This window comes from Aulonocara sp. 'chitande type north' Nkhata Bay, linkage group LG4 (genome assembly GCF_057382095.1).
Source record: "Aulonocara sp. 'chitande type north' Nkhata Bay isolate Kocher_YH1m ecotype deep benthic linkage group LG4, A_spYH_male_GT1.1, whole genome shotgun sequence".
NCBI classification, from domain to species: Eukaryota; Metazoa; Chordata; class Actinopteri; order Cichliformes; family Cichlidae; genus Aulonocara; species Aulonocara sp. 'chitande type north' Nkhata Bay.
In genome coordinates this window covers 25,811,764-25,882,360 of record NC_141347.1, presented here as the reverse complement: position 1 = coordinate 25,882,360, position 70,597 = coordinate 25,811,764, and the positions used below count along the sequence as shown (strand labels likewise).

Sequence of the window (70,597 nt, the reverse complement as noted above, 5' to 3'; positions counted from 1 at the left end):
TCGCCAAAGTTGGCTCAGGGAAGACTGGAACAACAGCGCCTGGTCTGATGAGTGTCGATTTCTGCTGCAACATTCAGAATTTGGCACAAACTACAAGAAAGGATAAATCAATCCTGCATTTATCAACGGTTAAGGGCCTGAGCATTGTTTAAACACCACAGACTACATGAGTATTGCTGCTGCTGATGTCCATCCCTATATGACCACAGTGTATACATCATCAGATGGCAGCTTCCAGCAGGATAACAAGCCATGTCACCAAGCTCGAATCATTTCAAACTTGTTTCTTTAGGATGACAATGACTCAAATGTCCTCCACAGTCAACATATGCCAATCTATAAGAGAGCACCTTTGGGATGTGGTAGAATCAAATCTGGGGCAACTGTGTGACGCTGTTATATCAAAATGGACCATCTGAGGAAAGTTTCCAGCAATTTGTTAAATCTGTGCTATCAAACCGGTACTAATGAATTGTGCCTAATAATGTGCAGCAATGTCATAATGTCTCACTTAAATAAAAAAGACAGATATGAGAGACAGGAGTCCAGTGATTAAAATCCCCATTTTTGGATCTCTGTCCTCCACAAACCTTACAACTACAGGACCACTGGGGGTCTGTTGCGAGCTAAACCTTAGCACTGATCTCTGCTGCACAAACAGTGGAAACCACATCACACATTCTCAAGAACCAGAGTTTAAACACAACACAAACGTAATGACTGTAATAACCACAACACTGCTCAACGGATAGATGTTACACTCACCACAGCAGAGCTCTTCCTTTCTCATTAAATGAAACATGTAGCACGTGATAACTCAGTGTGAGGGCATATACTTAAAAGACTAGTACAAATTAGGTTTAACGCACTAATTAAATTTAAGCAAGGTCATTATTTGTAATTACACTGTGTGTCTGTGATGTATCAGTGCAGGTGCTATTATGATTGAGCCTCAGATGTCTTGCCTGGGCACGTCTTGTGTTTCTGTTACCTCATTGAGAAGTGCAGTGGCAAAGATAACACAAAAAGCAGATCATACACACGCGCGCGCGCACACACACACACCAGCCAGGCTTCTCATCCTTACTACACAAGCAAAACAAAAAAAGTTGCACAATGCCTGGAACAAGGCTGTGGATTTGTGTTTTCCTTATTGTTACAGCAACTTTACACTCTCGTCCTATTAACCGCTCATCAGCACATCCTTCTGAGGTTTGCAGGGGATTCTGAGTTGCCCAAGCTAGGACATGCACCCTGCATGTCAGGTCAGAAACGCAGAGGTGTCAATCATCACCGCAACCACAACCAATTTAAAATCCCAAGAAAGCAGACAGGAAAAAAATAGCAGTTACAAACTGCGCTGGTTTTCCTTGTCAGACAGGTTTCTTTCCCATGCCAAATGGCTTCCAGATACAAAACAACTTTTTCATAAGAAGTCGTTGCGTAGGATCCATTACTAGAGCAATGAAAAGTTTATGTTTACTGATGCTGTAACCAACCCCGAAGATCGTAAAGTTCCTCTTGTTGTACTCGCAAACAGAGCTATGTGTAAACTATGATGTTACAAGTCACAAATCAACAGACAAAATAGATCTGAAGTCCCTGAGAGCTGTCTGGGGCCAGAGACTTTATATTAATGATGGCTGTAGCTACTGTCAGTACAAAGCACAAACTTCACACATTAGTGGGATTAAACACGCAGCAAGTCACATGATTTGTCAGATAATTTAAATAAAGATGTTTCAAAAGACAGCCCTGCAGCAGCAACTTCAGCTAATCCCCCTTAATTGAATAAATGGAAAAAGATTGATGAATGGATGTTTAAAAAGGCACCAAGAACACAAACATGGTGGTGAGGTCTTTGCCATGGTCTCCCCACTCTCCCCTTCCAGAATCCCTCTCATCTGAAAGAGGGGGAAAAGAAAACTATTACAGGATAAATTTAAATCGCAAAGCCCCTGTGACATTATTAACAGACATAATGGATAATACCATCATTACTTCCCATAAAGAAACATGCAAATTTGTTTTTACTTGACCAGTACTTGACTTTGATTAATTAACTCCTTCATGTGGCCAGTACTTGCAGATGTCTGCAGAGCTCCAGTCAAACCATGAGACCACAGCTGATAGTCAGCCCTTTTTTAGCCCTCAGATCTCAGTATAATGTACAATTGATGGTTGCTATAAAAGTATATGGCAAAGCTAAAGGCAAGAATGCAACTGGCTAAACTTAATTTGACTTACAAAGAGGGACTATGGGGATTTTTTTTAAACCATTATAATACTAGAGTTTCACCAGCATGCCAGTATTGCCAACATACCACTTTTAGGTAATTGAGTCTACGCACCTTTCCTTTGAAAGGACACTGCCAGGAATACCTGCCACTTTACTTCCTTACCTCTTTACCCTCATTGCACTAAGATCTCATTATTTGACAGGGATCTTTGCGGCTCCAGCATCGGGAAACAATAGTATTTCTGTTCATAGAGACAGACACCCACAGAACTATAAAACACTTTATATGAGGGATATAAAAGACCTCTTATAGACTGATTTCTTACAAAAATAAATAAAGTTTATTCTGTTGAAATATTCAACGAATGTCAAAGTGTTGCAACTGCGGAGCTGCTGTGGTTTCTACACAAGTTTTATGCAACTTTCAAGTGCTGTCGGAACTTTTACATGAGTCGAGCAACTAACCAGAAAACAGTCACAGAAAATAACAGGGATATTGGGGATTGTTTGACATGATTATATTAACCAGTTTTAAGCAAGTTACCTTAACTCCAATCAGCAATCATATCAAGAATTCGATATTAGCCATATACTTATTCTTTAAAACATTCTGGTGTTTTCAGTCACAGAATAGGATTGTCTCCCCTCGGAGAAAATGATCTGTGTTTAGACAACTGACTACAACCCAACCTGTTAAAAAAAATCTCCTGGTGATGTAATTAACTTCTATTAATCTAAATGTGGCATAGCTATTTTTTTTCAGCTGCTTCCTTGAGGGGTCACCACAACAAATCGTCTGCCCCCATCTCGCCCTTTCTTAGCATTCTCCTCTCTCATAACAATCCTCTGCATATCCTCCTTCACTACATCCACGAACCTCCTATGACCATGTCCAAACTATCCCAGATCCACATCCAACTTGGCCTCCTGACTTCTTGTAAGTGCCACCGTCTCCAAACCACACATGACAGCAGGTCTCCTCTCCACTCTTGCTGCTATGCTTCTGTCACAAATAACCCCTCTTCAGCTATGCCAGCTGAAGATCAATCATTTGATATACCATATATCATTAATTATGGCGCATTTACAACAGATAACGTTCTAAAATTCAACCAACTTTAATATTTGGAAGGACACAAACCCGCAAAATTTCGAACTTCTAAAATCGGAGTCTGAGATGAGGCCCCTGAACGCAGCATACACAGAGCGCTCGGGTGTGACGTATCAGGGCTGCTGAGGCAGACTCGGAGCTGAACTCACTCCACATTTAACGGAGGGCTGTCAGCGCTGCGCGGAGCTACTGAGTGAGTGTGTGTGTTTGATGGGGAAAGCGCTTTTAATCCCCTGAACTTTTCGAGAATAAAAGAAGAAACCCCGGGGAGCGCACGGAGCGGACCGTGGCACATGGAAACGCTATGCAGCTGGAGAGACGGCGGTGGACTTTATCGTAGTTTCACTCAAGAGGAGGCTAAGTGAGGCGAGATAAACATGCTCACCCCGATGCTGGCCTCCTTGCTGCCGCTTTTCCTTCTCTTTAGGATTTCTTTCTGCCAATACTCAAGCGACCAGTGCAGCTGGAAGGGCAGGTGAGGTCTACAGACTCCCCCCCCCCCCCCTTTTAACTGAATGTATTTTGAACGTCAAACTAAACTGCTAAATAAGAAAAAGCGAGGATGTGAGCAAACATGAAAGCTGCTGGTGGCGACCTGAAATGACTGTGACTGAAACTCAAGTCGCCGCGGTGATGTGGGAAGCAGGCGGCAGGGTTAGACGATAAATTAAAACAAAGCTAGCCCCTATGGTGGCTGTAGGAAACAAAAGATTTGTGTAGTTTGTGATATAAGTTAAGAAACTACCGTAATTTTTTGTGTGTGAAAAATGTAGTAATGTCAGAGACACGTGTGTTTGGGGTTGTTTTGGACGTATGAATGACACGATGGTTCAACCAAAGATTTTAATAACATGATGGGAGGACGTTGGAATACGAAAATAACATGTTTATGACATCCCACACACAAATCGCCTTTTTATTTTATTTATCTTTTTTACTTATGTTTTATTCCCCCCCTCCCTTCCCCTAAAGAAAGTGTGTGTGTGTGTGTGTGTGTGGGACATATGCACACACTCATAGGCTCAAAGTATTAAAGGTAGCCACACAGAGATGTATGATTGATAAACGTCAGGAAATGAAGCATTCACTGGAAAGTTTCACCTCCCATCAAACATCTGCTGAAATCTGTTTTGCAGTTCAGAACTGCGCCTTAAATAAGTGTGGGTTTTTTTTGTTTTTTTTTGTTTTTTTTTTTCATCATCCTGCAGTCAGGAGGGGCTGCCCATACTTTTGAGCTTTCCACCAATAATCTGTTGTTCATTAGGCAGACTCTTGACTAATCTCCTTTAATTGCCTGCAGAAGTGATGAAGTTAGAAAGGACTTAATTAGAGGCATGCTGAGGAGAGCCTGGTTATGGGGCTGCAGAGGCATATGCTCAGCATGTGCTGCGGGTTCCTTTTGAGATCTATGGCAAATTTTGAATTTCAGCATCTCATTTTCAGGAAACTGGGCGTTTCTCCTCCGGAGTCAAACCGCTAGCTTGGCATGTGTATGCTGGTAGACTGCTGATGGCTTCCTGCCTCAGGCTTTGCCACAGAATGACTGACAGAGCCGGAGTTTTCAAATCCCGACCAGGCATTAAGTTCTGGAGGGAGTCATTTGGTCATGCTGGCGCCAGAGGCCGAAGTGCTGCCCGGACAAGTCTCTTCCAGTCTCTTTGGTTGCTTGAAAGCAAGGGGAGGTTCGGTGCGTGACCTGCATTTGCACTTGCATGCTGCAGTCCCAGCTACTGTTGCTGCTGTTGTCTGCCCAGAAGCCCCTGTGTCCCTCCATTCATCCATTTCTGCCTCCAAACCCTTCCCAAAGGCAGCTTGCCAGTGATGCGTTTTGCCAAAGCGCTGGGCGGAACAATGCGGTACGGGGAGTGTGTGTTGGGAGCTGAGGTCATTTTGGCTGCTCCGGCTCGTGACTGGTCATGCAGCCAGTCTTGCGCACGGCCTTAATAATGCTTCAGGAGGAATGTGGTTTAATGTCCTTTGGGTCTGCCAGAGGTCTTCAACTTGGTCAGTTAATTCAGGCTATAAATGCCCCCAAAATCATTTTTAGATTAGTGAATAAGTCTCTTTATTCTTTATTTGGGTAAAGGGGGGTTGAAAAAAATTAAAGCTTTCCAGAGAAATGCCACTTTTATTGCAGCTTGTTTCATATGTTGTGCCTTTTTCTTTTCTTTATCCAGCGGTCTGACCCATGAAGGCCACACCAGGGATGTGGAGCAGGTGTACCTACGTTGCTCCCAAGGCTCTCTGGAATGGCTTTATCCCACAGGGGCCATCATCGTCAACCTCCGACCCAACATGGTCTCTCCCGCCGCCGCTCGGCTCTCTGTCTGCATTAAACCCTCCGCCGAGTCCAGCGGCACCAACATCTACCTGGACCGCAACGGCAAGCTGAGGTTACTGCTGCCTGAGCAGGACCAGGCTCAGGGCAAGGTGCACTGCTTCGGCATTCAGGAAGGGGCCCTCTTTATTGAGGCTGTCCCCCACATGGACATCAGTCGGCGGATTACGGCGTTCCAGTACGAGCTGGTCAGTGACAGGCACAAGGCGGGGCCGCACTTGCTCGTTGGTAAGATGCATCTTTGACATCTTTAGTGATACCCCTGAAAACTGCTGCTTCTTTGATCTGTGTAGCTCCTATAAAGGCCTTACTTTAGATTCCCTCTAGAACTGAGTGCCTTTGTGCTCTGCCCCTGTGGTGCACACCGAGCACTAAATGCAGCCATCTACTGGTGGAAACTTTTATTAGGTTGGACTCTAATAGTAGGAAACTTAACATTTGCTCCAGCACACTGCAAATACTACATCCAAAGACTTTTTTTTTTCTAGTAGCATTGTGTTTACATTAAGGATTTTTTTGGGGGGTGGGGGTTCTTGTCAAACTCATATTTTCACCGTGAGGATTAAAAGGTCAAAATCGGCTTTTAAACTTTAGTTTTTCGGGATAAAACGTTCACCTCTCAGCTCATTTTACAAACATTCTGACTGGATTTGACTTGAACGTTGCACTGTAAGCTTCTATTGTTTTCTTTTTTCTTCTTTTTTGCCTGGCTTGTGTGTGGAGGGTCACAGTCAAACAGAGGGCCTCCAATGGAAAAACAGCCGTGTATTTTCACGCTGCGTACCTGCCAAACCTGCACATTTTCAAGCTGTGCAGCTATGTTTTTTTTCCCTTCTCTTCCACCTAAAGCAAAATATGAGCAGTATCAGGCCCACATTTGTTTTTACGGCTCTCTTGGTTCACATATTCACATCCTGCGTCATTATCTGGCACAGCAGACAGAAACAGACAGAGAGAGGGTTAAACGTAGAGTAGGAGTTGTTTTGACCGCATTAGCTCGCTCGGCTCAGCTCTGTAGTATAATCTGCTGCTGTAATGTGGCCTGAGATAGCACTGGGATGATTCACAAAGACATTGGTCTCGTGTCATCTGAAGCCTGGAGTCACAGATTGATTGCTGCTGCTCCTCCTTCTTTTTCATGTTTCTTCCTTTCCTCTTCTCTCTGACCTACTGTGCTGGGATTGAGTTGCTCACCATCAAATTGGAATGTATCTCCAACCAGATGTTGGGAGGAACTTCTAGGACCATATAGGCTTGTATTTCCCTTGCTGTCACTCCCTTAACCTCCCTTTCAGCTCGCTTGACTTATTCTCCCTTTTCCTGTCCTCAGTCTCACTATTTCCTACTTCTTAATTTTCTTTCTTGCCTATTTATCATTCTCGTATTTTTCCTTTTCGTCCCCCCCCCCCCCCCCCCCCCCCCCTTTCCTAGTTGTTTGAAGTGGGTTTCGTCTCTGCTGAGCGGTATTAGCAAGTTGTGCTCCATTACAGTGGAATGCATCTGGTCCCAGATGTTTCAGGGACACTCTAATGTGCCCCTCCACTCCCTCCTTTGCCACTCCTCCCATCCCTCATCCCTCTGTGCTCCTGTGAAGTGGTTCTGATCAGAGTGGCGCTGCATGTGCAGAGGGCCAGAAAGAGATGCTGACTCGGTTCTCAGCCCATTCCTGCGGTTCTATTTCATGTTTGACTTCCTTGGAGAAAAACATTAAAAAAAAACCAACCTCTGCTCTGGGTGAGGTTGGCCTCTCTGAAGTCTTGGCTCTCCAGCTGCTACTAAGCCATCCAAGCTTGTGGCTGTTTGACCCTTGAGCCCTCTTTAGTGATGTCGCAGTGCCTTGTGTTGCTACACTAGCTGACCTCAAAGATCCCTCACCTCTGTACACCCATCATCAGACAATCCAGCTAAAAGCTAAAAATAAGGTTAAGCTGCGCTCCTAAATATGACCAAGGGTGAACATCACCGCTTTGGCAAGAAGTCTTATTAGATGTATTGCACACACCAAATTAATATTTATGCTCAGTTTTATGACTGGTTGTGCAAATTAGGGTGCTTTCCAGTGCACCGGGCCCACCTGAGTTAACATTTTTTAAACATTCTTCCACTTATTTTGTGGTCAGACGACTGCTCCTTCCTCACCCTCAACCCACTGCTGACTAGACAGTCCTCTTTTTGCTCCCACTCCTCCTCCTACCCCCACCTGCTTCAGAGTACTACTAAGGAAAACCAAAGCAGGTCTAGGGGTTAATAAAGGCATTCTGGTTAGGACAGCCACAGGACCACCTGAGTCAACTAATCACGGAGTTGACTGCTCTCATTAAGGGCCCTTTCTACTGCTATAAAACAGTCTGGACGAGGGGGCAGGCTGAGTTGCTGCTATGCAGACCCCAATCAAAGGTGAAATGGTGCCTGGAGCAGACGTTTAAATAATTGATGTGGGCTATTGTATTTAATTCACATTTTCTTTTTGGAAACTAAATTACCTGCACTTTAATTGCCCTGTGCCTGTGTAATGCAAGATGTGCACGAAACCGGCAAAATCTATCCTCTGTTTGCTTCTTCTGAATGTGGGCCCCCCTTGATGTTATAGTTGCAGTCTAAGTAGGCCTGCTGGAGTGCTGTGAGAGCTCAGGTCAGATGTAACCTCTACTAGTTTTGCTGTTCTTATACCCGTCATCTGGTCCTTGTTTGTCATGGGGTGTCAAGGGGTTCCTGTTTTGGCAAGGGAAGCTGACTGAACAGCTCCCAGGAGCATTAGACATGCATACACACACACACACACACACACACACACACACACACTCTTAGCTTTTTGAGTTGTGCTTACTATCAGCAGCGTGCCTCTGTCTGGTGTATAACTCTGAGCTCAGCTGAATCCTGGTCTCTCATTTCTAAATAAATATTCATTTGTCAGGATGGAAATGACTGTGACCCTAATTGTCTGTATGTGAGGAACACTTACTCAAACACAGCCACAGATGTGTGTTTACTGGAAGTCTGTGGGCCTGTTAACACGATTTTTATCACGCCACATGCATTTTTTAATTTTATTTGCACACCATTTTTCTCTGAACTCATCCACCCTCTTTCTTTATTTCCACATAGCGTCCTGTCAGCCCTGCAGTGACACTGAAGTGCTTCTAGCTGTCTGCACAAGTGACTTTGGTAAGTGCTGTTTTGAAGAATTATAGGCTTCCTGCTTCCTGCTGCTGCATGGTTGGCGTCGATGTCCAATACAAACACACAGTTTGAAATATTGCTGTTACCAGTCTCTAAATCCCATCTTCCTGCTTGGTTTTTCCAGTGGCACGAGGCAGCATTAGGAAGGTGGATCAGGAGGAGGAGCACTCATCTGTCACTGTGGAGATCAGTCGCCTTTACAGACAGAAAACCCAGGTCTTTGTATCTGGGGGTGTCAGGGTACGGAGCTGGACTGGCCGTATCAAAATGCCCCTTCAGTGTGGGGTGAGGTCCGGTGAGGGGGAGTTTTTGTTCACTGGGGCCGTGAGGTTTGGGGAAGCCTGGATGGGCTGCGCACCACGCTACAAAGACTTCCTGCGGTTGTATCATGAGGCACAGCAGCAGGGCACCAACCCCTGTCACGTGGACACTAACTGAGCAGGTCATCTGCCCACATTTGGAGATGGAACAAGCCCTCAGTAACTGAGGAGACTGGCCCAGTGGCCCAGAGCCCCTCTCCTCTCCTGCTGCGCCGTGACTCTTTGGAGACAATGGCTGGAGCTGCTGGATGTTGCCAAGCAGCGTGCTAGCCGAATGCCGGTGATGCAACGTGGAATGTGTTCAGACCGCCTTTCTCACGCACGAGGAATCGCAAACTTTTAAATGTAGCAGACCCCATTTGGTTTTTATGTGTATAAAATGTGAATGAATATTGTACATTTTGAAGCTCTGTGTGCTTTGTTCAAAATCAAAACAAAAACAAAAAAAACGTGATGTACAGTTCTGAATTTATTTCCTATGACAGATGTATAAAATGAAAGACTCTTATTTTGTTTAAAAACGTATTGCAGTTTAAAACCTGAGTTATTTTTTTTCAGGTTGTACAATTGTTTAAAAAAAAAAAGAAACCAAAAAGTTTTTTTTGTTTTGTTTTTTTTGTTTTTTTGTCACTGAGAAGAATAAAAACTTTTATTCCCATGTGCATGCTTACATGTGTGATGTTTGCATACTCTTCATGTATATATATGTGTGTGTGTGTGTGTGTGTGTGTGTGTGTGGTGGCAGATTTTAGACAAAAGTATTAGTAATCGGAAGATAATTATTTAACTGCTTTGACTTTGACTAACTTGAGCTTTTATTTCTAATTTTATATTTTAGATAAAACTATGGTGGCCTGTAGGTACAAATACAAAACACAAAGGAATGAAAAGCAAAGCAACATTTGAGAAAACAAAAAAGTAAAGACCTCTTTTATTTAAGAAGTGTATCAATATCTAATCTTTAAAAAAATGTTATAAACCAAATTATTAGAAAATAATACTCATTGATAATATTCAATCATTTTGGCCATAATGAACCTAATTTAGGGACACAATAGTGCTCTAAGCCTAAATGCTGCAATTTTAAAGAAACCTGGTGGGTCAAAGTAGCTCAAACAATATTCACAAAGCTGTTAAAGAGTTTCATTTTCACCTGATTCTCCATTGGAATGAAAACGCAGTCATACGATGTGCATTAGCTTCTTCACCTCAGCTTTGAGCTGAGACTCTCTGCCAAGGGTACAGAGAGATTGATATCAGAGAGTTGGGGTGGATTCCTCTGCACTGGTTCCTGTGGTGATGGGGTGGCTGTGTTTCAAGGTCGATGTGAAAGGCCCCTTTGTTCCAGCGCAGCAGTCTAGTATGGGAGAGACGACTGAAGACAAACCTGAATACAACCCTGTGACGGGGCACGCAGCATAAAGTCGCGCTCTCCAACCACGCTAATTTTGAATGACGTGCACAACTCTGCTCAGGCACCACATTTAAATGAAAGCCTTTCATTTTCATCACCTCTAAATAAAACACAAAGAATCGGAATATTGGAACTTGTAGCTGTGCAGCACCAGCTGATGCAGCCTGTGAGCCAAGCCTGTTGAGATGACATCCAGTTCATGGCCAAGGCTCCTTTTGTCTGACTTTTCACTTTAAACGGAAATGCACCTAGAATGTCTTTCAGTAAGGTGCCCCACACGGACAATAGCTTTTCCAGACAGCACTGCCCATTGAAATGAATGTCTGGATTCCAGCTAAAAAGCCAGAGGTCCTGGAATTGCTCACTGGGAAATGCAAACAGAGTTTCTATGGTAATGATTCCTTACTGTGAACATTTTTTTTGCTCTGGCTTTAAGACCAGGAGCCATGGAGTTAGAGGAGCAGGAGGAAGAGGAGGGTAAGTGGGTATTATTTGACTGCTGGGTCCTTCACTGGTTCTCAAAAGAACCCTCTCTCCTTTTTCCCGGGCCAAACGGCATTTTCATAACAAACACAGAGTGTTCAGGTGTTTCCTACGCACACTTACATCTCTACATGACTGCTGTGCTGTGTACCCTTTCATATAAATTTCATATAAGTATCTATATCAGGCAAGCTGTACACATCCTGTGTGTTATGAGGATATTTTCAGAGTTTGTATAATTTGGAATATATTCTTTCTTTCTTTCTTTCTTTCTTTCTTTCTTTCTTTCTTTCTTTCTTTCTTTCTTTCTTTCTTTCTTTCTTTCTTTCTTTCTTTCTAGTACACATTGTTTCTTATCCTTTAAAAGTTAAACAATTAATTAAAGGGGAAAAAAATCACAGATTAACCAATATCAGGCCAGGGTGCAAAGTTCCACGGGATGGCTTAAATCAAAAAGTGTTTGATTATACATTAGTGAAGCAGCTTTGCAGAAAAAAGAAAAAAGAAAAAGAAAAGAAGCTATCAACAATATAAATACAATTATGATGACCATCGTGTATATTTTCCAGTCAGTGTAGCCAGCTGGTGAGTAGTTCTTCAGAGGCTCTCGTGTCATGAGGGCGTGCATTCAATTAATGCATTGCACACATGCAATCGGTTAAACCTTCTTGGGCGAGGTCAGATTTTGTTGTATTACCAGTTGAGAAGGATCAGTCTCAACCAGACATAAATATGTGGAGCCATTGTGCTGTCTGCGTGATTCAGCCAGAAGTCACTGCATGGTCATCTTGTGGGTGGAATTTTTTTAAAAAGAAGGGAAAAAACTGCTGTTGAAACTACAGCCAGGGTGCAAAGTCAGAAGGAAGGGCAGTCAAGTTAAAGAGCAGGAGAACCCCTGCAGTAGGATGAGGCCGAGTTTCTGAGTTTCGTGTAGTGGTTAATATTTCGGTGCCTCTTTGGGAAGTGCTGGAATGTGGGGAATGTGTTGACTTCACACACACATGCATGCGCGGCAACCCCCAACACACCGCCGCCTTGATTAGCCGGAATCAATAGAGTCTCTGTGGTTTTTCTGTTTGCATGCATGTGTGCGTGTGTGTATGCTAGTGCGTTAGTGTGTATGCCTCCACTGTGCACGTGGCTCTAACCCCAGCACACATAAACACACCGCCCCAGTGGCCAGATAGCTGCCACCCACACTGAGCCACAACTTACTCTGCAGCTGCAGTCCCAACGCCTCCAAGCTGACACAAATCTGCCGTGACACTTCTGTAATGCAGTCACATGTACACGGTGAACATAGTTTATCCGATTTTAAATCCATTTAAAATTTGCCCTTTTTCCTGTCTATTTGTCATGTGGAATATTATTATGCCTTTTATATTGTTTAGTGTTCATTTTATTTGATGAAACTGACTTCAGTTTATGGATTGTAGATGTATGTTTATTATACAAAATTACAGTTCAGCTGTGTACAATTTTCTAAAATTGTACATTTGTTTCGACCGCCTTGTTTTTTGACAGCTGGCCTTTGCTGGATGGGTTTTCCTTCTCTACTAACTACTTTAAAATGCTGCTCCATAGTAAATATACTGCATTTCTATAGTGGTTTTCTATTTCATTCTTCTTACAAGGTTCATTCACCCTTTCACACACACATTTTTACAAAAACTTTTTTTTCTGTGCCTAACCATTTTGCCTAACATTCACACACACACTCACACTTAGATGGAAATGTCAGGGGCAGCTCGGTGTTTAGTATGTTGCCCAAGGATGCTTCAGCATGCAAACTAGAGACGCCAGGGATAAAACCACCTTCTGGTTATTATATGACCAGCCCTACCTCCTGCCCCAGCTGCCCCAATTGTCAGTCACTTTTTATCTTCTTTGAAAATTTCTTCTTCTGTGATTATTTAAGTGGGATATTTATCATGTTGGAAAATTTACCTTGTGCTGTTCATCAATCTCCTTTTCATCGTATCTTACAATATTTAATCTGTGCCCAGAGCTCTGGTTTCCTTGTGGACGCTGCACAAGCTGACCTCTGTTGTGCCTGAGAATTCATCTCTTCAGTGCAAGGTTACATAAATCAAGAAATGCGTGTGTGGCTGTTTTCAAGGATAGCTGATAGTTTGTGTTTTACATAGTTGTGTCTTACTGCTTCATTTGTGATGTCTCGCATCTTTCTGAAATCTCACAGTTCAGTTTCTGACTTGTTTAGACCGTTCCTTTATATGTGCCGTAGAGGTAAAGCAGATCATCAACTAACCAGAGGTTGGTGGTTTGATCCCTGGCACTCCAGTCTGCATACCAAAGTATCCTTGGGCAATATACTAAAGTCTGAGTTGCCCCTTTTTCACTGACTCATTCACATAAGTGTGAATGTTAGATAGAAAGCACATAAATGTAGAAAAAAGTGATAGTATGAGTGGGTGAATGTTGTGTAAAGCACATTTATGTAAGTGCTTTCATGTATTTAGTCTAAACTGCATTTGTACTCACTGTTCTTGCAGTGGTCACAGTGGCACAAAGGTTCTACTTTAGGGGTCCTTTTTGATAAACATACGGCCTGCAGTCCAGAACCTGCCCACCAAATGAACTAATCTGGCCCACTAATTTGAAAAATGTAGAATGTTTATTTGTTACACAGTAAAAAAAAATCTGTGAATTTACTGATAATTTATTTTGCTTTTTTAGTAAATAAAGCCCATTTTTCCCACAGTGTAAGCCCAGAGAGCCACACTGCAGTCTGCTACTGCAGCATTTCTTCATAATGTGGAAAAACTGAGACATATTGCTAAACACCTGCTTCATCTTTTTAAAGATATCCCAGGGACTGTATGTGTAGTTAAACACATTTTACATGTTAGCGCTTAAACTAAGGGAAGCAGGTTTTTTAATAGCTTGTTGGGCAATAGCCTTACTGTTCCCGCGCACTTCAGATGAAACCGGGCTGTATGTGGCAAATTATAAACGAGTTCTCACTCCTGGTCTAACCTGTTTGCTTATATTGATGAATAGAATAAATTGCTCAGTTTTGCTGCACTCTGCATTGTTGTGCATGATTGCAATCCCACTTCAAGACATACAGAGATGAAACCTTAGAAAAAGTGGTTCAACAAGCTGTTAAGGCCCCTCCCTGCATGATTATTAATCCCCAGTGGGTCATGAGTTTCCCAGTCATAAAATTCCTTGCAGTCACCTCCCCCAACAAGGCTGCATGGCAGGATTAAAGACTAGGGTGTTGGGTGTCTATAGCAAAATGCAACTGCAGGGTCAGAGCATGGCCCTGCATGTCTCAGTATCAGGTATCAAAGAAGATTGGGAAATAACGTGTTCCAACGTACTAAATGTGTAGTATGCATTAAGCAAACCAGACGCTGTCTTCATCAGATGGTTTGGAGATCACCGTAGGTTCGTTTTGGCTGATGGTAGCCTGTCAAGACAAGGTTTCGCTCCATCTTCTAGTTGGCAGACAAGTTTTGGGATCACATCCAGACAAAAATACAGAGTAGCATTGGCCAAAGTCTGCTGATGAAAATAGAGTTCATGCACGTGATAGAAAAACGCCAGACTGCTATGTTTTATCATGTAGATGACTCCCTCTTGGCTGATGTCTGTATTATGACTAATTATTTCTGTTTGTGTGAATGGTGATTTAGTGCTGCAGTCTGCTCCTACAAGACAGCCTTTTGTCCTAAACCGTCCTCTTTCTCAATGAGTGACTGTGCGGCTGCTGTCAGCTCACATGGATCCCAGAGGCAGCGTCGAGGTGCCCCGTTCCCTCGGCAAACATGCCAGTGTCCTCCAGAGTGGGGGATCCCGCTGCAAGGAGGAACTCTGAGTTCCCCCCACAATGCTCGGCGGCCCAATAAGGGAACAGAATTTGGCTCGGAGGACGTCAAGCAAACATGCAGCAAATGGCACTTTTATTTGCTTGCCGTCACATCCCCTCCCCCAGCGACCTTCATTTACTGGGATCCACAGTGCCATTTCCAGCAGCCCCATGGCAACAGCAGGACTTGTCAACAGGGGTACAACTTTCTCATGATGTCACCGTGCCGTGAATGATTTGCAGCCCCTAGAAAGTTGATGAAACTCCTTGAACTGATATTTTCTTGCAAACACAAAACAACACAAGCTTTGGATTTATAGATATGAAGCTTCACTTTGAACTGGATAGAAGGAGCATATTTTGCATCAAGTTAATAAGAACACGGTCCTGCTTTCTTTCATTCAATGATGCGATACATTGTAACTGGAACATTATAGAAATATTCACAGACCTGAATGACAAAAGCCCATCCTGTCGCTACACCTACCCTGACTCAATCTTGCCTTTGAATGAGCATGTTGTTGTGTGCTCTATACAACCTGTCATTCATCAGCACTTGCTTCTTTTCTAATTGTGATAATGTGACCTGCTCAGGCCCCATTGCTCTCAGGCCTGTCAGATGCATCGGTCAGAGAGGAAGATCTCCTGTTTGCACAGCCCAGTGAGCACCAGTTGCTTTGCCCTGTTGGTTGACTCCTCCTTGGTAACTGGGCCAACCCACTTTGACCTCTGACCGGAGCTGTGGCCTTTGGATAGGTGGAGAAAAAAATGGCTCCTGCCTAAATTCAGCCATTAAATTCTGGAGTAGACGGGGCCATGCCCTCTAGCCTCCAAAGGAAACACACATTTTAGGGCATTGTGGCATGACAAAGATCATCAGCCCATGGCGGTGCAAGTGCAGAGCGTGATAGATTGCGTAATTTAACATGTGACATTTGATGGATGTCCAAATGAGGGCTATAATAGGTTGTGTGAAGGATAGGTAGGAAGTGAACACTTAGATTTCCACACAGGAGCGGATGTGAGCTGTTTGCTCTGAGGACAGAATGATGGATCGATTCTGAATGGGGGACAACGGCACTAAAGAGGATCTAGGTGCATCCTCCCTGTGTTTAATATACAAACATTACTGTTTGTCCGGACAGCGAGACAGTTTCTAAGGCTAACACAATTCAAAGTAATATGTCAACAACACTGAACAAACCAAGAAATGAATGTGGCAAAAGTCACATTTAGCGAGGTAACAAATAAACATGTTTCCACCCTCATTGACTAATGCTCCACTGCTCCATTCGTGTCAAACAATCCCAATAACCATGCCAGAGTCCTTGGATCCAAGATTTCTCACAAAATTGCGTAGCCACCCCTTCTTTTCTTTTTTGTTTTCAAGGAGCCACACTTTATTGTAATATTTTAAAGTGTGCTTGAGTTATAACAGTTCTTCAGGCTTGTAGTTTTTCATTGGTGATTAAATCCTTTTTCACTCATTTTCAAGCCAGTCCTTGTACCTGACTATTTGAAGCCACTTAACGTTGCTCCATGAAGTGTTTAAGAATAAAAAGGCACCACACTCAAAAGTCCAACCAGTGTTGTGTCTACATACAAAAGGCAACTTAGGAAAATTGCATTTTAAATGACTTTGTTGCTAACAGCCTGTTGCAAAACAATAAATTCTTCCCTAATTTTCAAACTTAATCTACAACTAATGATCATTTTTGGTTTTTTTATTTTTATTTTTGCCCCCCCAAAAAGTGACTCCACCCAAAAATTGAAGAAACTGTAAAAGTGTCAGGCCTAAGAACTATCTGCAGTCGATGAACTATATCTGAAAATGATTTTCTTAAGAAATAGGAAAAAAAACTGAAGCATCAGATTCACAATGACTTCATTTTTCAAACTGAGAAATTACAAGAAAGCAAATAACAATACATGGCTGCTCGTATTTTCACATTTACAACATAAAGAATGGAGGGGTGACTTAAGACTTGTGAATAGCACTTTGGATGTTTAAGATATTTTCTTTCACACCAAGATTATGCCCTCCAAGTCATCTTGGCTCAGTTTTTTAATACACATTGGTGTTGAAACATCTTATACTCTGTATTCCAGGTTACATGCCACAGGAGAGCAGAGGGATTTCATTAAAATCATTACTGGCTGTAAAACAGTGCGCCGAGTCCTGAGCCGTGGCAACAGTTAATAAGCAGACAAGTGTTGGCAACAGCTGAATGGTCAGCTGGGAAAAGAATGGCTGAGGCAAGGGAAAGTATAACTACAGGGGGTCATGCACTCACACTTGCATATGTGTGTAGCTGTTTCGCATAGTAGCTTAGCACAGGTGACTCCCACTGACCATTAATCACAGTCGGGGAACCTGTTGTGTTGCACAGCAGAACAGAAAAATAAGAACACAGTTACAGACCGAGAGGGGATGAAACACATATGTTTGTGGTCTCATTTATCAAGAGAAAGAAAGAAAAAAAGCATGTTTTTATTTTCCCCCTGCTTTGTTTTTGCCAACAATTTATCCCCACTGACTTTTTTTCAGACTCTTTCCTTCTCTTTTTCAGTCTCACTCTTTGGTATCTATTCCAGAAAACTGTGTTGAGGCTGTATGCAAAGGTGGCAACACCGTCACGTCGAGTTTGCCCAGTCGCAGACTAAAGAGACAAGCGCTCTGTAGTGTGACATGCTGTGTAGATTTTGTGAGGATTATCACCGCTCCACTGTGGAATGTCTTACTGGGAGAAATCAGAGTGGATGGATGAGGCCACGGGAGCCCACTCTGCTAAAAATGTGAAGCGGGCTGAAGATTTCCATTTCTAGTTTTTGTCTGTAACTACAGCAAGGCCGAAATGTTAATCTTACTCTTCATTTTATCTTTAAATTGAATCGTTTTAACATATTTATTCAATATTCAGGAGAAGACAGACCGAGGTTTCCATATATTAGAAGTTTGGTTTGATTCCCAGCTCCTCAAGTCAACATGTCAAAGTGGGTGATTGTGGCTCTGAGAGCTTTGAGTGGTCGAGCTAGACTAGAAGCATAAATGCAGTCTGCTTACCATTTTGTGTTGCTTTGTGTTTAAAATTAAAATCCTCATGAATCTCCTTTTATTGTGCAATCTATCTGCATGCAATTTTGTGAGTCTTATATTACTGCATTACTCTTTAAGTTAATTACAAGAACTGCTGATGCTCACTGTACTGTAAAGGATCACACTCTTTAGGGACCCATACTACTTACCTCTTATACAAGTAGTTGCAAATTTTAAAATCACTTGTATGCAGATAGCATCCAGCTGTTCTGCTCTTTCCCACCTAACCAGATTTCTAAACTTGCAGATCTAAAGACATATTAGACTGCCATCAAGTGTTGGTTAAAAGCTCATTTTCAACAATTACATTTCTGACTAAACAGTAGCTCAGATATTTAATCCCAAAGATCAAACAATACCTCAGATCTGCGAGATCTTCTGTAGATTAAAATTTTGTGTAACACTGGGGGTTATCTTGGACAGTTACCTGCCTTTAAGGCTTTTATGTCAGGAAGCTGACTTGATCTTTTCATCTCAGGGACACTGCTGAGGTAAGATGAAATGTTTCCAAGGTGGAATTGGAGAAATTGTTCATGCTCTTATCTTTTCCCGCTGAAATATTTGCAACTGTCTACTTAAATGTCTTGAAAAATCATCTTTAAATCAGGTTCAGTCTGTCTAAAATACAGCTAGGGATTTCATATCTCTCATATTTTGGAGTATCTTCACTCTGCCTCCTCTTAGCTTTGGAGTTCTTGTTTTAACTCTCAAAGCTTTGAATGGTTAAGACACCACAGACCCTCTCCGAACTTTTACTGACCTACTCTTCCAAGATGTTTGTTACGTCTTTGAAGCGTAGGTTACTGCTGGTGCCTTGTACTCATTTTACACTTAAGGCATTCTTTTTTGGCATTTGGGAAGTTTCATGTGTGTTCTTTAATATATGTTTTCCTTTTGTGTATTCTTTTAGGTGTCAAGCACCTTGTTACTTTGTCTGTAAAAGGTGCTTTATAAATGTACTAGAATTGCTTGTAGAGGTTTGCCAAAAGTTGGTCATGATTGAGAAAATGTTCTCATTTCATAGTAAATTAGGCTTAAACAGGCAAAAACGCTGGTAGAGCAATGTTTTTACTCTATGTTTCATTGCTGAACACAGAAGGCTCGACTCGCTTCATTATGCTTTTTCAGCCCAATGTCGCCCCCTGCAGGTTCCTCTTAATGCAGCAGCTTTCGTCGGTGTCGTCGAGGTTGGGGTACATTCCCGTACTTATCACCATTAAGCCTGCAGTGATGGGCCGAGTTACATACAGCATTAAGCCACAAACCAAAGCCATAATAATAGTGCAGTGAGAGCACAGAAAGCGGGCTTTATGTTTAAAGTCTCTCTCCAGTCCCAGAGAGACTGCTCGTATTTCCATCTGTGGTGAAATGCGGATTTATACTGTAGTCATAACAAAGCCTGAACAAGACTGACACTGCGTAATAAAAGGGTTGGATGATCATTTGTTCTGCAGACATAGCTGTCCACAAACTGATGGATTGCTTGACTGTCTAACGTAACAGTGTATAGCATGTATTCATACATCGAGGGATTACCTAACGACACACAGAAGTAAATATACAATAAGGAAGAGCTGCGTCTGCCTTTCTGATGAGGAAAACTGACAAAGACGAGGCATTGCGGGTTCCCCAAAGGCAGCACCGACCCCACGAAAGAGGGAAACTGTACTCTCCTTTCTGCTGAGTGTGACTTGGCCGAGTGTGTGCTTAAAAACTGTGTATCCACAAGGGTCGAGTTTTCAGTGAGAGCCGGGCGATATTTCATACCAAATTTAGAAAGAAAACAGTTAAAGGTATCAAGTTGAGTTCATGACGCCTGGGAAGAAATCCTGTAATAAAATAACAGTTGTTTGCCTGCGAGGGATCTGAGAGGTTGTTTATAATGGGTCTGTGAACACTGATGAACTTTGACGCTATTTGATGACCACAAAAAAACAAGACAGAGGAGCCACGATTTCAGGATTTAATTACGCCAAATTACAAAGAAATAAAACACACGATGCTTTCATTTCTTGAGAAGTTGATGTACAGACTTATAGACCGATCTTTCCTCAGCATATGGAATATAAATAGTGTGGTGAATTTACAGATCAGCAATGGGCTTGTGTGGCCAATAAGGATGCTTTTCTTTGTCCAGCTTTGTTTCTGGGAATGTGTCATTCAGGTCTTCAATCGTCATCTGGTCAAATGGGATCATGTTCTTGAATTTTTCCAGCTGGGAAAGGAAGAAAAGATGATCAGAAAAAAGAAAAAAAACAAAACATGGCTTTAATAAACCCTACTAGGCCTTAAGTGGAAATGTCTCAGCCGACTTTTTTCTCCTTCAGAATAAAATGTGCTGCCAGTTTTCCATGAACACCCAATATTCAGAAGCACTGGGTGCTACTGAATATCCACCTGAATCTGATAAATACAGAGTAAAGTGGTTGCCCCATGATCGGAAGGTTGGGGGTTCGAATCCACTGAACGGCTATTCTGAGGTACCCCTGAGCAAGGTACTGTCCCTACACACTGCTCTCCGGGCGCCTGCTCAGTGGCTGCCCACTGCTTCACTGAGTGAATGGGCCAAATGCAGAGAAAAAAAACAAGTAATTTCCCCACGGGGATCAATAAAGTATACATCATTATTATTATCATTATTATCACTGACTGTGACTGTGTTCTGGACTGCCAATTTATTTAATATTCCTCTGTCTCTGAATGTGTGCCAGCCTGAAATTAAACTGTGGCTGTCAGAGTTGGTGGAGACACGTATACATTATTATGTATACGTGTATATATACGTATACATTATTATGTATACGTGTGTATATATACATATACTTGTACTTCTGGGAGTATAAGTGTTGAGGGGGGAGCGGAGGCTGCCATTGCAACTTGGATAAATGCTATAATGATTACAGAGTATCTGAAGACTGCCCTTCACCTCAAACAGGTGGAGCTCCAAACTGCCTTTTCTGCTAATTAATTCTGTGATGTTAACGCTGTGCGCCCCAGTGCACTTTTTCCAGCAGTCACCTGTTGTCTCGGGTGTGGCTATGATACTTTAACCTGATCTAACAGGTGCAAACGTTTTCTGGACCCCTGAGGCAAGTGAAAATCCCGTCATCGCTTCCTGTGTTTCTGCTCCAGCTCCTGACAAACTGCTGCCAGGTACTAACACCTAATGCAAAACCGAGTCAAGTCAAGTAGATGCTAGCGGAAAATAGCCTGATGTTTGAGCTTAAGGAAAGATGGTGTTGAAAAAGTTAAATGTCACTTAAGTTGTCCAAAAATAACAAATGAAAAGTATAAGGCTCACCTGTTTTTCATACTGAGCGATACGAGCCTTGGATGCTTCAATGTAGGCAGTGGCTGTTTTGTTCTGGAAGACAAGTAAACATTACAAAAGACTCATTCATGTGCATGTTCATTATCCGTGTTTATGTTGTGCTTGACTTTTTTTATTTTTTCAAAATTAAACTTTGGATTTTGTCCTTCTCAGCTTTATGTTCAGGATGGGACACACATTCTTACATCCACCACCTCCAAACAGAGGCACTCACCGCTTCCTCCTCCTGAGCATTTATAATTGCTGTCTGAGTGTCTACAGGCTCCGGGACCTTCAGGGCACTGAACTGTGGGACACATTAAATATAAGGTTTATACATTCAAGTAACTGGAAAAAAGGCCACAAGTACGCAAAATACACAAAGCACAGCTGCTAATTTTTTCCCAGTATTTTTAAGCACTGGTTCAAATGTTTCTAACCCCTGTGAAAAACTGTAACTAAAGTGAATCTGGCTGCTGTTTTGGTTTAAACTTTAAAAAATGCTGGAAAAAATGAGTGCAAATTAAAAAGCATGATTATTTTGCCAAAAGCCTGTAACTGGAAAATATCAGTAATATTAATATGACGTTAACATTTTACATTTCTTCATTAAAGCTATCGTAGAGGCACTACGACACTGATTCTAAAAATGTTGGGACACTGTGTAAAATGTAAAGAACAGAATTCAAATCATATTTCATTTGCAATTTGTTGCTAATAAAACATCTCATTTTGTAACTAATTAGGTTAATTGGCAACAGGGCAGTTGCATGCTTGGTTATATAAAAAGCAGCTTAGATAGGCAGAATCTCAAAAGGAAAGGTGGGCAGAGGTTCACCCATCAACAGACTTTTATTAAAAGTGGTAGATTTTTCATATTTGATATGTTTCAAACACGTTTCTAGGTTTTACTATGAATAAAAAAAAGGAGCTTATGAGATTTACAAATCATTGCATTCTATGTTTATTTGTATGTTGCGTGGGTGCCAACTTCTTTTGAATCGGTACATTTAGTGCAGGCTTACCTTCTTTTCAAACTCATCCACCATGCCTGCTTTAGCCACAACAGATCTGTAGTAGCTCCAGTCAATAGCAGGAGGTTTCTCGGGTAGAGAGGTGAGTCTGTGAACACACAACAGCTAACTTACTGTCATCACAAGACATGTAAACAGACAAGACATGACAGAAGAGCTCCTATTGACAAAATCTGCACACTTTCACAGATGTATTCTGGGCATACTCATGATGCAATGCCAATAACAGATGCAGAGGTCGTCTAAATAAAGTTAATTACAGTTAACTAAATACTAAGAAATAATACCAAACATGTATGACACGGGTGGCAAAGAAGAGCATGCTGGTGACTTCACATCAGGCTATTTTATGGGCGCAATGCGCCTTTGTAAAATGCTGGAACAGGGTTTGAAGACTGAATACACACTTGGCAGCAATGGCATCACTTCGTGTCTTCAGGTTGTTGAACATGGTCCTCTGGTTGGGCGGCACCCTCTCAGCGAAAGCCGTCCAGTCAATGGCCTTCAGTGCAGCTCGTCTCCCAGCCATGTTTGGGAATGTGTGAGCTGAAGAGGACAACAAGACCAGAGACCGGTGTTTCAGATTAACTGGTGTTGGTTAAACAGAACACAGGGACTGAAGCTGTCACAATTTCAGCTTTACATTTGGATTCCTGTGCTGGTTGTTTTTAATGCAACACTTCAGTCATCAGAAAGACACTAAACAAAATCTGAAAACAAATAAAAGTATTCCATAAAAAGGTTGTACTGGTTTTCATAAGAAACATATTTACATTTGCTTGACTCATTTAAAGATTCTTCTCCTGAAAGTGAAACTCCTACAAATACCTCTGTTCCCAACTTTCAGGTGACAAACTTATACTGAGGCCATTTAGTAAATCCAGCAGCTTTTTAACATCAAAAGAAGGCTCTGCGCTGCTGCAGACATTAGTAAATCTGACCCTAAACTAGAGCTGGGCGATATGAGATTTTTTCATATCACGATATGTTTTTTTCATTTCAGGCGATAACGATATCTATCACGATATAAGCCAAATAACTATATTTGTAAGATTTAAATGTGCCGTTGCTCACAAGTAAAATGTGAAATAATCAGCAGCTTGTTTTTATTTAAAATTCAAATTCAAATTTTTTTTTTTTATTTGTCACGTACACAGTCATACACAGTACGATATGTAGTGAAATGTTAAATATTTATTTCCCATAATAAGTTCAACAGGGTAGATGTACTTAAGGAACATGAGACTTTTTCAGATAAATAAAGGCAAATATTGCAAACTACACAAAAGGCAGCCGCTAAAGCGTTTAAGTTTCAAAATAGGACAAACGAAACAGACTAAATTGTCAATTCCACTTAGAAACAAAATATTAATTCTAAAAATAAATCTTAGTTTGTTTTACAGAAGAACAGACAAAACTGACTAACTTTTGTCAATATCAAATAAACTGAGAACTAAAAGGAAATTCTCAATCTCTCCTTGTTGTATAGCTGAGCTTTTCAAACAGTTTTAACAGTTACTTTAGTCTGACAAAAGCCGAATGACGCTACGTCCACACGTACACGGGTATTTTTGAAAACGGAGATTTTCCATTTTCGTTTTAAAAAATAATCCCGTCCACACATAAAGGCAGAAATGAAGGAAAACGCTGCTATGAACATGCCAAAGCAGCAGGTTGCGCTAGATTCCTAACCGTGCCTAAATGTTGGCCAATCAGAAGTCTAGAAGCCTCGGTGGGGAAAAAGTAAACAAAGCTGGGGCATAGAAGCAGAACCGAGTCGTAAGTGTGGAGGGACAGTAACTGTGTGTATATGTAAGCATTTAAACACTGCAGAGAGTAGAATTAACAGTAACAGTATTGTAGAAATTCATTTCACCGAAACAATAACGTGGCGCACAGTGTGACGCATGCACCAGTTTATTGTATTTCCAGACTTGCTTTCGGCACAATTTACAGTGCACGCTACTCTATTTTTGTCAGACTTGAAATAGCCGAAATACCTTCACACTACGGAACTTCTATGGCTCTTCCGTTTGACAATCTCTCCGGCATTGGAACCATCATCTGTTTTCTCTTCGGTCACGCTCGGTTGATTTTTCTAGTCGGCACACTCATGTCCTCCATTATGCGCTGGCTCCATTACCCGCTGGCTGCTTCCCAAACAAACACACGTGCGGCTTGGCACTTGTGCTGTACGTAACAAGTCACGCGACGTGACGCTGCGGCTGTGATTGGTTCGGCTCTGCGCTACTTAATTTGGATTGGCTGACCTTTTTTTTTTTTTTTTTTTTTTTGAGGACAAGAGCGGCGAGGTCTATCGCGATAGCTTAATTTCTCTATCGAGTAAAAGTTATATCGCGATACATATCGTTATCGTTCTATCGCCCAGCTCTACCCTAAACGTTCTTCCATCTTTAAAATGCCAGCCTTTGTAATAAGGGATATTTTTTCACAGGCTTTTCTCATTTAAATCACCCCATAAAACAACAGGGTTGGAACGCAGTGTGCCGCTTTGTAGTCCATCTTCAACACAGCGGACATCCTGAGTCACATCGTTAAGGAGAGACAAGTGTAAGGCTGTTCTCTTTTCCTAAGTCCTGAGAAATTCTCCTATCCACTTTTCCTTGTAAGAGTTTAGGAAAAGAGATTAGGACTAGGATACAGGAGGTACTTTTGGAAAGCATTCCAGGTGTAGTTGTGTCACAGGTTAACCGGGTTTACTGTCACAATGACAGCGTAACATGGGCTGACATCCAATCTGAGTGCAGATACGTGTATGTGTAATTGTATGGTGTAGTTGCAGTGATGATCGATCTCACATCAAAGAAAGCTTTCGGGAATATTTAAAATATCCTGGTATGTTTAAAACACATTGAGCTGGTCATTGTCTAAAAATGGAGAATGAGCACTGAGCATATAGCTGCCCACGTTAGACTGACTGGGTGAACAGCACCATGCAGGGAAACCCGAAAGTCGGTGGAGCTGATTGGTGATGTCATAGGGAAAATATCGGCTTGTGATTTATGTTACAGAAACACAAAGGTGCGCGACCGGACAGAAGGCTTTTTAATATTTATTTATTTGTTTTTAATTAAAATAATGTAATCGTTGTCTGAAGATAATTTTCATACTGATTATCACCTTACAATCAATAACGATGCTGCTTTAACTTTCTGGGTAAAATATTGCTCAGTGAGAGCCATTAAAGGGTTGTTTTTCTTAACAGATTGTTTTTTTTATTTATTATTGTTGTTCTTATTAAAATGTCCCATCCGCACACTTATGTTATACAGCTAACGCAATGTGCCTTCAGTCTAATGAACTTAAAACGTAGCTAAACATTAGCAGCATAAGCATCCCGAGGTTAGCACGCAGTAAACACAGTTTATACGTTGCTGTCGTTTTATTTTTTCTAACATTTTGTGAACAACTTTGAAAAAGATGTCCAAGATTAGACTGTGGCGATTAGTTTTAAGGTTTGTTTTGATAAATCTGAACTTCATGTACATACCAACTCCGCAGGGACAGACCGCCGACAGGAAGCGGAAGACTGTCTTCTTCTTCTACATATATATTGGCGGTTGACAAACAACTGAAAGGTGCATTACCGCCACCAACTGGTATGGAGTGTGGTCTGGAACATCACTCAAAAAACCCTAAAAAAACCCAAACAAACAAAGCCCATCATTAATCCTTTTCCCTATTTCCACCATAAACTCTGGGACCACTACTGCTACACCAGTTTCTCTCCACATCATATTGTAAGCCTTTTCTATGTCAAAAAACACTGCAACTACATTCTCTTTATTTATTTCTGCTGAGTTCATGTTCCAAACACAATACCGGATCCATTGCATTTCTCCCTCTTCGGAACCCACTTTGATGTTTAGATATATAGCCTTTACTTTCTGTATAGTATATTAATCTTTCATTTATCATTCGTTCCATTACTTTGCAGACATTTGATGTTAAAGCGATAGGCCTGTAAATTTCCTGGGTGGACACCACCACAGCCTCCTTCCAGCTTTGTGGCAGTTTTCCACCCTCCCAAACTCTGTTATACAACTCTAACAAAAGATCTTTAGCTGACTCACTGAGTTGGTTTAACATGATATAGCATGCCTGATCTATTCCTGGTGCTGATAATTTAGATTTCTAGAGTACTCGATGTAGTTCTGTCTTTGTAAAAGGAATATTTAATGAATCATCTGTATCCTCTACCAGTTCCAATAAGTCTCCATTCTCTGTAATTGTCATTTCTCTTCCTCATCGCCCTTCCTTACTAACATTGCCTGAACTGTGGATGTTAACAAAAGTTTTTGCCAACACATTTGCCTTTTTCTCATCTCATGTTACTACTCCATCCCTCAAGATTGGATAACGATACTCCCTTTTCATACCATTCATCCTTCTAATCATTGACCAAACATTCTGTATTTTTGTCTCCCTCCCCACTGAATTACAAAAACCCCTCCAGAATTCCCTCTTTGCATTTTTAATGGTTGTTTTTACCTTAGCTTGTTATCTTTTATATTCAGTGAAATTCTGAAAATTGTGATTCTTCTTTAATATCCCAAAAGCCTAATCACTTTATCACACTTCTTCGTCCACCAAGGTACAATTGTCTTCTTCCTTCTACCTTCTTTCCTTTTTATCACCCTGCTTGCCGCCTCTAAAACTGCCTCACAAATAGAATAATTTAACTCATCCACCCCCACATTCATATCAATCTTTTGCATTTCTTGATCACTAACTATTCTAAATGTATCCCAATCAGGATCATTAAAACACCACTTCTTCACCCCCTTATATCCTGTTTCTCTATAATCAACTCAATCTCTGTCATTATAGGATAATGGTCACTTTCAGTACCTGCCAGGAACAATTACCTCCCAATGAGTTTGACTCCAAAGTAAGGCCAATTGCTGATTCGGACCCTGTTATAACATTCACTCTTGTATCACTTCCATCATTTACGGAAGACGGTCAAACAGTTTAACTGCCTACATGGCTTAAAATTGCCATCTGCTGTTTGGTGTGTGTGACGATCGTGAATAGGGACGAAGGACAAATAGTACAATGAAACAAAGAAAAAAAAAAAGAAAAAAATAGAAATCAACTAAACATAACATTCAATGCTGAAATGAATTATTCTGATAATAAATGCAAGTAAATAGCTGTAATTTGGCATGAATGTGCTTTACTAATTTTTCCAGCTTTACTCTAAAGAGCTGAATGAAATGAACCACAAACCTGGTAATTTTTACAATAAAGTAAAATTTGTAAAATTTTTAGCTGATTTCAAGCCAAAATAAACCAATAATTAATAATCTTTCAGAGACCTGAAAACAAAACACTACAAGAAGAAATACTGGTAAAATGAGAAACTTTATTTTACAACTGTTACATTTTTTTTTATTAAGAATAAACAAATTATGGCCAAACTTTGTGTCGGACAAATGGCTTCACATTTGGCTCTAGAACACTTTGGTATACAGAGAGGTTCGTACTTGAATCAGTGACTACAAGACTCTAGTTTCCAATAGCTGGGAATCGAATAAGCCGTGCTACCATGTTTCTTCAGAGAGAAGGTGCTTCTTCCTGTTAACCCTTCCAAACAACCCATGGTAATTAGTCTTTTTCTAACTGTTCTAATTGTCATGGACGTTAACATTTGAACTGAGCCCCGTAGTGTCTGAGATGTAGCTCCTGTTTTGTTAGTTTGTTTTTTTGTTTTTATTACAGTGCCACTGAGCATTGCATTGCCTGACCTTGGGGTGTATTTGCTGGGGAAGAGTGTGAGATTGTGTTAGCATACACCTGAATGCTCCACACCAGAAAACTGCCAAAACCTCTACTTTTATAGAGGTGCTCATGCTGGTTTTTAAAAAACAAAAAAAACAAAAAAAACCCCAAAAAACAAAATCTTAGTAGCATTTCACATAAGATGAACATGTGGATAACTGTGAATAATAAATAATCTGCTCTGGACTGCAGTGAATGATTGCACAGACAAGACAGGCCGACATTGTTAATGATAGGAGGACAGCTGAGTTACAAAGAAAAATGTTGAACTTTGAATTTAATACTGACTACATACACTCCTAAAACTGTCCAGATTCGCTGTTGTATAGTGTAGGCTGCTCTGTTGTATCAGACAACTGCATTTCTTCTGACAGACTGAGCGATAAGTGATCAGTGATGACTATCAGAAGATCACTGTAGTCCTGGAATACTCCAAGGGGAACACAAGCAGACAATCAAAATTTGGGTGAATATGCTTTTACTTTGTCTTTGGTTTCATGAGCCTGTGGTGCATCATGCACACAGTTAACACTTAATATCAATGAAATCAAAGATTGCAATCCTGAATGCACTGAAATTAACCACTGACATTCACTTGGAAATGATTAACCCTGAATATACACGCACGTCAGCCAGTGAGGGTGAGTGGAAGTTAAAGATTACACATGAAGTAATAAAATCCAGAGCAAACCAGCAGTCAGCAATATTTATTTACAAGACCCAGCATTTTGCAACCTAGATGTATTTTCACTCTACTTAGATCCAGCTGTCAGTCCAATGCCGACACAGATTTTATCCTTGCTGCTCGGATCCTGTGCCCACAATCTCAGATGTGTGAATGGACTCAAATACAGCAACACGTGGAAATCATGCTCCGCAGCTTTACTGCAGTGGTGCCGGTAAGTTTATGTGACTAATTTTTAGCACATGTGCAATTCTGAGCAGCATAAAGATTCATCATTTTTTAGGTTTTTTCATTGCATTGGCTCTTCAAAACGATCGTTTTAATTGCATTAGTCATTTTATGCCCTGATTGTTCTTAGCTTTTAACAGTGAGACTGAGCTTGATTACTGTGCACTGGTGCATGTTTGAATGCATTTTTTATTTATTTGACTTAAAGGTAAATATTTAAACAATCTCTGTTTTGGAGGAAGGAAGGTTCAGGGTTTAAGTAGTCATCATCATGGGCTCATCTGATTAGAATGAGAATAAGCAGTCAATCATTTACAGGTTTTGTCATTTTATTGAATAATGGGTAAAGGAAGGAAAGACACATGGACTGCTATCTCTAAAAAGGACAAAGTATGATTTAAGTGACTCAAAATGATACATGAACTCAGGCGACTCAAAGAGAAACTCACCTCAGCGGCTGCCCCTTGTGGGAGTGAAGAAAGAGTGAGCGGTAGGTGAGTGCAGTCCTTATATAACGAGTGACAGGTGAGTGCAATTAAGGCCAAGCACCACACCCAATCAAAGGTGAGGAAAAGAAACAAGGTGCATCTGGTTAAGTGAATGTGCTAAAAGGTGAGCCTTTACAACAGCTGCCCCCATATTTCTACTGAGAAATATGTTCAAAGGATTAGAGATGCTCTTTTTCACGAAGCGGGGGCAGAGGAATCAGACATGCTACAGGTCTAATATAGTAGTGATGGTGAGATGAAGCCTCATGATGAACTGAAGCTTTCCATCCAATTGGTCGACTCATGGTTCGAAGCATTGTGATGATTCATTTGCTCTACTGCGCCATCAAGTGGACAATTCAAGTGAAGCGGGCTCTTTGATTATAATGATGTGTAAACCTTATGTACATCTGGATAATGACACAAACTAGTGTTTGGTGCTTCACTTTTTAATAAACTAAAAGACAGAAATCAGATTATAGGATGTGTAGTGTTGTTTATTTATATTTTGGTGTTTATCATTTGTGATATTTATTACTGTGTGCATACTTTATTAGGAGAGACAAAATTTAAAAAAAAAAAAAAAAAAAAAAACATCTCTTCCTTGCTGGTTCCATCGAAGAAGAAATGCACAAGTAACTATGTAGCACGTACGTAATCCAATTCCACAACACGGTGTGATGGGGAATCAGCTGTTTTCCTGCCCATGTTATTTCGAATCTGGCGCGAACCGGTGAACCAGTCCCTGAATCAGTCACGTGGTACGGACTGCCCGCGAGGCCTCGAACGTCACTGCCTACGTAATCAAAGCAAGCCTCGATACGCGCTTCAGAAAAACGCCCCCGCGATTACCCGACGCACGATTCGAAGCTTCGACACACAGGACACATCACTATAATATAGGTTCAGGGGGTCGACCTAGAGGTACACAACGCAGGCCAGACAGTTCAGGGGGCCGACCATGTAGCCAGCGGTGGCGGCAAAGCAGATCCAAATGCCAACCACGTGGGATGCAGTGGCAGGCCCAGACCTGCAGACCGTCGGGCAGTTTTGCAGGCGCTGGGGGCAATGTACGGGGCTTGGCAGAGGCAGGACCAGGTGATGCAGGAGCAGGCAGCGCCCTGACCACTGGCGGAATGGCAGCCACAGGCAGTGGAACTGGTGATAGTGGCACTGCTGGTGACGACGTAGGTACTGCTGATGGTAGAGTATGAGGTGGCTGAATGAATTCAGAGCCATCAGCGGACACAAGGATGTGCTGGAGCGGTTCTCCTGAACTGGAAGATGTGAACAAACATTGGGCATGCGTGGAACTGCTCTGGGGTTGGAAGTCTGTGATTGGACCTTGGAGTGTCCATCCTAAGCAGGTTTTGACTGCTGCAGGAGATCCAAATGGTCCATGTCTAACTGGTGCAATAGGCTAATAAGGTGGGTATGATCAGAGCCTATGAGCAGTAGTGGAGCTGCTTTGTTAATAAAGGTTAATGGGATACCTTGAAGACGCTTGTATCTCCGTTGAAGAGAGGATACGGGGTAGGTGTGGTCTGAAAGTGCTAAGTGACTTGTAGCGAAGGCATTAATTGTGTAAGTTTTCTCTGGATGTGCGATGGGAGAAATCTGGAAACTTACAGAAGAACCTTGAATAGTTTCAACTTCTTGATGGACAGTTCTGAGTGATGAGCTTCTCAGCTTTCCCAGTTAGGTGGAGATGCTGAGCTGCAGATGTCAGAAGCATGGTACGTTGGGAGCCATCATCAAGTATTGCATATGTTTCCAGGGTTCTTTTGCCATTATGCAGGAGCACTTTCACAACCTTTAATAGTACACTAGTACAATCGCTAGGTCTATCAAAGTACAGTGTCCTCACTACAGGATTAGTTCCAGTTCTAGGTCTCTGATTCACCTCACATAGGATCTGTAGATGTCTTTCCATGCAGGTGGCACATGCTTTCCTCAGATCACACCTCGCAGTGTGATAAGTTCTAGCACAATGCCAGCACCATTTGTTTCTCTTTATCCAGTGTATTTTCTCATCTTTTGTCTTGTTAATGAACTTGGGGCACTTGCTAATGTGGTGTTCAGGTGAGCAGCAATATGCACATCTTGCCTTAATCATTATGATGGGTTGTGCTGCCTGTACAGGATCGGATGCATTTGTCCCATGTAATATTGTTGTGAGTGGAGAGGTGTACTTATGGGCAGGTCGTGGCTGGTTAAAGGATGAAACAGGACTGTCCTTTCTTGGTTGACACTTTCATTCCATTTGCAACCAGGATGAGAACAAAGGTAAGTCATACATCATCTCCTTGTTCCTTGTAAATGTGCCGTTTGAAGCAACTGGAATGCTCTGCGGGCAACTTTTCAAGTAGGCGATCGACATGGGAGCCACAATTTAGTTCTGTCCGTCCTTGATCACCCATAGTGCTAAGCAAACCAACTAAAGCTTGCACACGAAGAGCAAAGTTATCCAGAGTCCGACCATCACCTGCTCTGATAGGAGGAAGCTCCAGTATATTCCGTAGCTCTTTCAATGCTAGCTGTCTTGGTTGCCCATAATGCTCATCAAGAGCTTTGATGGGTGTATTTGGGTGTATGGGTCAGGAGCATAGGAAAAGGAAATAGCTAACCGTTTAGCTTTGTCTACTTTCAGATGATCGAGAAGGACATGATATTTGAAATGCTTTGTCTCATGAGGGTCAAGCAGGTTAGTAAGGGCCATTCGTAACAGCCTATACTGGATTTCATCTTCCCAGTAAGGTCTGGGAAAGAAGGACCCTCAAGCTTATACACATGTTCTAGTGCTAACAGGGTGACTAGAACTAGCAGTAATGGGTACCGAAGGGTTTTGTGCATGCAAACAATCAGATGTAGCTGGTTGCTGCTTTACAGGAGGGTGCTGCCTTGGTTCTGGAATGCAAACGAGAGGTTGAGCGGGGTCTTCGTCTAGAGGAACAGCAGGTTGAACACATGAAATCTGGTGGGGACCTTGCAGTGGTGTGGCCAGGAAATTAAAAGGAGTCTCATCAGGTGTAGGAAAAACTGGTCTAGGCAAACCACTTGAAGGAACTGCAGCATCTAATATTGTTGAATTAGGGAAAGGAGGGCTAGCAGCCAGAACTGCACCAGAGTGACAGCTAACCTGGGGGGGCTGAGAGGGTGATTGACATGTTGCTGGATCAATCACTGGGAACTGCTCATGATGCGTTTGGGGAATGGCTTGTAAACGGCATACAGAGGATTTGCTTTCATCAGATGAAACAGTGTGAATTGAAGATCTGGAGGAATGGGGAGGAGATAATTGAATCATAAATTGCCTAATCTCCCTCATTGTCATCAGGAGTTCCCTCATCACCTCATCTTGATTTGTGGGTAAAGGAGCAGGGGATGTCTCTGGTTGACTTTCTGACTGCCCGTCAGGATCCTGCAGCCCATGTGTGTCTGTGTCACTATGCTGGCATTCTGTTTGACTCTCTGTATCACATCTAGCACTTCTACTTCCGGGATACTGAACGTCATACTGCTGCAGGTGGGCAGGAGGTTGCCTTTCACGACCGGAACGTCTCAAATCTTCAGTCAATGGCTGCTGTGTATCCATGACGTTAACACTACTCCGGCTCGGAGGACCGTGTTTTGGAGGAAGGAAGGTTCAGGGTTTAAGTAGTCATCATGGGCTCATCTGATTAGAATGAGAATAAGCAGTCAATCATTTACAGGTTTTGTCGTTTTATTGAATAATGGGTAAAGGAAGGAAAGACACACATGGACTGCTATCTCTAAAAAGGACAAAGTATGATTTAAGTAACTCAAAATGATACATGAACTCAGGACTCAACGAGAAACTCACCTCAGCTGCCGCCCCTTGTGGGAGTGAAGACAGAGTGAGGGGCAGGTGAGTGCAGTCCTTATATAACGAGTGACAGGTGAGTGCAATTAAGGCCAAGCACCACACCCAATCAAAGGTGAGGAAAAGAAACAAGGTGCATCTGGTGAAGTGAATGTGCTAAAAGGTGAGCCTTTGCAACAATCTCCTCATTAATGACAATTACGACCTGTGGATTCCAGTTGGGTATTATCGGCAATAATATCACTAAAAATGCACTAAACTCACAGGTCGTACCATCTGATCTCCGAACCCTGTGTTCTATATCAGGGCTCTTCACGTGGACAGTCCTCCTCAAAACCCATCACTGACCACCAGCTATGTCCACGGCACCTCCTCTTTCTCACTACTCCCCCTGACTGTGAGCCAGAGTCTGGATGCAACTGCCCAACGCTGGCCTGAACGGGAAGCTGTGATCTTTGTGCAGGATGGCATCCGAAAAACGTTTGCACAGTTTCAACAAGACGTACGTGATTTCATCCATTTAGCTTTTGCTTTTTCATGCATTTGACAACCCTTACATGTTATTTATATGTATTTAGTTGTTGTTTTAGTGGTTGAATCTGACGTTTTAATCATATTAATATGGGCTTTTCCCATTAAGATCCAAGATGTAGGACCTTTACTGTCAGTGATGACTTTGCATAAGAATCTGGTTGATTGTTAAACCCGATTACATCATTTTAAGAAAAGCATGGACATAAAATGTGGTTCCTGGAAAGTATTAACCTGGTTTGATAGTGACTCTCTGTGCACCATCTGTAGTTTGTCTTTTGAAGAAATTAAAAAATAAGATTAGCTGTGTTAAAAAGCCCATCTTACTGACATCAGAAAGAGACTTAAAAACAAAAAGAAAAGACAGAAGAAGCTTATTTAAGTTTGCTGCTTTTTACCACAGAACCCTGTTAATCATTTTTAACTTTTGAAAGTGTTGTGTGTATTTTTTTTTTTTGTCATTTTATTTTTGTGCAGGTTGACAAGGCTGCTGCAGGCCTTCTTGCTCTGGGGCTGAAGCGAGGTGATCGACTGGGAGTCTGGGGGCCAAACACATATCAGTGGATCCTTTTCCAGTTTGCTTCAGCCAAGGCTGGAATCATACTGGTTAGTACAGGAGCTGTGTACATGCCCTTGAAACAGCTTTTACAGCACCGTAGCTTGTGTTATCAAACACAGTCAAATGTAAGTGACAAGGACATTGAACCTGACAGTTGCATAGAGGAGCTGTTATGTAATCTCACAATTTTATGCTCACCAGCTCAAAAGTAATCTGTCATCATCACCTATAGTATAATGTGCATAATCAGACACCTTTCTCACTCACTATGTGTTAACAGACCTCTCTGCATTAAATCATACTTGTTATTAATCTCTGGCTCTCTTCCACAGCATGTCTTTTATCCTGTCTTCCTTCTCTCGTGTGAGGGAGTTTTTCCTTCCTACTGTCGCCAACCTGCTCGCTCATAGGGGGTCATATGATTGTTGGGTTTTTCTCTGTATGCATTATTGTAGGGTCTACCTACAATATAAAGCATCTTGAGGCAACTGTTATTAAATAAATTGATTTGAATGATATGGTATGATTTCTGTAGTCTTTTGAAAAAAGACAGTGAAGCTTTGCATGGATAAAACTTTTGTCTTTGAACTGTTATCTTTGCAGGTGCCCTTGAACCCAGCCTATCAGGTAAAGGAAGTGGAGTTCACTATACTAAAGGTACAGTCAGTTGGCCCTATTGGGACAATAGCCTGAAATTGAATAGAAATGTTTAGCCTGCTTACAATTTCTATGCTGTACTTCCATTGGTTACTGATAATTTACTGGATTATTCAAGCGTAAAGAAATTTGAATGTATTTAAACAGATTTGTTGCATCTAGGTCCAGTGTAAGGCAGTGGTATGTCCAACCAGCTTTAAAACCCAGAGATTTTGTGAGATGCTGAGGGAGATTTGCCCAGAGATTGGCACAACACCAGGAGGCAAATTTAAAAGCTCCAGGTTAGTCAGATTCAAATATCCCTCCTCTGCTGATATTAAGGGACTATGAAATCTTTTTATAACATATCACTTTTAAAAAAATGATAGTGTTGAAGTTGAAGCTGTTTAGGATTTGAGACAAAGATATGGTCATGGTTTTTTTTAGGTTGCCATACTTGGAAATGGTGATTGTGACCGACAGCAGGCAGCCAGGGATGCTCCACGTAGATGATGTGATGCAAGCAGGGGAGAGTCGGCACCACAGAGAGCTGATGGATCTGCAGAGCAAGCTTTCCTTTGATGACCCCATCAACATTCAGTTTACATCAGTAACATTCAGTGTTTCAACTTTTTCCAGGGCACACATGTATCATATTGACCTGTAACAACAATTAGAGCATTGAAAACGATCTAATAATCATTCTGCTCATTGTTGTACAAATTGCTCATTTGTATAAGGGTACGACTGGGAACCCAAAAGGAGCTGTGCTTTCCCACCACAACATTGTAAATAATGCCTACTTCCTGGGCCTCCGTGTCGGTTACGGATGGAGAGTAAGTTCATGTACGTGTTACTAACAAGAAGAAAGCACAAATAATAGTGAATTACTTCCTTATCTCTATTCACCATCAGCCTCGGGTGCGAGTGTGTGTGCCTGTTCCATTCTACCACTGCTTCGGCTCCGTGCTTGGAGGAATGAGCATGGCAGTTCACGGCATCACGCTAGTTTTTCCTTCCGCAGCCTACAACAGCTGTGCCAATTTAGAGGCCATTCAAAGTGAAAAGTACAGCACCACTCATCTTCACTATCATAAGTGTCCAGCTGTACGAGAATAAGCACTTTCACAGATTACCATCCATGTCTTTTCTTTTACTCCAGGTGCAATTTTGTGTACGGTACCCCCACCATGTTCACTGATCTGCTAAGCCAAGATTTACAAAAATATGATTTGTCTTCAGTTGAAGCTGGTGAGAGACCAAAAGACATGACACCACATTTAATGGGTTAAAATTGGTGTCATGTCTACCCTTCATATTTGCTACTGCATTTTTAGGGATCATGGGAGGTTCTCCGTGCCCTCCAGAGATTGTGAGAAGACTGACAACAGACATGAATATGAAGGAGATAACAGTGAGATGATACCTCTTCAGATAACACTAAAACTTACCGGAGAAGCACGTACCAGCACATAGCAACATATGCAAATCATTTTTCCCCCAGTTATGCTATGGAACAACTGAAAATAGTCCTGTTACATTTCTTGGGTTTCCAGAGGACAACGAGAAGCTGAAGATTAACACCGTAGGATGCATCCTGGGTCACACTGAGGTATAATTTCTTTCCCACACAAACCTTCATCTACACATCCCTCTAACACAGTGACACGTGGTATTTTTGCATGCCTTAACCTTAGGCTAAATTGGTGGACCCCACTACTGGGGAGATTGTCCCTCTTGGGGCCTCAGGTGAGCTGCTGATCAGAGGCAGCTGTGTGATGCATGGGTACTGGGATGAGCCAGAGAAAACCAGAGAGGTGATCTCCCAAGACCGCTGGTACAGGACTGGGTAAGGTGGAGTTTCACATATGTCCCTAGATACACAATTGTTGAGTAGAGGGCAGTGTGGGAAGTGTAGTTGTTGTCTGTACAGTGACACAGCCAGTCTGAACAGTCTGGGATACTGCTCCATTGAAGGACGCATAAAGGATATGATCATTCGAGGAGGAGAGAACATCTATCCAGTTGAGATAGAGCAATTTCTCTACAAGCATCCCAAAGTAAAGGAAGTGCAGGTAAGATTAAACCACTTGGGGGCAGCATATGAGTACTAAGTAGTGTCTCTGTGTGGGTATAGAGCTTAAAAATACTATTTTGGTTGTTGTAAGCAATAAGCAGCCTCTGAGAATACGCATTAATCAGCTGTAGTGTTCGGTATAAACTGTAACTCTTCCTTCCCGTGCTTTCAGGTGGTTGGAGTGAAAGATGAGCGGCTGGGTGAGCAAGTTTGTGCTTGCATCAAGCTGGAGGAGGGTCAGAGTTCCAGTGCGGAAGAGATAAGAGCTTTCTGCAAAGGCCAGGTAGGAAGAGATAAAACATAAGACTGCTAGCACCTGTAACCACTTTAAATTGAAGCATGACTGTAGCTTGCCCCCTCTTGCTTTTAGATTTCTCACTTCAAGATCCCACACTATGTGTTATTTGTGGACAGCTACCCTCTCACGGTCTCTGGAAAGGTAGGAAACGTTCACACCAACATGCCATCTGTTTCCGCCATGTATTTATATACTCATAACACATAATTAATATGAAATGAAATATTTTTCTAGATCAAGAAGAACATATTAAAGGAAACAATGGAGAAGAAGTTGGGCCTTTAATTTTGTGTCCACGGTTGGAGAGCACCTGAAATGCAGAACAGTGGAAACTGGAACATTTCCATGTTCTTTTTAAATTGTAGTTGTGGGGTGCTATATAAATAAAAATTATTACATGGTTTAAAAACAACAACAACAACAAACCATAAAACTTTCTTAACCAAACTATGAAACTTAAATTGCCGAACTGTTCTGTTTTTTTTTTAAGATCTATGACAACACCAATATTTCACTGAATTAAAAGACAAATTGTACCATTGTGCAGTGTGACAAAAAGAACAAAACAAAAAAACCTTTGGGAAAACGATGCTTTGGAAAAGTAAAAGTAAGCGCTCTTTGTGCTGTGTAATCATGAAGCTCCTTTAAACCACTACCACCCTTCTAACCTGGGACACTGTTGAATGGTTAGTAATGGTGCTTTTCTATTCAGTTTGTGCACTCAAAGTTTTTTCTTATTACTAGTCTCATTTACACAGATGTTCAAATTATTGCTCATTTTCTATGTCGAACAAGTTGTAACCTTGTAACATTCTCACTCCTGATGGATGCGCTGGGTTTAATATCTTGTTTAAGGATACTTCAACACAAAGGCTGGAAGAGCCAGAGATCAAACCATCAACCTTCTGATTAGTAAACAAAACCACTATATCTTGATTCACTACTACTGTGTACATTTCAAAAAAACACAAAAAAAAAACAACAACACATCCATCATATCAATCTTTATTTAAACAATTTGATATCATAATACAATGGGCTTAACCACCGTACAATAGTAAAACCCATTATCCGAACACATGCCATACAGAATCTGAAATAAATAGGACCTTATTGCCAAATGTCAATATCCACAAAGTGGTAGGCAAAATTGTCATCTATACAAGCTATACACCAACTATAGAACCAATTTAAGTAACAGGCTCCTATTGTGCCCCAAGTGGCATCAAATGATCAACTAACAATGAATACAAGTCTTTGTGTGAGCCTTTAGGGTGCAAATTGGTGACGCTGAGGAATTAAAGATATGTAAGTGAGGGGATGCAGAGCCAAATATGTAAAAATGTAAGTATTGCCAAAATAACATTATAGTTGTTGTTATTAATGCACCATAACTCCAGATAAAACTGAGGGAAAAAAAAAAAATCCTTGAGTCAGTTTTAAGCAGTTTGATTTGTATGAGCCAAAAATGACACCCATCAATAATTAATAGCTGCTAACTCCTAACATGTCACAATGAGGTAATAAGCCTGGAACGACACACAAAAAAAAAAATCAATACATTAAATATTATAAAAAGGCAATACTGTTCTCTTGAAAAAACGTCAGTGGACGTCTGCAGAGGAATACACTCGACAGCAGCAGAAACCTGTAAATTCAGGTTTAACCCAGAGGGGAGAACAAGCTGATATTTCCACAAGCACTCCAGACATCAGCCAGTAACAAGAGGAACAACTGCAGCACGGCTACATGGCTTTAAACAGTCAACATTCATTTCGGTCATTCTTCAATTTAAACACATGCAAGAAAAAAATAAAATAAAATCATACAGGAAAATTTCACTTTAAAGTATACTGTGAGATAAATTAGTTAATGTGAACATATCCCTTTTTAAATATAGAAAAATCTAAACAGAAATTAGTTTAACTGTGCAATGCAATGAAACAGAAAAGGAAGGAAAGTTCAAAGGAAGCTGTGGTCTCTCATAGACCAGTTGTCAAGGATGAGTCTTCATATGAACTGTGGAATCACCTAGGTAACCGTGCCAGTTCAAAGTTGACATCTTAAGGTCAAAACATTGCAGTGACATTCATTCAAGCACAGTGCAGTACAGCTTTAGGCACAAGCAAGAAGAGAATGTGGTAGGAACACACACCAGTCAGCCACAACATTAAAACCACTAAAAGCTGATGTGAAAAATGATGATCACCTGGTTACGAAGCACTGTTCTGCTGCAAAGCCCCAGGTACTAAGCTTAACCTCATGGTATATCACTCCCTGATGGTAGTGCCCTTCCTGCTGGAAGAGAACACACCCAGCCACACTCCAAAACAGCTCCTAAACTGCCTGAGAAAGAGTATAAGGCATTGATCTCCAGAGTCCCCAGCTCCCAAACTTACTGAACATCTGTGTGGGAGGCACCAGAAACATCTGCTTCCCGTGCTCCCCAGACACCACAGCTGCTCCAGAAGCCCACCAGGTCCATGCCCCGATGGGTATATACACAATATAGGAAAGTGCTTTCAATGCTTTTTTGGCTGACTGGTGCAAATGACTGCACCTACTCACAGATGCACTTAGAGCTGCAAAACAGACACAAGCCTCTCTTGCACACACCGAGCTAAAAAATTCACACATCACTCCAGCTCTGTTTTCATTCACTCACACACTTACACACACATACACACACACACACATACACACCCTCTGTGTTCCCAGACTGTGTTGAGGAGATAAGAGTTTCTTTAGAGCTTTCTCTGGCTTGAGGAGCTCCTCAATCACACACTCAAAGGCAGCATGCCCGGTGGAGACAGGGCTCTGGATGGTGTCATGGAAGTCAAGGTGCTGGGGTCCAATCCATTAACAGTGCTGCAGATGTCAAAAGACATACTCAACATTAGCAAAGATATACACACAGCCGGGGCATCCGATTTTAACATCAAACTAAATAACAGAAGGACAAACAGACAGGGAAAGGAGAAAAGCACATGCTAAAAGACTTACGTTTTGTCGAAGTAGGTAGCATGTAGTGAGTGAGAGAAATTGGTGGCATTGCTGTTGAGAAGCATGCTTTTGTCTGTGGAGTAGTTTTTTCTTGCTGCCTGGTCTTTGGCAAAGTTCCTACAGGCAGCAAGTTTCGACTCCAAAGCCTAATGACAAAACAGGAAATCTCAAATTAGCATCATCATAATTATCTTTCCTTTTAGCGTCGCTGAAAAGACTTGCTCCTCAGTGCAACATGTGCAGAGCTGTTAAAATGTAAAGCCAAAACAGTAAAGTGAGTAACACCTACCCCGACTTTTCTCAGAAGGTCGCCAACAATGTTAAGAGCTGAGATTCTTGCAGAGGGAGTCAGAGACGAGTTACCGCAGCCGTTGGTCAGTGCTAGGACATATAAGCCAGAGTTAACTCATATTACAACTTTTACTCAAACAAGAGGAAAATGGAGAAGGAATAATTCTAACCTTTGGGGCTGATAAAAGAGTGCTCTATATTCTTTCCTACAGGTGTTGCTGGGAGGGATAAAGAGGCTTGTACAGCTGAATCAATCTTGTCTATGTCTAAAGTGGGTGAGCTGGGTGCTGACATCCTGTCTGTGGTCCTTTCGCGCACTGCCAGCTCCTGCCTCAGGTCTAAAGAAGGAAAACAAAAAAGAGAGAAAGTTAAGAAACACCGGCTCTTGCACAAATGATGCACGGCCCAGAAAGGGGAAGAATTCATTTATGTGGGCTTTATCTTTACCTCGTGCTTCATCTTTCAACCGCTGCACAGATACAAGGAGAGACTCTTTCTCATCCAGTTCACTCTCCAGAAAGGCATTCCTTTCAATTGCCTGGTTCAAACGGGTCTCAAAGTCTTCAAGAGACACTATTGTAGCCCTACACAAACAGTGATAAGTATTTTATGAGTGCTGACATGTTTGAGGTAAATGCTAGAATACAAACAGAATTTGCACATTGCACGTCATTCTCACCTTTTTGCTCTCTCGAGGTCATCGTTGGCCTGTTCAAGCTCTCGGACATATTTATGGAGTTGATCCTTGATGCTGCGAGTCTGTCCCAGGTCGTCCTCTAGCAAAGAGATCTGTTTATAACTCTGGGCATATTGCTGCTCCAGCTTTTCCTGGAAGACATGGAAAATGTGCAGATAAGAGAATAGTGAGTCTATAAAGAGAAACAAGGACAACAAAGACGCTACTTGATGAGGAATCTAGTTTAAAAATAAAGTTTTATCCACTACAAAGATCAGCATCAGTCAGAACGAATCTCAGGACGGTCACAAGGTTTCAAAGAACATCGTTGTCCGACAGTTGTTAAAGGAAGGCATAATTTATGAGCTCTCTGGTGTAGTTGTACAGTACAGTCACCAATGTGCATAACCAAACAAGCACACTGAAACCAGTGTTCATGTCTACTGTGATAAGAACTAGGCTTGCCTTGCAGTTTTCTATTTTCTTCTTCTTTATCCTGACATCCTATTAAGAAGTGCTGGAGGATTACCTAAGAAAACCCAGATTAACACCTACCATACAAATGAGGCATTAGACCTTGTGTGCAGGATCCAACAAAGATCAGATAACCTCTTAGGTAATCACAAATGACTTTATTAGTGTTCTAGCCAAAGGTAAACGCTTAATGAAGATCAAAAAGGCCCGTTACCTTGAGGTTGGAAACCTCATTCTTTAGCCTCTCGTTTTCACTCTGTAGGTCTCGAAGACGTTGTTCAGCTTGACCAAGTTGTGCCTCCAACTCAGCTTCCAGTTCTCTGCTCCCCTCCTGGAACTCCTGCAACTCCTCTTGGGCTTCATGGCAACTAAATGGCAAAAATACAGAGAGAGTGGGTAAAACCATAAACGGTCATTGTGATAAAAGCTTTCCTGTTCATCGTCCCCCATTCAGTTCTGCACAGCTAACCGGCTGAATGACTGTGCCTATGAGCTCTAGAAAACTGACAGACCTTTGTCCTGCAAGCTGAGCCAAGCCAAGCATGTTCTAGCAGCTTTCTACCCCACTAATGGCCAGAAATAAACCTGTATGAAAGCCAGTTACAGGTTCGTATTTGTAGTCTGGCCTCTGTCAAAGAGGAAATAAGGGTTCAGCTCAGCATTGTCGAGTTAAGCATTCTAAATATACAGCTCTGAAGAGACAGCTGAACTGTGACAGTAGCTGGTTCAAAAATAGGTGAGAAGAACAGGCATGCTGCCATGCATCTCCAGAGTGGAACAGGTTAAAGGTCACAAGCAGGGAAAAAAAACAGGAGGATAAAAGTTATGAAACAGGATGTTTTTACACACTAAATATTGCATAAAATAGTAATTATTTGTAAATGCATTTATGTAAAGGTAGAAAAGAGAGGAAAAGGCTTCTTAATATAATTTATTTTTCTCCTGCCGAGCTGACACTTGGTAACACTGGTCAGCTGACTCTGTGCTGGGATAATGCCTTCACAGTGGCTCCACAGAGCACTGAAATGCATGAATCAGTTGTGTGTTCGACACATACCAGCATCACACATGGTGCTTGATCAGCAAACACAGGGCCCTGTAACATAACTATGTAACCCTAATAGATTAAATTGGCCAATAGTATTCCATACATCAGAATGAAAAAAAAGTTCTATTAATGATAATGATAAACAATGTTGCGGTTGCCTTGTAAATAAACTCAAAATAAAAAGTTTAAAAATATCACTTCAGTGGAAGGATATTCTGAGAAAATGCATGCCCTAAAAACTGCAACACACTATGGCAAATCTACTTGAAGCCACTTTTCTTTCCATGCACTGATGTTTTTTTCCACCATGTGCCCACAGGAATGTCTCAAAGTAAGCAGGACTTTAACCCCTGCTGTGCACTTTTACACTTCTTCTCATAGACTGTACGTCCACAAATAGGAAAGGAAGACTAAACAAATGTCAAATGACACTCTTAAGTGACACTAATGCCCATCCTGTGGCCTGTGTCATTTCCTATTGAGTAAACCATGAAGTTTGTCAGTGCTGATTTCATTACTCTTTTCTGGCCATTTGCCTTATACGGCTAAACACAGCCTGTGTGGAAACTTTTGGCACAAAGTTATTATGTAATCACATCTTTCAAAACTACTGCGCAAACCACATAGTCAGCAAAACAAAGCAGCTGCTTATTATGCAAGGATGAGCATCTACTGTCCCCAAAAGCTGTCTTTCATCTTATGCTATATTTGAAGAATCGCTGTCATTCGATTTCCAACTCCGCTTTCTTTCAAGACAGTATGTTATGTAACCTAATTTTGGCTTAATATCAAACTGAAATGAAAAACTCACACAGGCCTGTTCTTTGAAGAAATGAAGCCATACACACCAACTCATACCATAAATAAATTCAGGCATGCATTGCTGTCAGATGCGACACAAATGCCACCTACCTTTTCTTATATTTGAGGGCTTGGGACTTCCAGTAATCAACCTCCTCATCCTTTGACGAAAATTTGGGAATCATCTCTGTGTCCATGTCAGGGCAACCTGAGGATTGAAGGCACATTTGTATTACATTTACAGATTTTTTCAGTTAGATTAGAATCAGTAAACGGACAGCTCAGCAGTTTTGCCATTTGCATCCTCTGACATGTTAAATCAAGCGGAGCACATTCCGTTCTTATCTCAGAGCAGAGCCACCATCAAACATTCTCCTCATTCATCACTGGAGAAGAAAGGCCCTATCTCAGCGACAGACCATCCTGACCGCGTAACCCTGTGGGATGAGGTCGTCCATCCTCAGTTACTCATAAATCAACAATGCTAAGAACCCCCCCCAACTTAAGTACAGTTTGAAGCAATTACTTCCAAATACCACAAATAATTGATAATAACGTGTGCTCAGTGTGCCAATGCCTTTATATACCTGGGAAATCTTCAGTGTTATGTGCATTAAATTATTAAGTTTTAACCTCTTAGCTCGCTCAACTCATGCAACCTCAACATGACGAGTTCATTTGCTAAAAAGATCAACATGTGAGTCCAGTTCTTACATTTTTCGCAAGTGGGTACGTTTTTCATCTTCCTTCCTGTTTGCAGAGTTACCACTTTAACAGACAGTCGTTCCTCTTTTCTGGTGAGCAATTCAACTCTGATGTATATGGACCTACGCAGCTGTTGTCAGGGAATCATTAAACACATCTGGAAAGAGCTGCTGTTGGCTTCATGTGTGGGTCTGGTGAAACAGCTGCCAAAACCAGCACTACCACTGCTGTAGCCCCGGGAATATTTATAATCTGGCCCTGGATTTTAAGGATTTCCTGCAGATAGGACCAGCAGCAAGTGGACATGACACAGGAAAACCCTGAGCTGAAATCAAATGTGCTCTGATTTTTGTGTAAACTGCCTCGACAAAAGTCTCCTATAAAATAAATAAATAAAGAGAATCTAGTGGCTTGCTTGGCTTGGGCCTGGGTGTTGCTTCTAAGTCTAGACTCAGAGAGATGATGACTTTGACTGCAGTTTCCTTTACAGCATTCCTCAGAGATGCCGTCATGAACAGCTTCCCGTCTATAAGACCCTCACGTGTTAGCGCGCTGCAGACCATAATAACGAGGGGGTAACAGAAAGTAAGGGAAATTTTTCAAAGCTTCCTCTGACAAAACATGCTGGATGTCAGGAGACCAGACACAACACTCTAGGGAAGTACCTAAAAAGTTTCTTTTGATTTACTAGACAAAGATCAAACACTACACATCTCTCTCAATGCTAGGATACAGAGGCTTGAAAGGGATCTGGTGCTTTCTGCTAAATCTTGTAGCCCATCAAAGCCCTACACAGGACAATAACCCAAAGTCATATCCTGTACCAGGTAAAAGCAGAGACAGTCAGAACAGGATAGCTCCTGTTATTTTTCATTTCCTTTGGATAGCTCTCTGGTTCATCCCTGGATCTGTTTGTCTACTGCAACAACACCGCTACAGACATGGCCCGAATCCAGCAAAGATCTGGAAATTACAGACAAGGGAAGGCAAGTAAAGAGAGTGCTTCCTTTTCCACATTTGTGTCTCTGTTGATGCTGACAAAGTCACTTTTCCCCCCTCCTGTACAGAAAAATCCTACATTTTTCTTCAGATTCCTTCTTGAAGTTTTGCTGGTTTGTATAGCTTTATAGGGTGTGGTGGCACAACCCCTGCCCTGGGTCCATATTTTGGTCTCCATGTTATGGATTAGCCCACCATACAGACAAACATGTTTAATGAGACAAAAAAAAGCGTAAGATTCAATAAAAAGCATGAGACCAAGAACCTCTTATCGATTATGTGACGGCTGGTATTGATCTCAAATGTATCAAAAGGTCTAATTCAGCCCAGCAGCTACAGGCTGTGATTTAACGACGCTGATGATTTTTAGACGTTTGAACGTGTCGGTATCTGATAGTGGGAGGTATGACCGCACAGAGGCTCGGGCTCACGCCAAAAACTGTCGGCTCGCTCTCGCGTTACAAGTAAAAATGCAGCACACAGAACGAGCGGGATTTAAAGGTGTATGAAGCAAACATTTAAGGTGACACTTCTCGATATTTATCCCGAAATAACCATATAATCTTCGTAACGTTTAGGAGAGTAGTCTAAAAAACACACACACAAATGCCTCGACAGCTGGTTACACGGACAGGTCAAACACTAAAAACGCGTTAGAGGTCAAATTTAAGAGATTTAAACGGCTACCTGCTCATGTCAAGTCGGTCTACTGTTGTCTTCCGTAGCAGCGAGTCGATTTCCAGCCGGTAAAACACCCAACGATAAGCAGAGCTCCTCTTTGCCGGGCCTCGGGTGATACTGACGTTTCCCAATGAGGTAACTGAGCTCTGTTTAGGAAATTGCCAACGCGTCTCCCGGAACCAACGTAAATCCTGACAGGGGCGTACGTGATGACGTGATTTCACGTTACATCACACGTAGGCCTGCTCCTGAAATAGATCTTCGCGATTTAACCACACCACACCCTTTTTTCGGACTGAACCTCCACTAAACAATAACTTTTTTTTTCTATTCCATGAAATGTCGTCAAATAAATAGGCATGATTATCAAACCCCTGCCTATCAAATAATTCAAGAAGAAAAAACAACAAAAAGGGCAAATATCAAACATAAAATAAAAAAAAAATTAAAAAACTTAAGTAAATAGCATGTAAAGAAAAAATTGTTCTTTTTCACACAAACTACATAAATGACTGTTAAGCTTAAAGCAATCTCAAACTTACAGTACATGGACAAATATCATTGATTATCATGAAACGAACTAACAAATATATAAGATAACAAATATATGTGATAAAGATATCTTTGATGCTTCGTCAGCTTTATTTGTAAAACTGCTTAGTACTGTGATACCTTAGATTGGCCTCTTGTACACCAAGTGATGTGGCCTTTTTTAAAATCTCAAATTATTATTATTTATAACATTTATGTGAACTGTGGTGATACAAGAGAACGGAATACCAAATTGGGACAAGACAGTTCAAGAAACCTTTTTAATTTGAAGTCATATATCTATGTTCGTCTTGATAGGATGTACCTTTGAAATAGGTCTAGGTGACAGGCCTAGGTGGTGTGACCCACTACAATGGTCCTGATTTCTCAAGTGGCACCTTGGGAAAATGAATTGTGTTCCTGATGGATAAATATTGAAAATCTTTGAAGAATACTCATAAAAAGCCCCATATGACAACTGAAACTGGAACCAAACACGCAAACCAAAACTTCACAACCAGGGGAACCAGTCAGTCACGTCACTGTTCCCACTGGCAACAGGACCTGTTTTACATAGCAGCTCGTCTCTCCACCTCAGGGAGGATTCTGATTTGCCTCCACTCCAGGTGTAGGTGAGGGATAGTCAGGGAACAGGAATCGGAAATGACTATTCAAAACAAAAGCAACCTTGAAAATTGTCTTAAAAAGCACTGTACGTGATTTTAAGGGCTTTTGTAGTGCCCTGTCATAACACACGTGGTCTTACGTAATATGCTGTAAACAGATGTTACATATATACAAAGGAATTTTTAACTAACACTGGTAAATTAAGTTAATTGAGGGTTATACCATCATGGTTAAATGTTTTACATAATCTTATAGTCCGAGTTGCCTTTGAAACATTTACATTAGTATTTCATTCTTTGCTTGTTAAACACAGAATACTAACAGGACTTGTTAAGGGCCCCTGGATCCAACCTGGGGTGGATTTCTTACTTGCCTCTATGTTGTGACCTACCTGCCTTACTCATCTCGATCATGGAGGTGGCACATTTGTGCCAAAGGAATGGAAAAGTTCCAGCAGGGATAAATGCAGTTCTGGAAATTGTCTAAGAATAGACTATGCCTGATTTTCAGACTCTATAGATGTGCCTATAATTTTTAGAGTATATAATTTATTTAATATTTATGTACTAGTGTGTCCAATTGTTAAAGATTGCCACACTAAGTAATCCCTGCTGCTACAGATTCCTGACCTCTTTTACCATGCAGCTTTCCCCTCTACCCCAGTGGGGAATTCCCTCATGACAGGTTACCCAATTCCAATGACAACATAAATAATTCATTTCTACACTCAAATACAGCACATATGAACACTTTAGAAAATAGTGCCCAAAATGTAAGACTGTAAGAAAACAATGTGTAAAACTGTTCTTTAAAACATAACATCTTTGTTCATTCACAGATTTTGTTTTAAATTGTAGAACACTTGTTAAAAACATAGATAAAAAACAAGAGCTTTTCTGCCATTGTCATCTATTACTTAATTGCTTTAATATGGTATGAATAATCAATCAGTAGGAAAAGGTGTAAAACCTATGAAAGCACAACTGAAAGTCCAAAAGTTTATGCCACTTATCTGTGAGCTTTTTAAAATGTTTTTGTTAAACCCCCAAAAACAAATCTAAGAAAATATCGGTTTTCTACGGTCGTTGGTTTTCTCCGGGAGATAACAGACCATTCATGACCCTAGTCGGGCATGATGAACACTAGAGGTCGCTAAAATTTAACTCCAAACAAAAGTTGATCAGTTGCTTTTCAGTTTTTTTTAAAAGCGTGTAAAAACAAGTATCAAATTGTATAGATATCTAATTAAAATAATTACATTCATAAACTGTCAGTTTTTCTGATGACAGCTCGTTGGGGACGCTTTTTATCTACAATAAGTCAAATATTAATGTGTAATATTTGTTGAAGACATTTCTTTGTTATGGAAAAAATATTAAAATCATCATGAACAATACGAGTGGTTATTTCTAGAACTTTGTGTATATAATTTGGCATTTATCAAGACAAGATTGTTGATTCTTGCTGTCCTGTGAACATCATCGGCGTGGTGACGTTTATTTGTTTGCCGTTTTCGCGGTCGCCTCGTGATTGAGAATATCGCCAGGTAAACTCGTGACAGTTTTTAATGTTTTATTGTTCAAGTGCAATAAGCCTGTGTTTAAGGGGACCTCACAAATGTTGCAGATTATATATTCAGTGTTTATTTGCTGGTTTGTCGGTAGCGGCTCATGAAAAGCAAGTTTGCCACACATCTTTTTCACCGTCACCAGTTAATCTGAAACACCGGTGTTCCAGATTAACTGGATTTGGTCGAACAGATGTGTGGCAGACTTGCTTTTCAAGAGCTGCTACCGACAAATCAGCAAAAAAAACAAAACAAAAAAAAACAAAAAAAAAACGCCAAAGATATCATCTGTGACCCTTGTGAGGTTAACTCAAACACACCCCGTCAGTCTTGATGCTGTTGAACAACAAAATGTTTAAAAATATTGCGAGTTTACCTGGTGATATTCTCATGCACAACGCGATCGCGAAAACAGCAAACAATTAACACCACGCCGATGTTGTTCACAGGACAGCAAGAGTAGACGATCGGGAGAATCGAGTCGTCGTTATCGTCCCCCTCGTACGTTTTATTATTCTGATTTCAGCGTTTTAACTTCTCAACTAAAGCGTGCAGTTTACTTTGTGTGAACTAACATGGACTCGAATCAACCAGCGCCACCTCTGGCCAAGTGCCATAGCCTACAGCCAAATCAACTTGTGACACATCTGCAGCTGGCTCTATCACCACTTTGAATTCTTTTCATGCACAATACACTTGTAACAAAAGAAAACCCGTTGAACTACATGAAATGCAGTTTTGCTTATTTTGAGCTTATCATACGCTTGAAGATTCCAAAATCAGCACTGCTTTTGTTTATATCATTTCACAGCAAAAACATTTGTATTCAACAAATATATTACAGATTGTTTGACTACTGTTGTCACAACACATTCTGTCAGCACAGTCAGCATTCATATGTCTATCCCTATTGTGGAATATATTTTCAATGACCTTTCCCAGGTATGTCGTGCCAGTGGTGAGAGAAGCTCAGGTGCAGAAACTGATCAGTGTGTAAGATAACCAAATTGATACCATTAGACGGAAACACCTTGAATGGGTTACTTAAACATCACTGGGTGAAATGTCACATTGATGCACCAACAGAAAACGTATAGTTCAGGTAACCTGCATGCCTTTGCACTTTAAAGAGACTGGAGCCCCTAAAGGACACATGAAAATATAGACTGATTCACAGATAAGGCTTTTGCACAGAAAACTACATTACCTGCACATTTGAACATGTTTAATTGCATCACTCAACAGCCTGACGTCAGATGAATGACTCTGACAATCTAATTTTTCCTGCAGATTGAATGTACCTTCTGTGTAAATTGGTACCATGCAGTGTTTGTGGACTTCCCCTGTAAAGAAGGCGACTACAAATGTGTGCATGCCAAATAAACATGGGGGGGGGAAAGGAGATCCCTGTGGTCTTTGCTTAATGACTGTTTTTAGTGTTGACAATCTACATTGCTGGCATTACATCTTTCAACATGTCTGTGGGTGAATTTGAATGCACTAGGTGTAAGTGCAGCCACTCAGTCTCTACTCAGTGTGACCATATGCAGGTGCAGATGTGTCACAAGTTAATCTAGTAGTAGGCTATGGCACTTAGCCACAGGTGGCAGCAGTGGACTGACGCGCCATTGGAGACTGGTCCAGCTGCTATGTGATAGTGGATCTGCTACAAATTGAAGATCATATGCAAGCCCTTAACCCTTGCATTATGTTTAAAAAAAAAAAAAAAATTTGATTTTGTTGCAGGTCATTTTGACCCGCAGTGAGTAAATCCACTCAGAATTGTCAAAAAACTGCAATAAAACAATAGCAACTTTATTTTCCATTACATAAACATGTAGGACAGACATACAACAGTTTGACTTTACATAACTATTTTTAGGAACAATTTGGTAAAGGTTTTTCCTTCCTACAAACACATTTCTTTTGAACTTGCCCGATGTTCTCGGTTTTTCAATGTTCAACATTTTCAATTTTGTCCACATGGACAGAATGTAACTGTGTGCTTTCTGCAGATGTACTTCTTGCATTTCTCACAAAAAGTGGTTGTTTTAAAACATGAATCTTCCTAACTTAGATTTAAAACAAAAAATTTCTATGTCTAGTCCAGACTCAAAAACAGATGACAAACCAATCGACACGCCTGAGCCACTCACTTTCTTAAATCCACTCACTCTCACTGGCTCTGTTTATTACTAATCACTGTGTAACTGCCATCTCCTTACAAATGTTTACTGGATTAACCACACTTATACAGACTGTCTATAACTACCAACATAGTCTTATTTTTCCAAGGCGTATTTCATTGTTATGGAAAAAGAGAATATTAAAATCACGATGACCAATTGGAGTGGTGATTCCTATTACTTTGTGTATGTAATTTAACATTTTTTGTTTTAACAGATGTAGGCCAAAAATAAATACATGATATCATTTCATTAATGTCAAAGGTTTGCATGACGCACAAACAGACAATTGAAAGGTACAGAGGTGGCGCTGGTTGATTCGAGTCCATGTTAGTGCACACAAAGTAAACTGCACGCTTTAGTCGTGAAGCAAAAACGCTGAAAGCGGAATAATAAAACATAGGAGGGGGACGTTTCCCCAGCAAGAGGAAAATACTACTAAAATTTATACATACACCTGTAGTCAACCATTTTTTACATTTGCCAACCTAATTCAGTAAATGCACAAAGAGAATTTAGAAATGTAATTATTGTCAAGAGTGAACAAGCACTGATAGTGTAATCTACAGCTGGGGCCAAACGTTTAGAGAATGAGAAGTGTTGTTTATTTACAAAGTTTGCTGTTTCAGTGATAGTTGTATATCACTTCAAACAGAGGTGATCCAGTAATGCTGCACTAATGAATTAGACTAACTATTCACTTTAGCTAAAGTTATTAAGTTAGCTAAAGAGTTGGGATGCTGTGTAAGACATAAATAAAGCTAAAATACAAAGGTTTGGGCCCCGTTTTGCATATTTCCCTACTGTAGGGGTCTCTGCAAGCATACAGAGGGGGTACTCTGAGAGGGTACAAGATGACAACTTTGGAATTCTACTAGAAACAGTCAATCATATTTGTTTGTCAAAGCTGAATTCAGGGCAAACTACGCTAAATTAGCGTTTTTAGCTAACAGCTACAATAAGCATAAAAGTTACTGTACGGCTATTATTTGTTAACATGACGCTTGTTCTTATACATTTAATACATTTATTACCAACCTGAGAGTTTATCCGCTGGTCATTCGACATGACGAATGACTTCTGAAGTCTTAATTCAGCTCAAGACGCTGTAGATTCCCGTCAGTAACACTTTCGGTCCGCTAGTAAAACTTAGTTCTATTAATCTGCGCTTGAACCGGATGTAAGTTCCAAAAAACTGAATTTTGGAACTGAAATTGAATTGTAGAACTGAAACTGAATGGTGAGAAGTGAAACTGAAATTATTCGAGAGCTGAATTTTTAAAGGATAAAATGCAGTTTCAATTTAGTGATGATCATTTTCAAACCATAAATTCAATTTCAAATTAGACTAATTCAAATTCAGTTTTCAAAAGCATTCATTCAAGTTACAATTCAGATTCAATCTGAGCAATTCAAATTCAAATTGAACTTATTCAAATTCAGTTTCTGATGGCACAGATTTCTGCCCATACTCAGGTTTTTATAATCAGCGACCAACTGAAACCCACGACACGCAACGATACTGCTGTCACTAGGGCTTCCTAAATGAGACTGCATTTGCCTGGTAGTGGTGATTTATTCACACTGGCACTTCAGACAAATTAAGGTAACGTGAAAAACAAGATTACTAAACATCCAGTGTGCTGTAATCTCTCTACCAGACATCAGGCGAAATGATGTGTGGTTGCTCTCCATTACAACTCAGTCATCAACATGCTGGTGACCATCAAATGCTGAGCCCTGTCTTCTGATGTGTTACAGCCATAAAGACACCAGAAGCCCTCAAGTTTCTTACAGCAGACAACCCACACGAAGAACTGACACAGGAGCATCATATAGCGGCACTGGTGCAGTTCACAAGTCCAGTATTAAAAAACAACCCCCCCCCCCAAAAAAGGCTGATTTCCTGCCAAAACCTTTGACTTCTCCACAGAACGGTTTTGTCTTCAAATAGGCTCCAAGTCTGGTTAACAGAGTTTTGAATGTTTAAAGCAATGTGGTTTTCAAGAAGCAGACAGAACAAATTAAGGTTTAAAAGCCCACTGAGCCCAAGCTCCATAACTAGCAAACCCATTCCCTAACTAGTCTCAACCCTAGTCTTCAGACAGATACTTGTGGTGGGTACTTATGCACTGATTCCACCAGAGCCAAAAGGCAACCAGAAACTGGCAACCTTCTGGTAACCAGGGAAGTGCTCCCAAGACACTTTCTTTAGCCACGTTCTCCATTGCAATAAAGTGAAAACAAGCTGGTTGATCTCCTATTGAGATCAGCCCCTTCAACCTACAAGAGGAGCTTGGCTCATGTCTAATATAGTATACAAATACAGGCCATTTACTCAGTAATAGATACAAAAGGCTTTTGACAAAAATCTTTGAAAACCCAACAAAATAAGGACTACAGCCAGAGTCCTCAAAAGCAGAAATATTGACAAACGCTAAAATGACAAGTCAAATTGGTCATTATCAGTAAATAACACTCAAACCTTAACGAATGAATTGAAGACACAAGCGGAGACACCAGGTATGCGGAGACACCAGGTATACCGATCCACACAAGAGCTTGACTGAAACAAACCAGCACCAATTCTAAACTAAACCACCAGCCCCACCAAAGAAAGTTGATGTCACACCAACTGAGAATAGACAGCAGTGAACACATGATCCAGCTTTTAAAGACTGAAGGCTCAGGTGAACTGGATTAACTGATGACCATCTAATTTCAGCTAATTACCCTCCAGAGTTTGAAGAGTGGGAGGGGCTCCACACTGAGGTTCATTTATACATAAAACTAACAGAATTAAGTTCTCCTCCCAGTGTATTAAAAACTATATTTTTATTGAGCTCATTTGTCATTTCTTTAATCAAGTACTTTTCATAGTTTTGATTCTTATTCATCTTATAATGGCAGTATTTCAATCTTTTAAACCTGTTTAAGTCTAAAAATATATATTTAAATCAAAAGACTAAATGTGTTTTGCTTCTTTATAAAAAGTTAACATTTATCACATTTTCACAGGTTAACTCTGACCAGTCATAACAGTCCATTTCACACACATCTTTATATCATCCACTGCTGAGAAACTTCTGAAACATGAAGAAACTTTCCTCAACGTCAAACTGCTCTGGTTGAAAATTGTGAAGAAACAGACCACCTGTATATAATAGTTGTGTTTTTCTAGCTTTTCTTTTTGTTGTATAAAGATTTTCCTCATTGCTGCACAAAATGTAACTATTGAGGATGCCGTCACTTCATGTTGCAAATAGAGCTGGGCGATAGAACGATAACGATATGTATGTATATGTATTGCTGTGTGGTTGTTGTTGAAATGGTTTTGTGAGCTTTAATCTGAGAATCTGGCGTTTCTGGCAAAACACAGTTATATTTAAAAGTCGATTCAGGATTTAATGAATTGATATCGCTTTATTCAAGCTACTCACCTCACACTTCCACCTACACTTTCAACTGGACCACGGCCGATCAGAGAGGTCCCGCCCCTTACTATCTCTGATTAGTTTAGTCTGATTTGTTGTTGACCACAGGGAAGGTTGCAGATTTTTTTTTTTTTTTTTTTTTTGCTACCCGAACAGTTGGTCGCACAGGTGCAACCAAATATGCCACCGTGAGATAAAAAAAAATCAGCACTACTAGGCAAAAGAGGCCTCCACAGATGAGCTGATACGCCGTACACCCCGGAGCACGGTCCTCGGTTATATTGACAGTAGTACAGTTGTCTGTGGTCTGTCTTCCTTGCCTGTTTCCAGTGGAAATATGCGATTCACTTGCAGTAACTGTCTGTTCAGCGCCTTGCTGAGAAATTTCTCTCAGGTGTGGTGACACCCAGTTACCTCCGTGGCACACAGCACCTGTGGAGGTGTGCGGCACTAACTGAAAACAACCCACAGGGAGAAGAAGAGGGGCCTCCTGTGTGTGGCCTTCATCTGCTGCCAGGTTTTCGCCGTCTTCCTTCTGTTCATCATGATTAGTGGGGTGACAGCAGAGAGGACAAACGATGGATCCTTCAGTCTGAGCGACCACCAGTATTTTACTCAGGCAGTCCTGGCAGAGGACATGCCTGCAGACCAATGTGCTTTTTGCAGCCAAAATAGTTTCAAAGCATATGGAGCCCTCCTGTGAGGCCTCGTGTCTGTTTTCCTGTGTCAGTGCCATTTTCCTGTTCTAGAATTTGTAGGTCACTTGTACACTGCAGTGCTCTTCAAGTTCTTCTGTTCTCAGCACAAGACTTTCTGTCCTTTTTTAATTGTATAGGGAGCAGGGGCCTGTACAAAGTGATGGGAAGGGGTGGCACCGACCCCACCCTCAACCACTTTCCCAAATCTGATGTCTTGACTTGGTGACCCACTAAAATTCACTAAAATTTTGAAATCATAAATAACATAATGTTTTGTAATTACATTTTTATCAAATATTTTAAAAAACATTACATATTTAAATGCAGTTTTCCCCTGAAATGCTTGAAAATGGTTCAGTCCAATCCCCAACTCTAAACACAGCTGTATGAGTGTTGTTGAGCCAGTATCTCTGGTAGTGAACCCTCAAAGGTTATCAATGTTGTTTGTACCTGAATGTGTTCGTATTTTAACCCTTTAAGACCTACCATAGAACCAAGTCCGCTAGAGCTTATAGTATATTTTTACATGCTGTGGAGCCATTTTTTGGAGCATTTCAAGTTGCTGTACATCAATACAACTATTATAGCCCAAATTTTAATAATATGTCTGCATTAAGTGCATAGTAATTACATAAATTGCAAAAAAGTGCAATAAACTACAAAAAAATTGAAAATCGTTTTTGATTTTTTAACATATATTTCTAGTTAAAGAAATTTAAGAGGCTTATCCCTCAAAACTGTAAATACAAAAAAGTTGCACAAACTAGTTTCCCACCAAAGGAAATTTATTTTAAGTGTCTTCATAGTTTTATTTTTGAGATACACCAATTTTCATTTACTGCAGGAAAAACGAAAAAATATATTATAGTGCAAATTTGCAAAATAACAGCATATGCATCAAAATAAAATATTTCCAGCAGTGCAATATGAGTCCTCAGCATCCCAGAAACAACACAGAAAGTCATAAAGTCAAACATAACTTTTAAAAACACAAGTATAGGCTCATAAGGCCACGATGGTAAAAAACGACATTTCCGCAAAATGACGTCACTTCCGGTTTCGGGCAGGTCATGCGGTCATGTGATAGTTCACGCTGATGGACGTAGGAAGTGTTACAAACAGCTGATCGGATCGGCAAAGCGTGTTTCTGGAATATTATGTTTTTGTTGCTGCAAGTGCTTTTTATGCAGTTTTTGCAAAGCTATATGTGGAAAGAAACCGTGACCTAGGACAAGCTGATGGCATAAGATGTAAGTACAACTCCTCCGGTTTCATATGCAAAAAAAATTATTGCGCTAGCTTACGTGGTTGCAGTGCTACCGGGATTTAAAAATAGTTACGCAAAATGGAGCGTGTCCGCTCCAACCGGCTTTCAATCAATCAATCCTTTATTTGTCACATGCAAATATAGCAGTCCCTCTGAATATGGATTTGAACAAATGACAGACTGGCTGCCTAGGACTTTAAACAGTAGTCTTTAAAATAAATTCAGCAACTACTAGTGCTATTAATAACAATAATAGTTATAATTATCATTGCCTTTCGGTCATTATTTATGGTTTTCCAAAGCACCATAAGTCACAAAATGCTTAGAATTACATCAAACTGGGTTTTAAATTACTTATATTATTGCTTGATGTCATCACAGTATCATTTGTTTGTGTCATCTCATAGATGCAGGGTATCAGGGTATTTGTTTCTTTTCATTGAGTTTCATTAAGTTTCTCATGTTGGGCTGGGACATTAGGCTCCATGGTTTTTGTCCTCCACATGGAGTTGTTTTTCTTTTTTTCTTGTAGTCTGTTAGCCGTCTTCATTTAACCTTTGATTCCAAACTCTTTTTGTTTGTCTTGATTTTTTAACTTGAAACACTGCAAGTGTCTCAGGGGAAAAGCCTAGCTGGACCGGCTGGACAGACAGAATCACATCACATAGAATCACATTAATCCTTCCCAACTGCTTGTCTATGGACTGTGGGAGGAAGCCAGAGTATCCAGAATGAACCTGGTACATGCAAACTCCACACAATGCAGCCACACAGCAAAATCGCCAGTGTTAAATTGACACTGTGAGTGTTAAATTTAACACTAGAAAAGTGTCTATATGTGTCCACTCTTTTGAGTGTTAAATTAACACTTTTCAAAGTGTTATATTTTTAACAACGAGCTAGTGTTATTTTAACGCTGCACAGAGTTAAAAATTAACACTGAGTAACACTGACCAGTGTCAAAAATATTCTACACTGGTGTTAAGTGTTAAAAATTAACACCGAATAGTGTTGGTGGTACTTTACACTAGCCCTGGTGTTAAAAAATTCAACTCTGAATAGTGTTAATTTTCTAACACTAACACTAGTGTCAGTCAAATCATTAATACCACCAGATTACAATAAACTCCCATTAATCTCTGATATCTCTACTGCTACAATTAACCCCCAACATCCACCCATTACAAAGAAATACAAGACATTAACGTTCCAAAATACTTTGTATTCAGATACACCACAAGTAAACAAGTCATACAAAATTACAGTATGGGACAATGTACATTTTGTCATCAGTGCCATTTGAAAATTGCCTATCATAAGGTCTATAGTACACCAGATCATCTACAGAGATCAGTGCAAAGACATCTAATCCATCCTCAATAACAAATGCATTTAAGTGATCATTGAAATATACTGTTGAGACCTTACAAGTTAGAAGATAAGTATTGAAATCGCTAACAATTATACTGACAATCTTACTGAACAAAGGCATCTCATTTTCAACACCAGAACAAACATACATCCCAACTTGATATTCTGTACCATAACTTTTGACCCAGGAAGTTGTAGAAACAATAGAAGAAACATCAAACATTTTATTCAGTGCTTCACTGCCTTTTAAGCTGCTGGCCAAGACTTCATTAATGGGGCCGAACTGTAATCTTTTAAAATAAAAATTTTCAAAATGAAAGGCTAATTGATTCTGATGTTTTTTTACTAGTGTTTTTGTGATTTTTTAAAGTTCTTTACAGATCTTTTGAAGAACTTGTGCTTTGCTTCAAATCTCATGCACCACATATGTATGAGTGGCCCAATTTTTCTAATGCAGCGTGGGTAATGGATCATTAGGTGGTGCTTTGGAATCAAATTCCGTTCTGGAAAGAGAGATTTGAAAGCCTTGTGATGATCGGCAATCAGATGTTTCAAATAGCAAGTCATGCCATGAGTTATAATGGGTGAAAAAACAATGTTCACAATTTGAACTAACAAAAGTAGCAAGTTCCAATGTCCATCATTTCTGCAAACGATATCTCCAAAAATCAATGGGCTATTCCGCAAAAGACACCATGACTGCACAGCATTAAGCCCAAGATCTTTGCTGTTGTCATCCAGTTTTAGCCCACCTGGCCTGTTCCTTCTCTGTGCATATCCGTAGTTAAAGCTTATAATTCTCTGTGACAATGAATTCAAGGATATCAAAGAGGTCTTAATCAAGTACTGAAACACAAGCTTTAACTCATACTGCACCACTCCCTCTAGTAGATCATGCATTATGTCTACAGCATAGTTGTCTGAAATATGGAACAGCCGAAGTGAATTGAGTAAACAATTTCTTTTTACACCAAATGTTGAGGCCAAAGCAGGATTTTGTTGAATGGCACCACAGTGTTTGTAATGAAGTTCTTTGGAACGCAGTGTTAAGCCTACATGATCTTCACTAAAAACTGACTGCAACTCTGTCTTATCAGTTAAACAAAATCTACAACAATAGTTTGCACTAAATGATTCAACAAAACCAAAAATGCTATGTAAAGCCAAGTTGTCACCTGTAATCTGAAAAAGCGAACCTCTCACAGGTGTGGCTGAAAAGGGCACTTGCATTCCTTCAGCCTCTAAAATCTTTAGATCATCAACAAGTGGCTTTAGGATAGGATCAAACCCATATTTTTTTAAGTCTTCTGAATGAAAAAGGGCTACAAGATGAATGTTCATCACCACAGAATTTAACTCTGGTGGCAAATTTCTCAAAACAAAATAAATACAACCAAGTTTGTGCACCCCCTTTTTTGAGCCTAAAGGATTAGCAGTTTCAAAATCGTCATAGTAGAGCTGGATCTGGAGAGCATGTTCTTGTTGTGAGAATAAACTGTGATTTTTGAAGTAGGAGCCGTCATTTAAATCTCTGTACAATCCCTCCATGTTTAGTTTTTTTTTCTGGAAACTGCTACAAAGTTCACTGTTTCGAAACATAGATGAAAGGGATCCCATGATAGGAACGTACATGAATTTATCATTGACAGGAACTTGCCTGTATGTCCCTGTTGTTCTATCTTTGCGTACATCAAAACGCACACCAAGAACATGCTCTATGGGTTCAACTATTTTCCATTTTTGCTCAAAATATCTTATCCTTTTAGATTCTGTGTTAAGACATGAAAATGGATTTTCAAGCTGATCAAAGCAATCCTCAACTTTTTCTAAGGTTTCTCTTGATGTATCAGTTGACAAACAGTCGACAACAGATTGTTTTGCATGTGCATGGATGTCATTAACCAGTTCCTCCAATGAACCAACTAAACACTGTACAGTACTTTCAGGAACTCCTGAGGATTGTACTTGAGCAATAACAGAGCTGCACATGTTCAGTATTTGCCTTTTTTCAACTGGAACCGGTGTAGTTATTGTCATGGGATGAGCCACATTTACAGGCTGTGAAACAGAGGTTCCATCGTTAGGTACAGGCTCAAAATTGTTGATGACCTCAGAGTGAACGCAGTCTCCATGTGCTCGGAATAAGTGCCGCTTGTAACCAGAGTACGTGTGAAAGATAAATGAACATCCAGGCTCTCCACAGGTCAAACGTAAAAACTTTCCTGGGTACAAACCATGCTGGAACTTCAAATGTCTAAATAACACTGAGCAACTTGTGTGGTGTATCTTGCAAATGTAACAGATGAACATTTCCAGTCAAAGTGCTGAATAGTGGATATCTTTAAACCGTACAGTGAAGACTTCCTCTTGTTTCATTGACCCGAGGACTGTCCTTCACGCTGCCAACATCAATGCCATACACTTGATGGTCTGGATGAATGTGTAGAAGTTGTCCAATGCCTTATCAAAGGACACGGCAAATTAAAAAATGTGCCTTGAAAAGTTTTGCCTTGTCAAAACCTGCATCTCCCATCTGTGTCACACAGGGAATGACCTTTTGATCTAGGACAATGTAGAAACTTTGGGTAGAAACTTTGGATGATGTTCTTTCTTTCTCCAACCCACAGGACGAATGGCTGAGTGGGGCCAGCCTTAAGAAAAGCCTCTGTGCTACCTCCCACCTGAGGGAGAGAAAGAAACCAAGTGATTCACATTAAACAAAATTGATAATCTGATGTTGAGGCATTGCTGTTTGAAATTATGACAATATTAAAATGTTTCACTCCGCGCGCACAATTATTTTTGTTTCAATGTGTACATTTAGTTTTAATAGAAACAATGACATGTCAGTCCTGCAACACCAAGCTTGTCTGGGATAGATACATCTGCTGCAGGTTGGATCACCTTGCCATCTTAAAATATCAGCCGTTGATAATTTGCATCTGTTCTCATCAAAAGAGAAATATACAATTCTAAAAAGCATACCTTGATGAATTTCATTAGGTGGTGAGCAGCATCTGATGTGCTAATCTTTGAAGACGTCCTTCCCTTAGATGATGGAGTGAAGTGAAGCAGCAAAAGAGGGCAGCCGCCTCGCAGTCCCAAACTACAGAATAGAAATTAAGATCATCACAATTACTGTCATTTAAAGGACCACAGCAGTCATTTTTCCACGTTATGTAATACCATGATGACATTTTAGACGCCTGATAATTTTTCTAATAAGGCAGTTTTCCAGCGCCTTGGTATAAAAATTCATTTCTAGAGACTTAAAATCTTCTGGCCACCAAGTGAAGTAGATATCGAGTCATAACAATAGTAAGATTATGTAACTTTTTTTGTGTTCAAACTACATTAAATGTCATTTCAGGTTTAACATGTTTGTAAGCTTGTTTTCATACCATACAGAAATGAGTGATATATTGTGTTGTGGGAATTAAGCAAATGCTGTAAAGGCATGCAAAATCTACCATTTCCAACTTACACTTACCAGCCTCGTTAGAGTAACGCTGTGCAGAAATGAGCAGCTCATCCAATTCTGTACTCTGGGACAGATTTTTGCAATCTTTGATGATCCTTGGCTTGAAGAATGTTGGCCACTTTGCAAGGAACTTACCAGACACTTCCTCCCCAAAAAACAGCATTGTGAAGTCTTGGTCAATCTTAAACACAAAGTGTAACAACAGAAACAACACATTAACAAGAAAACAAACAAAGGAACCACAAAGCAGTCATTAAATTATTTTATGCCTTACCAAGCCAGGTGTATCCAGAAATCTTGGGAAAAGGTCCAGGACAGTAGAAGCTATGGCAGGTTCTTGAACCACTTTTTGCCTATGTTGAAATGTCACCTTCATGTTGTCTTTGACATGTTTCATGTCAGTTGAGTGCCTCTTCCTTGCATTTATCACCTGACAACGGCCTCACATTTGAACACAAGTTGCGAAGAGTCTTGGGGCTGTCTTGAAAAGCTGACTTTGATTAGTTCATCTCTTCTCGGGAACCAGCATATCACCACCTGCCAAGAGTAAAATAAGGTCCAGCATATAACACCATTTCTTTGCAAAATATCTAGCATGTCTAGTCCCTTTAGACTGAGTTAAAATAAATTTTGTTAAGAAAAACATCCTTGGTCCATTTTTTAAGTAGTACAAGCTGTGTAACATGACTGCAATACAGTATTCTCTCAACTATCACAGGGGTTAGTAGGAACCATATTTCTATTTTATTATTTTTTATATATTTTAAGCGATAAAAACCCTCCCCACAAATATTCCTGACAATGTAGCGTTTGGTTTGTTCGTTTTTAAATTTCAAATATTGTATAACAAGACAAAACTGCAAATATGAACGCATCCCCCCCTCTCCCTCTTTAACTAACCGATGCCTTTAATTGAACTACCAAATTAACACAATGGTCCTCTCTTTCTGGTCAGACACTTTGCAGCACTTCTGCTGTAATTTTATTCATATTTAACAAAATAAAAATGCAGAAATAAGTGTACACATTAGTTTTTGACTCTCACTGAACTAACAAAGCCAATCCCTCCACATGTTTGTACTCTCTTGTTACCTCGGCCAGGTCCGCGGCTCTGAACCGTGGTAATGACACCTCTGGCCAATACGCTGGGTTGTCGGGCTTGTAGCTTTACTGTCAGCGAACACAGTGTACAGTCGAATCTTAACAGCTTTCTTACAACCAGGCACTCATTTTGGCGGCAGTGGTTATTATTATATTTACATGCGCTCTTCTTCCATTTCTCATCGGTAACAGCTCTTACTTTCTCCCTCTCTCGCGCTCAAACACACAACGGGAGGGGCAGTTCCACACGTTCTCCCCGCAGCACGGACTACACTACCCATGAGGGCCGGTAACACTCTGCCCTCATTGCCTTTATATTAAATCATTTTTGGCTAATGACAAAAAAAAGTCACTTTAAGGGCCAAATTGCATTATACTTCTTCACCTCACCTGACGTGGGCCGCAAGTGGCCTTTGGGCCACGAGTGGCCTCTGGGCCGCGAGTTTGAGACCACTGACCCTAAGGCTTTGGCAGTTTAATTCGAAAATAAATAAAAGGCATTTAATAAAAACTGAAATATATTAACATGTAATATTCATTACAGTCTGCCAATAGCCAGATTATGCTAAATGAATATTAGGAAAGAAACTGGTACTTTGCAGAGTTCTAGCTAGCAGTAGCCCAGCTTAACAAAAACAGTTAAAATTCAAATATGACACTTAAAGATGATGTATTTTGATATAAATACTATTTCTTTTACTAGTTATCATGTTACTTGTTCTAACATCAATCTAAAACTTAATATTTAACCGAATAAAACTTACCGCATCAGCAAGAAAAAATGGCGACCGAAGATTCTGGATTGCGAAGCTCCACAGGAAATGAAGGTGTGGTCTAATTTAACACCCACAGTGTTAAAATGCAGTAACGACTAAAATGTACACTTACACTTTTCAGGAATCAACTCCCGATGTGTTATTTTAACTCGATTAAGTGTTGAACTAACTCGGAACTCTGTTGAAATCTACTAACACTGAAAAATCAACACTGGCATTTTTGCTGTGCAGATGGTGGATTCCAGCCAAGGACTTTCTTGCTGTGCGACAGCAAGACCATTTCCCCCCAAGAAATGTCCCCTTCTACTGCTGTAATCTTATGTTAACTTTCTCAAATAATGCAGGTCAGCACACACATTAGTGCTGGAACTGGACTTACTTGCTTAAGTTTCAGGTTTTACGTGAATAGTGAGGCACAGATCCAAGAGATGGTCATCTGTGAGTCTTAGACCCACCCAGCATTGACATGGATTGTTTTGCTAACCTACAGCAGGTCTATCTGGATACTCAAACATCTTGGTGGAGGTGTGAGAAATGCACTAACTAGAAATGATTGTCCCACTTTTCGTATAGATTTTTTGCTGTTGTTTTCTTTATTTCAATTGAGACATTTTGTCCTAAAATACCTGAGTTTTTATTGTCTTTTCGAGGCAATGTTTATTTTTTTGTTGTTTTTACCTAAATGTACTTTGTGATTCACAAATGTTTTTCATTATGAAGCTAATGGCGGCATTGTCCGTCAGTTAGGTGCAGTTTGGTTTGTGAGTACAGGAGAATTATGCAAAGATTTTACACTCAGTTTCATACACAGTCTGGAAAAACTCTTACTAGCTATTACTGTTTTTCAGTTCTGTGATTCCCTCTACTCTAAATCTGAGTAAGTCCTATTTTTATGGTCGGGTTAGACTTCAGAGTGATAATCCACAGGAACCCACGAATATTAAAGATACTTTGACACTGTTCAGCTGTCGTCATACACATTTTCTAATATAAGTTTTAACATTGCATTCACTTCTAGTGAACTTTTCGCATTTTGTCATTACACCCCACCCCAAGCCCCAGGGTGGAGGCCAGAACCCCTCCTTAAACAGATGCTGTTTGTTTAAGTCAATCATCTACTCCTTGTGTCCCCTAGAACTTAAACTATTACACATTTACACTCTTGTAAAATAAGAACACTCAGCCACTTAATGAAAATTTAAGCAAATTGTCTCTGATTTCTTCTTTAGACAAGAAATACTCACACCACCTTTTTTTGGACGACCTCATGCTGGTATGCAGTTGTCTGAATGAAACGAACAACAGAAACAGGGAGGAAAGAGGAAAAGAACATAATAAAAGGACCTGTTTTACAAGTCAGCTTTCCCCCTCCACACCTGAGGGATTACCTCATCACCTGCAGGCTGTGGGCCTGGGTATCAGGGCTGGTGAAAGAATATGATGTAGGTTTCCAGTATGCTTTAAATCAATGCTGGGTGGGTCAAAGACTCCCGACACCCTGACACTGTGATCATTAAAGTGCCTCACCAGTCAGGTAAAACCTGAAACTCCAGTTCCAGCACTAAGGTATACATTGACCAGCACGACTGAGTAATCCAAAAATAACAATTCAACAGTTGTAATAAGAGGCCATGTTTGGGCTCAGAAGCTGACGCTGTACAAGAATAACGGAATGAATGACGATTTTCTATTCAGTGATAAAGATAAACAATATTATCTGACACATTACTTGTTTAACCCTCTGGGGTCCAGGTTTTAATTGGCTGTTTTTCACTACTTTTGATTTTACCTTTGTATTTCTCCTTTAAAAACTATTTACCTTGACTAATTTGACTTTAAAAACCACAAACATGTTTAACGAATCATTTTCATAACTTGAAATATAAATTTACATTTTTTTTAAAAATTTATATTTCTTTTTTTTAAAAAAGTTTTTTTGTACAACAATTTCAAACCACTAAACTTAAAATAAAATTACAGAACAATTAGGTGTCACAATAAGTTGCCACACAAATTATTTGTGCTATTTCAAAAAAGAGTTTGTCGTAAAAACAGAGTTCTTGTGAACGCTGTCCTTAGAAAGTGCAGTTTTTACAGTTATTTCACTAAATGTGACGATAGTATTCAGAAAAATGCATCGCCTATGCTTTTAAATTACATTGGATTAATTAGATTTTATTTAGATTAGATTGGTTTTATGTGGCCTATCAACACAATTATAAACTGTTATATAGTTTGGTGTCTGCACTTTAAATACAAGTTTAACTGAATCTTAAATTGGTCGTGTGATTTGCACATGCTGGCGTTAAATAATCTAGCTAGGCTAGCCCCTTTAGAGGACAATATCAGATACTGGTCATTGAGACTCATACCATTGTGTTTAGAGGTGGGGGTTGGACTGAACCATTTTCAGGAATATCAGGGGGCTAGCTTCTTTTAAAAATTATATTTTTTAAATATATTTTTTATCAGCATAAATGTTGTAAATGCAAAACATTATGCTATTAAATATTTTATGATTTTATTCCATTTTATTTGGACACCTGTGCGAGGCATCCGATTTTTTGGGGGGGTTATGTGTGGGTAGTGCCACCCCGTGCCACAACTTTGTACAGGCCCCTGCTCCACCACACACTTTAAAAGGGCAGAAAGTTCCGTGTTGTGAACAGAAGTTGGAGAACACTACTGTACCAGTAATCAGCTGATTTTACGACGGAATAATGGCACTGGCAGCAGAAAATAGACACGAGGCCCCACAGGAGTGTCCTGTATGCTTTGAAAATGTTCTGCTTGCAAAACGCACTCTGAGCTGCAGGCACGTCTTTTGCCAGGACTGCCTGAGCAAAATAATGGTAGTCGCCCGGAGTCGAGGATCTATCATTTGTCCTCTCTGCCGTCAAGCCACTTATCTTAACAAAGAGAACCCAGCTGACGATACCCTGGCTGCAGATGTGGACACCACACAGGGGGTGGCTCTTCCTCTCCCGATGGGGTATCTTGTGATTGCGGCGAGGGCCTCCATAGACGGTGTGTTGCGTGGAGGAAACTGGATGATGCGTCATTTGAGGACACTTTCTCGCCGAAGCAGCAACCAAACGGTCATCTACAGGAATGGGTCTGAGGTTTTCATAATCAGCGACCACGTGAGACCAACGACATGCAGCGATACTGCTGTCGGAATTCCTGCTGAACCTCCTGATTGTCAGGTCACCAAATCCGTCTGCATTTGCCTGGTAGTGGTGATTTGTTTGATCGCACTGATGTGGCTTCTGGTGTGGCTTCTGGTGAGTCACCTATGAGGATGTGCAGACTCCAACATCCATTCTCAGGACTGACACATTGCCTCACTTTGTGATAACGGTAAGACTTTATTATTTACTATGTTCTGTAGTTTTTTTTCTTCTTTTCCCTGTTGCGTTTGACTTGTTGGGTGTACACAGTTGAAAGGAGAGAGTTAATGAGCTGAGTCAGCTCGTGCTGACTTTAACTTGTAGCTTGTTCTCGTCCCTCAGACATTTTGTTATAACATTGTTTCTGTCTGCAGATGCATCAATCCAGTCTCCTTCCAGAGGACCTGTGAATGGGAAGCCCCACAATGAGCTGCTATCAGGAAAACCGACGATTATTTATTATTATGTTTAATATTTAATATTTTATAGTTTGACTTTTTCCAGTAATGACTGGAAAAATGAAAAAAAATGTTTAGAATGCTTTTTTCATTGTTTTATGAATCGCTGTGGCCAACAAATTATGTTTGAAAACGTCAGAGTCACTTTATAAATACCTATTGCTGCACTTTGTATTTTTATATATTGCTTGTTTATAGTTGATTCAAGAGGCCCACACCTTTTCTACAGTTGGTCAAGATTAAAGATTTTAGAACTCTGGTTTTGTGTGTTGTAATAAATACAAACAATAACTCTTTGCATAAATGGCTTATGCAAAGAAGAAATTACACACACACACTCTAATCAAAGCTGTGTGTGTATCTATACACAACACACACACACACACACACACACACACACGCACACACACACACACCTATAGTCAATCATTTTCAGTTTGGTACCCTCCAGTCTTAATCTGATTAACTAGTTGGATTAATTGTAGTGTCTAATAATCACAGATTTAAGAGTTTTATAAGAATTTTTATTTATTTTTAACATCTCCACTATTCTTCATGGCAGTGGTTAAAACTTCAGTCATCACAGCAAACATCACACCTCAAAACCATCTAAGCCACAGCCACCTGTGATGTCTAACTCCTGTTGGGATAGATTATGGATGGCTTTGAGACAACATGATTTGCTGCTATAAGAATAATACTGAATTGGATGCACATAGTTCTGCACCTAGAAAAATGAAGTGTGATCAAATATTTCCAGTAGTAAACAACAAAACTCATGTGCCTACAGAAACAACTCACTCGTATAAGTCTATGGGTAAACTTCCACAGACATCACACATCATGCCCATGATGTATTTGTTAAATCTTCCCATTGTGTTGTTTTGTTGTTTTGGGGTTTTTTGGCTGTTTTTTCTTTGAGCCATTTTAAAGCCACATGGCTGTACTTGTTGAAATGTCCTACAAGCATGTATTTGATCATTTAGGTTTTAAATATAAACATTTTCATCTCAAGCCAGCCTTTTTATGTTTTTTTGCGTTTGTTTGGGGGTTTTTTTTCAGAAAAATGTAACAATTATTTTTTAGACTATATAAAAAGCCACATGCCTTATATGCAAAAGTATATTTACATGAGAAAATTTACACTAAATGAAATCAAATTTGCAAATTTGATGACCTGACAATGGCACATGGCAGGATGAACTATCACACATGAATAACTAAAGATAAAATGACCTAACAACAGGTCATGTTTTACAAGGGGCTCCTGCCTCCACCCTTGGGCTTGGGGGTGGGGTGGAATGTAGGAATGTGAAAGTTTCACTAGCAGTGAATGCAATGCTGGAAATTATCTTGGAAAACTTGCATGAATTTAAGTAACTTGAATGGCTGAGAATCTCCAAAGACATCCACTAAAAACAGTATAATATATATTTATAACAGTATTAGGAAGAGAACATCTTTGGATTGTAAAGCTCTAAGGTTATAAGCAAAGATTTATTTTTTTAATCATAAAAATAACAATTGTTTTTTTTATAACTTTTTATTTATCATTTTACAGTATGGGAATACAAAACTTAAGGTCAGCATGGGAGACATTCACAGTTCCAGTAATAGCATCTACTTACATCATGGTAATATTCATTTATTCAGTGCAAAGGGGAGTACACAACCCATTTTTCCCAGAGCTTCTTAAATTTCTCGAGCTCGAGTCTAAGGACAAAGGTAAGCCTTTCCATTCCAAAAATTTCTTCCACTATCCCACGCCATTGGGCCCGAGTTGGAGGGTCTGCCTTTAGCCACCTACGGGTTATGGCCTTTCTGCAGCCAGCCAAAAGTATTTTCAATAAATAAATATCTTTATGTGGGAGTGCCGTAGGCAGTTTACCAAGATACAACGTATCAAATGAATAGTCTATTGTAATCCCAATTATTTTGTTTATCTCAAGGGCCACCTCCCCCCAATATGGCTGAATCCTTGGGCAGGCCCAGAAGACATGAAAATGGTATGCCATAGGGGTTCCACAACCTCTCCAACATAGGCCCTGGCTCTGTGAGCCTGTTTGCCGAGCTGTGAGTTTAGGAGTGTTAAAGAATCTCACTACATTCTTCCAACCAAACTCTCTTAAGGACCTTGAATTTGCAGTGGTAGCCTGAGACTCACATATTCCCCACCAGCTGTCCTCCGAAATTCGTGAGCCTGATTCCCTCTCCCATTTATGCTTAATGTACAGCGTAGAGTGATTTTTAGAGGCTTGTATACTACCGAATTTAAGTAACTTGAATGGCTGAGAATCTCCAAAGACATTCACTAAAAACAGTATAATATATATTTATAACAGTATTAGGAAGAGAACATCTTTGGATTGTAAAGCTCTAAGGTTATAAGCAAAGATTTATTTTTTTAATCATAAAAATAACAATTGTAATAAACTAAAAGCACTTGAAAGTCAGAGTGAGTTATGGCTTTAATTGGGATTTTAATTAACATTTTAAAAAGTCAACCAGGTTGGTTACAATTTTAAATGTGCTTTATTTTAATAGAACTAAGATAACCTAAGATAAAAGGTCAGCCCTCTAACCAAATACTACCAGAGATACCTACTCAACAACACTCACACCATTGTGTAAGGTTTGGGGGTTGGTAGGCAGCGGACTAAACTAATTTGAAGTCTGTGAGGAGGGATAACGTCTTACATATATCAAGTGTTTTATATGTTTGATTAGCACAAGTGTTTTAAAAGGAAAACACTGTGTTGTTTAGTATTACATAGTTGTTTTGATTTTTTGAGGGACACCGGGTTAAGACAGTTAGGGGTATACTGAATAACTCCCACCCACAGTGGTACCCCGTACTGAAACTTGATAGAGACCCTTGGTCCTGCACACACAGACTAAAAGGGCAGAGAGATCTTGCTAAGGAAAGAATTCGGGGAGCACTTCACTGTAGCAGCAGCAACCGAAAACTAGTTCTTGGCCATACATCTTCAGCAGAAGCACAACAAACGAGAACAATGGCTGATGAGGCTGCTGATATAGATCAGCTTGAACCACAGCCCAGCCAAATCCACAGTGACTCTCAGTTTACTGGGCTAGACTTTCTCTTGATGCTACTGGAGATTTTGACTATTTTGCTATCAACCATTTGTCTTTCGTTTGATGGATATTTTGGCTGTTTCCGACTTCCAGATATCGAGGCCCCAGAGAGGTTAGCGCAGATTTTGATAATGGTAAGGCTCTTTTATTCATTCATTTTTGTATTTATTTAATCACTACATTTATTGTGCTCTGTATTTTTAAGAACAAAAAAAATTGATGTAACTTAAATAGTGTGGCTGTTTGTCTCAAACATGAAGCAGGGGGGTTTGTTTAGAAATTTCATTCTGGAAGTTAATAAAATAACAGAGCCTTTTATGATGTTTATTAAATGTGAAATTGTAAGTTTTCTTAAGTTGTTTCTGGTTCTTTGTAGATGCATTAATGAAATATCCTGCCAGAGGTCGTGCAGACAAAACAGAAACGTCCACAACAAGCTGCAGCTGCTGATTCTTCAGTATTTGTGCTCCTGACAAGTTTCCAACACACCAGGATATTTTGTGTCTATACGTTTGTATTATAGCCTACAGGCTTCCTCAGTAAGATCTACAATTGCTGACAGTAATTTGTTTCTTAATGTATTAACAAATGGCCTTGTAGTGTAGTGGTTTACACATTGCCAATTTGATTCTGTGAGAACCTTT

The 70,597-nt window shown here is 40.4% G+C and overlaps 4 protein-coding genes and 1 long non-coding RNA gene across 9 annotated transcripts; 2 read left to right on the top strand and 3 right to left on the bottom strand.

The window, feature by feature from the left end:
* The first annotated feature begins 3,480 nt into the window (after positions 1 to 3,480).
* metrnla (meteorin like, glial cell differentiation regulator a) lies at positions 3,481 to 9,850 on the top strand. The gene is made up of 4 exons (XM_086289407.1): positions 3,481 to 3,825; positions 5,528 to 5,916; positions 8,794 to 8,853; positions 8,993 to 9,850. The coding sequence occupies exons 1-4, from the start codon at positions 3,728 to 3,730 to the stop codon at positions 9,304 to 9,306; spliced, it is 861 nt and encodes a 286-aa protein (XP_086145533.1). The 5' UTR covers positions 3,481 to 3,727; the 3' UTR covers positions 9,307 to 9,850.
* A 10,116-nt stretch (positions 9,851 to 19,966) lies between these two features.
* On the bottom strand, positions 19,967 to 26,013 carry atp5pd (ATP synthase peripheral stalk subunit d). Its single transcript, XM_086289406.1, has 6 exons — positions 25,873 to 26,013; positions 22,769 to 22,907; positions 22,353 to 22,449; positions 21,563 to 21,634; positions 21,319 to 21,381; positions 19,967 to 20,232 (listed from the first exon to the last, which is right to left on the bottom strand). The coding sequence occupies exons 2-6, from the start codon at positions 22,888 to 22,890 to the stop codon at positions 20,101 to 20,103; spliced, it is 486 nt and encodes a 161-aa protein (XP_086145532.1). The 5' UTR covers positions 22,891 to 22,907; positions 25,873 to 26,013; the 3' UTR covers positions 19,967 to 20,100.
* Positions 26,014 to 28,854: 2,841 nt separating this feature from the next.
* Positions 28,855 to 38,048, top strand: LOC147332724 (medium-chain acyl-CoA ligase ACSF2, mitochondrial-like). 4 transcript variants are annotated; one of them, XM_086289401.1, is made up of 16 exons: positions 28,857 to 29,065; positions 33,718 to 33,913; positions 34,420 to 34,548; positions 35,105 to 35,158; positions 35,321 to 35,439; positions 35,585 to 35,747; positions 35,878 to 35,973; positions 36,053 to 36,204; positions 36,300 to 36,388; positions 36,475 to 36,551; positions 36,642 to 36,749; positions 36,835 to 36,986; positions 37,071 to 37,212; positions 37,387 to 37,497; positions 37,585 to 37,653; positions 37,747 to 38,048. In XM_086289401.1, exons 1-16 carry the CDS (start codon positions 28,944 to 28,946, stop codon positions 37,795 to 37,797), a joined length of 1,830 nt encoding a protein of 609 aa, XP_086145527.1. In that variant the 5' UTR covers positions 28,857 to 28,943; the 3' UTR covers positions 37,798 to 38,048. The 4 variants fall into 4 exon arrangements, with proteins under 4 accessions (XP_086145529.1, XP_086145527.1, XP_086145531.1 ...); XM_086289405.1 differs by lacking the exon at positions 28,857 to 29,065 and adding an exon at positions 29,100 to 30,987 and having other exon boundaries at positions 33,709 to 33,913; XM_086289402.1 differs by lacking the exon at positions 28,857 to 29,065 and adding an exon at positions 30,829 to 30,995.
* Positions 38,049 to 38,489: 441 nt separating this feature from the next.
* On the bottom strand, positions 38,490 to 53,626 carry ndel1b (nudE neurodevelopment protein 1-like 1b). Of its 2 annotated transcripts, none has more exons than XM_086289400.1 (9): positions 53,587 to 53,626; positions 43,917 to 44,013; positions 42,171 to 42,324; positions 41,486 to 41,634; positions 41,254 to 41,390; positions 40,977 to 41,144; positions 40,805 to 40,896; positions 40,516 to 40,661; positions 38,490 to 40,380 (listed from the first exon to the last, which is right to left on the bottom strand). In XM_086289400.1, the coding sequence occupies exons 2-9, from the start codon at positions 44,000 to 44,002 to the stop codon at positions 40,290 to 40,292; spliced, it is 1,023 nt and encodes a 340-aa protein (XP_086145526.1). In that variant the 5' UTR covers positions 44,003 to 44,013; positions 53,587 to 53,626; the 3' UTR covers positions 38,490 to 40,289. The 2 variants fall into 2 exon arrangements, with proteins under 2 accessions (XP_086145526.1, XP_086145525.1); XM_086289399.1 differs by lacking the exon at positions 53,587 to 53,626 and adding an exon at positions 46,197 to 46,387.
* Positions 53,627 to 59,839: 6,213 nt separating this feature from the next.
* On the bottom strand, positions 59,840 to 63,265 carry LOC147332722 (uncharacterized). Its single transcript, XR_015128942.1, has 5 exons — positions 63,218 to 63,265; positions 61,627 to 61,889; positions 61,362 to 61,533; positions 60,857 to 60,977; positions 59,840 to 60,552 (listed from the first exon to the last, which is right to left on the bottom strand). It is a non-coding gene; the product is annotated as an uncharacterized LOC147332722 (long non-coding RNA).
* Between the last annotated feature and the right edge of the window lie 7,332 nt (positions 63,266 to 70,597).

What these genes read in the sequence shown, in the direction of transcription:
- ndel1b (XM_086289400.1), bottom strand. Translation starts at nt 44,002, where the DNA reads ATGGACACAGAGATGATTCCCAAATTTTCGTCAAAGGATGAGGAGGTT. An exon ending in GCCCTCAAATATAAGAAAAG is followed by an intron (nt 42,325 to 43,916) that starts GTAGGTGGCATT and finishes TTTGCCATTTAG; the next exon opens with TTGCCATGAAGCCCAAGAGG. An exon ending in CTCTTTTATCAGCCCCAAAG is followed by an intron (nt 40,897 to 40,976) that starts GTTAGAATTATT and finishes TATATGTCCTAG; the next exon opens with CACTGACCAACGGCTGCGGT.
- LOC147332724 (XM_086289405.1), top strand. Translation starts at nt 30,791, where the DNA reads ATGAATTCAGAGCCATCAGCGGACACAAGGATGTGCTGGAGCGGTTCT. An exon ending in TTTGTCTTCAGTTGAAGCTG is followed by an intron (nt 36,389 to 36,474) that starts GTGAGAGACCAA and finishes CTGCATTTTTAG; the next exon opens with GGATCATGGGAGGTTCTCCG. An exon ending in GAGCTTTCTGCAAAGGCCAG is followed by an intron (nt 37,498 to 37,584) that starts GTAGGAAGAGAT and finishes TCTTGCTTTTAG; the next exon opens with ATTTCTCACTTCAAGATCCC.
- metrnla (XM_086289407.1), top strand. Translation starts at nt 3,728, where the DNA reads ATGCTCACCCCGATGCTGGCCTCCTTGCTGCCGCTTTTCCTTCTCTTT. An exon ending in GGGGCCGCACTTGCTCGTTG is followed by an intron (nt 5,917 to 8,793) that starts GTAAGATGCATC and finishes ATTTCCACATAG; the next exon opens with CGTCCTGTCAGCCCTGCAGT. An exon ending in TGTCTGCACAAGTGACTTTG is followed by an intron (nt 8,854 to 8,992) that starts GTAAGTGCTGTT and finishes TGGTTTTTCCAG; the next exon opens with TGGCACGAGGCAGCATTAGG.
- atp5pd (XM_086289406.1), bottom strand. Translation starts at nt 22,890, where the DNA reads ATGGCTGGGAGACGAGCTGCACTGAAGGCCATTGACTGGACGGCTTTC. An exon ending in AGTGATGCCATTGCTGCCAA is followed by an intron (nt 22,450 to 22,768) that starts GTGTGTATTCAG and finishes GTGTGTTCACAG; the next exon opens with ACTCACCTCTCTACCCGAGA. An exon ending in TGGATGAGTTTGAAAAGAAG is followed by an intron (nt 21,635 to 22,352) that starts GTAAGCCTGCAC and finishes TGTGTCCCACAG; the next exon opens with TTCAGTGCCCTGAAGGTCCC.